Source organism: Bemisia tabaci, chromosome 6, assembly GCF_918797505.1.
Source record: "Bemisia tabaci chromosome 6, PGI_BMITA_v3".
NCBI classification, from domain to species: Eukaryota; Metazoa; Arthropoda; class Insecta; order Hemiptera; family Aleyrodidae; genus Bemisia; species Bemisia tabaci.
Window position 1 is genome coordinate 32,313,983 of NC_092798.1, and position 71,551 is coordinate 32,385,533.

The 71,551-nt window shown below is 38.8% G+C and overlaps 4 protein-coding genes across 6 annotated transcripts; 2 read left to right on the top strand and 2 right to left on the bottom strand.

Moving 5' to 3' along the window:
* Positions 1–8,619: 8,619 nt before the first annotated feature.
* LOC109044385 (armadillo repeat-containing protein 6 homolog) lies at positions 8,620–21,222 on the top strand. Its single transcript, XM_019062093.2, has 8 exons — positions 8,620–9,071; positions 9,778–10,060; positions 11,247–11,383; positions 13,139–13,343; positions 15,796–15,941; positions 17,242–17,361; positions 18,313–18,462; positions 20,102–21,222. The coding sequence occupies exons 1-8, from the start codon at positions 8,955–8,957 to the stop codon at positions 20,324–20,326; spliced, it is 1,383 nt and encodes a 460-aa protein (XP_018917638.2). The 5' UTR covers positions 8,620–8,954; the 3' UTR covers positions 20,327–21,222.
* Positions 21,223–22,695: 1,473 nt separating this feature from the next.
* On the top strand, positions 22,696–34,233 carry LOC109044213 (maternal protein exuperantia). Of its 2 annotated transcripts, none has more exons than XM_019061800.2 (6): positions 22,696–22,853; positions 26,257–26,543; positions 27,248–27,396; positions 29,475–29,658; positions 30,758–31,057; positions 32,835–34,233. In XM_019061800.2, the coding sequence occupies exons 2-6, from the start codon at positions 26,268–26,270 to the stop codon at positions 33,114–33,116; spliced, it is 1,191 nt and encodes a 396-aa protein (XP_018917345.1). In that variant the 5' UTR covers positions 22,696–22,853; positions 26,257–26,267; the 3' UTR covers positions 33,117–34,233. The 2 variants fall into 2 exon arrangements, with proteins under 2 accessions (XP_018917345.1, XP_018917353.1); XM_019061808.2 differs by lacking the exon at positions 22,696–22,853 and adding an exon at positions 25,518–25,658.
* Positions 34,234–35,350: 1,117 nt separating this feature from the next.
* LOC109044258 (fatty-acid amide hydrolase 2) lies at positions 35,351–46,778 on the bottom strand. Of its 2 annotated transcripts, none has more exons than XM_019061889.2 (8): positions 46,422–46,778; positions 45,052–45,267; positions 43,923–44,142; positions 43,107–43,472; positions 41,868–42,244; positions 40,022–40,180; positions 39,146–39,328; positions 35,351–37,739 (listed from the first exon to the last, which is right to left on the bottom strand). In XM_019061889.2, exons 1-8 carry the CDS (start codon positions 46,434–46,436, stop codon positions 37,644–37,646), a joined length of 1,632 nt encoding a protein of 543 aa, XP_018917434.2. In that variant the 5' UTR covers positions 46,437–46,778; the 3' UTR covers positions 35,351–37,643. The 2 variants fall into 2 exon arrangements, with proteins under 2 accessions (XP_018917434.2, XP_072157911.1); XM_072301810.1 differs by lacking the exon at positions 46,422–46,778 and adding an exon at positions 45,842–45,996.
* Positions 46,779–61,116: 14,338 nt separating this feature from the next.
* LOC109044365 (enhancer of split mbeta protein) lies at positions 61,117–64,721 on the bottom strand. Its single transcript, XM_019062074.2, has 2 exons — positions 64,474–64,721; positions 61,117–63,042 (listed from the first exon to the last, which is right to left on the bottom strand). The coding sequence occupies exons 1-2, from the start codon at positions 64,540–64,542 to the stop codon at positions 62,503–62,505; spliced, it is 609 nt and encodes a 202-aa protein (XP_018917619.1). The 5' UTR covers positions 64,543–64,721; the 3' UTR covers positions 61,117–62,502.
* Between the last annotated feature and the right edge of the window lie 6,830 nt (positions 64,722–71,551).

A 71,551-nucleotide genomic window follows, 5' to 3' on the forward strand; every position in this document is an offset into this window, starting at 1 on the left:
TCACTTTTTGATGCTCAAACATTGGAACTTGTGAGCGAATTTTTCACAGAATATGTATTAAGACTAAATTTACTTGAAATCATTAAAATGTCTATTTTTTAAAAAAAAACTGCACTAATGCGCCTTGTACTCCCAGCCCCTCAGGCGAGAAAGTTGGATTGAATTTCGATTCTTGAGTCTTACCGTGAGAATCTGTTGCGTTAGAAACAGCAACACAACCACTGAGATTGGAGCTTTAATCATGACTCGTGTAAAGAATTGCTGTTTCCAGCGACTAAAGCCAAAGCGGTATGTAGGTATCCGACCATCTTATACAGAGATGTATACGTGCATCAAGGCCATTTTATCATTCATTATGTTCCTCTCGCATATAATTAAAATGGCTTCAATCGAGTCAAGGGCGGTAAGGGGGGGGGGGGGCGGTGAGGGCTGCATCCTCTCCCTCAACAGGCGGACTCAGCCTCCTCGAACAAAATCCAGGGTTTTGACCTTAAGAATATTAGTTTTTCTCTCGATTCCCTGTTCTCTAGGATCCCCGTCTCTCAGACGCATCTGGAACACAGGAATGCCAACTGCGATGGGACCCTCGCTGAACCTTTGAATCCACTTCAAGCATCGCTAAGTGATTTGCTATTAATGGCTGACTGGATGAGAATCGACGGCCAAAGTGCGAAACCAAGCATCTCCGTTTGCGACGTTGTAGTTTTAATGCTATATTTCATGGTATCCTCGAAAACCTAGTCACCGCAATTCATCGAAAACCTCCTTGATTTTTCTCCTCCATTAACAGAATGCTCTGTACAAATTTCAAGCTATGAACTTCGCTTGTTTTTCCTCATTAGGAACGGACATTTTGAAACACCGCGATGGAGACACGTGGTTTCGCTTTTTAGCCATCGAAACCCGAACATTATTACTGCGCCTTAAACGGTGTTTAGAGTAAAAACCGTGCGTGACCTTAAAGACCTAAAAAACATGGATCGAAAATAACAAAGTCTGGAATTAAACCCCCGCCTTCCCCATCCAAGAAAAAAAACTCATTTTTAGTTGTTTACTACACAGTTTTTATTTTTTTGTGAAGTGTCAGCTCACAGTTTTTCCCTTCGCTTTTGGCAAACAACTTCATTTCAAGCGTGTTCAATGAAGCCTGTTTTTTCATCAAGGAAAAACCTCAACCATGCAGGTGTTCCATCGTAATCGATCTCTGAACGATGCTTTCACCTCATACGCAACCTACAACCCATTCGATTGGAAAATTAAAGTGGCTCCTGGCCTGAACTTGAAAAAAATAAAATGTCAAATGATATCTGCTCCCCAAGTAGCACAAGCTGCGGTAAATATCAATCACGTTGTATAATGAAGATGTTGCATGTGTGAGGGATTTGCAATTTGACTGTAGATTCTTACGTTAAAGTTCGCGAGAAACACGATGGTGCCACTGATTTTTTCTGAAATCAACTCCCAAGCTCAAAAAAAGTTCTCAAGTTGAGGCCAAAATGGAGGGGATATCCCACGCTATCCTGAGAGTCCACGTCTACATCAAGACAAACTCTCCATGCAAAGATAGGGAGCAAATACATTAGCAGTGATGCCGTGATTTCAGTTTTAGAGTCCCCAAATAAAGTGGCAGCCCTGTCAATGTATTTGCTCCCTATCTTTGCATGGAGAGTTTGTCTTGATGTATGGACTTTCAGGATAGCGTGGGATATCCCCTCCATTTTGGCCTCAACTTGAGAACTTTTTTGAGCTTGGGAGTTGATTTCAGAAAAAATCAGTGGCACCATCGTGTTTCTCGCGAACTTTTACATAAGAATCAACAGTCAAATCGCAAATTCCTTACTCATGCATTGTTGCAATTCGACGGCGTAAGCCCGCAATCACATACAGGGTTATTCAAAAGTTACGCACCACTGACCATAACTTTAGTTCTAATTATGATATCGATTTGCGGTTTGTGGCGTCCTTCCTCATATCGAGGGGGAAACTTTTTGAGGTACTTTTCAGTTCTTCACCCCCCCAGGGGGAGGGGGGGCGGGGGGCAACTCAAAAATTTCAAATGGCAACCCCCATCATGTGATACATCGTTAGAAAGAACATAAAAAAAGAAAATTTTTGGCGCAAACCGGAAGTCGATCTGACCCCCCTGTCAAAAGTTAGGGGGGTCCAAAGGTTATTTAGGGGGTCCGTACCTTCATTTTTTAGAGTAGCTTCAGCGGCTCTTGGACATACCGTATCTCTTTTCAAAGAGTCCTCGAATACTCCAAGTCTGATACCGAAGTCTTCATATTGCCCCCGGGCCACCAAAGCCCCCCCGTAGGGGGGGATGGGCCTGTTACAATAAAACATTGCATTAAAATGCGAAAAGTCACAGAAGAGCTTCAAACTTAGCATCAAATCCGAGTGGAACTTCTTGCCGATGTTAACGCAAACGCAGCCTGCGACTTTAAAGTGAGTTTTCAAAACTCTTAGCCCCCTGCCCCCCTCATTTTTGGTTGCAGAGCGGGTAAAAACTGGGAAATTCACTACAAATAATGCCCAAAACTAATGTCCAACTTGAGGAGGACCCTTGAAACGTTGCGATCAGTCGGAGCATTGAAATACAAGGACTGCCACCCCCTTGAAGTGCGGAAACATCCAAAACACCCCCGCTGCCCCCCTCATTTTTCGTTGCAGAGCGGGTAAAAACCGGGAAAATAGCCAGAAATGATGGACCGGTTCTTACCAGCTCTGCAACGAAAAAAGCTCATTACGCTCATTGTAACAGGCCCATCCCCCCCTACGGGGGGGCTGTGGTGGCCCGGGGGCAATATGAAGACTTCGGTATCAGACTTGGAGTATTCGAGGACTCTTTGAAAAGAGAAACGGTATGTCCAAGAGCCGCTGAAGCTACTCTAAAAAATGAAGGTATGGACCCCCTAAATAACCTTTGGACCCCCCTAACTTTTGACAGGGGGATCAGATCGACTTCCGGTTTGCGCCAAAAATTTTCTTTTTTCATGCTCTTTCTAACGATGTATCACATGATGGGGGTTGCCATTTGAAATTTTTGAGTTGCCCCCCGCCCCCCCTCCCCCTGGGGGGGTGAAGAACTGAAAAGTACCTCAAAAAGTTTCCCCCTCGATATGAGGAAGGACGCCACAAACCGCAAATCGATATCATAATTAGAACTAAAGTTATGGCCAGTGGTGCGTAACTTTTGAATAACCCTGTATCTCGTTGGCGGTGTCTAAAAAGCTCCGCCTGTGTTTTTTCGAACGTGAATATCGTCGCCCCTCTGCCGTTCCTCTCTCAATTTCTACATGAGTCCTGCTTAACATATAAATCCATTCTGTCTGGGGCTCACGGGAAAATTGAGATACGCTCTCACGGCTAAGGAGCAACGATGCGATTGGAGACTTAAACGCTGAGTAAGAAAAGTAGACAAATGCGTAATAACATCGTCGGCAGTCATTTGATATGGCAATTTGCCGAGCATGATTCATAAAGCAATTGTTCGTGCCTAAGAGATATCTTCGTAGTATAATGAATGAATTGAAGGTACTCTGTCACTTTTGATCCGGAGAATTTGACTGAGAATTCCGATTTCCCGTTAAGTACTCCGGGCTCGGGAGACGAGAGCACTTTCCGGGAAATCGAAAAAATCGATCGAACAGGAGCCGGAACCGCGATAGCATTATTTAAGCTACGTTTAGGCTCGGACTGGCCATGAGGCCAATTTGTCATTGGCAGGTACGCCCCCTTGGCGAGCCGAAAACGCGCCCCTTTGACTGCAGATAGTAGAATAAGAGGAGAAAAAAATTACGACCGAGAAAATAAACGGAAAATTTCTTAAATGAACAAAAGAAGAGAGAATAAAAAGTAAAGAAAGTGCTCGTGCGCAAGATGTCCAAGAAATACTTTCTGTAGCGGAAGCACTTTTCTGTGAAATTTTCACTTTTTGGTTGACATACAGGCGCATTATCATCCCGTGTTTCATCCGCTATGTGTAACTCCCTTAGAAGCGATGGTCGATTCGGTTTTTAGACGTATGGTACTTCACAGAGCTCTTGAGAGACCTTTCAATATATTGCTTCCTTTTCGAAATGACTATTGATTTAGAAATACCATAGCATGATTCAAGCAAAGTTAACCTTAACTTATCTCAAATTTCAAAAATATGAGACATATCTAAGCGCGGTACAACTATTCGCGCAAGATGGATGACCACATAGCATTTGACACAGCCCTGCGTTTTTTTGGTCATGTCGTGTTGCACGGCATGTCTTGATTGATTCTAATGTATTTTTTAGCGCTAAATTCCGGAAAAATATCCAAAAAATTCCATCACGTCAGGATTTCCTGCAAATTCAAATTTTTGGTTTTTTGGGGGGAAAATTTCCGAAAAATTAAATTTTTATTTTTTTTCAATGCGGCCATTGCTGTTGGTCTGTAGTATCTCTACTAAGTATGGAATAACCATTGCACGTCAAAAAGCGACCTTCAAAAGTGATACTTTTTTAAAAATACGACTCGGAAAAATTTATTTCCTCATACTTTTCTTCCGTTAGTACCCACTAATCACCAGAAAAAGTAAAGTTAGAGTAAGTATCTATAATATTGGGAAGAGGGGGGCGGCGCCAAAGTCATGAGAGCTCCACGCGGCTCGCGGCTTCTTCCCGCCGCGCCGCCGCAGTGTGTTGCAGGTTCCGACTTATTTGAGTTGCACACACATTTTTGATACCTCGACGCATAGGCGCATTTAGTGGTGACTTCACGGAGCGATATTGTTAGTTCGATATCTCGAAAGTCAAAATGTGCCCCAACAAACAAACATAACCTCCAAAATGAACAATTGATGAAAGAATGCTAAAACTAGCCCAAAACTGAAACATTAATCCATGAGACCGTAAAATTATGAAAGCTAGTTATTTTCCAAAACGTTTGAGACCACATACACACGGATTGATAATATAATAAGCTCGTGACATAGTACTTAGTCTTCGGACGAACGTTGAGTTCGTTTGTCATGCGTCTATTTTCAAAGGTTTCAACTTGTCAAGCGTTCTATCATGAGTTTGGTGGGATTTCATCCTAACCTATCAGTGCCAAAATTGCAGACAAAACGGTACGTTGTTTACCCGAGATTTGGTTCTTTTGTGTGCAGAAAATTCGTAATTTCGACCATATGGCTTCCAGAGGGTGCAAAAAGTCACCAGATGTGTTTTGCTACGTCTGTGGTGAGCTGATGGTGCAAAATCAGCGACGTGATATTACAGAATTTTTGAGGAAACCTGCGACGCGGCGTCGCCCGGCGGGAAGCAGCCGCGAGCCGCGTGGAGCTCTCATGACATCTTGGCGCCGCCCGGGCCCCCCTCTTCCCAATATTATAGAAACTGGTTTTTACTTTTTCTGGCGATTAGTGGATACTAACGGAAGGAAATTATGAGGGAATAAATTTTTCCGAGTCGTATTTATAAAAATATTGACCGGAAAACGATTTTTTCGGGAATAAAAATCACTTAACAGAACATAAAATATGACAAAATTAGGACAAGTATCACTCTTTGAGATCAATTTGTGACGTGCAATGGTTATTCCATTTAGTAGAGATACTAGAGACCCAAATCAATGATCAAATTGAAAAAAAAAATAAAAATTCAATTTTTTGGAAATTCCCCTCCCCCCTAAAAAAACAAAATTTTCAATTTGCGGAAAATCCTGACGTAATGGAACTTTTTGGATATTTTTCCCGAATTCAGCGCTGAAAAATACGTGAGGATCAATCAAGACATGCCGTGCAACACGACATGACCTAAAAACGCAGGGCTCTGTAATTTAAGGCGCGATTGCGTGAGTCGTGAACTCTCAATGCTCTTTTTTATGCTGCTAGTAAGATTCGGAAGATAAGTTAAAAAACGAGGCCCGAATACGATCATATGTCCCCTATCTTCGGCTGCGTTACTCTCGTAGTGCTTGAAGCACCACTACAAATAAGACAAACCGAAACCAACATAATATGGAAACAGAGGGAGGAAAAGGATGCGCGTTTACGACGGCGCAGAGATACAACTATTCGAACTTGATGGACGTCCGTGCTGCATCTGAAAAATTGAAGGCACGATGACGCGATGCCTGAACTCTTAATGCTCTGCTACATACTGTCCATGAGGTGCCGCTCAGAATCGGGAGAGTAGTTGTAAAAGAGGCTTGAATACGTCCCTCCCTTCGGCTGTGTTGATACTCGTTTCTTTCTTCTTTTTTCAGGTTTATGTCTAAGTCTTTTTCAGGATGGATTTGCAGACCCATGTCTTAAGCTCATGCAAACCGCGGCACTGGCTCGGTTTTTTTTTAGAATAATGGTGCTTGGATACGTCTAGTGGCATTAATATTTCATTTTTTCTTTAATTTCAGAAGTCTGTCGGTCACTTCAATACGTTCAATTTTCCAATTTTTACTCTGCACGATTAAACAATTTTCAACTTGAAAATACCTAGCGTAAACTAGTGCTGCTTTGCCAAAATTGTCTGAACCTCCCTCCATGTAGGGGATGCGCTACCGGGAAATATCAAATTACGCCCCCAGATGCGAGTCAGTCCGACCCTGGCCACGTTCGCTTTCTTGGATTTTAGAATTTTGGAAATGTGACTCAAAACGTGATATTAAAAATTTAGCTCAGATTCGGATCCCTCGTAAAAAGTCGATGCAATACGATAAATCATATGTTAGCATAGCATGGAAGAAAGAGGGTAAACGCATATAGGCGTACAGATTATATCATTTGGGTAAATAAGCACAGAATTACTTACCCCTTTTATCTATGTCGCCAGCTGATCGAAATCTAAGTGCCACTGGTGCCGGCGGTTTCGACCCATTGAATATTGATAAACATTCCTCTCACTCATTAGCTGATCCACTCAGTACATACCCATGTTGCCACTCTTTCCTTCATGCCCACACCGTATATCGACGGCATGAGTCCGCAACCACACTGAAAAAAAAATCTCGGTGTATACTAAGAAAAGGGTAAAATTACAAAGAATTCAGGGTTCTATTTGATCCCAATTTTTTCTTGGTAAAATTACCATTTATAAAATTGGTAATTTTACCGAGAAATCTCGATAAAATTATTGAACTTTCTCGGTGATTTTACTGGACCTTGGTATAAACGCCAATTTTTATTATCGACCATGGTAGAATTACCGAGATAAAATGGCAATAAATTTACCGGGAATCGATTACCAATAAAAGTGGTATTCTTACCTGAAAAAACAGTAAAAATATCGGTTTTTAGGTAAGTTTACCAGTCTGTCCTGGTAAAATCACCAATCATTAGTAAAAAGTGAGATGGTAAAAGTACCAACAGACCTTGGTAAAAACGCCGAGAATTTTTTTCAGTGCACGTATCTCATTGCGGTGTTTGAAAATCTCCGCTCCTAATTTATTTTTTGAAGGAGAAAAAAATCGACATCATATACAACAGCGAAATACAACCCTGGCTTTAGCGCTCTTAAACTCAGTTAGTTTTTTGCATTTTATTGTTGATTTGGGTTCCTTTTGTTATTTAGTTAAATTATTCCTGCTTCTTAATTTTTATTTCTTATGCAAAAATTATCTTTTTGCGAAGTACAATCCTGGCTTTAGCGCCCTTTAACTACGGCCTTAACGGTTGAACCTATGAACCTACAGTGGCGGCACAGGAAAACCGAGAAACAACGCGAGGACGCTACTTCAATATTAAACTTCCATCGCCTTGCTAAGGCGCAGGGATACGACTATTTGAACTCTGCGGAACGCGTGAGGTATCATGCTTCATTTGAAGGCGTTTTCGAATCTTCTGTATTTACATGACGATCGGACCTAGGGTCAACTGTTGGTCTAATTTCATTACGTGAATGCAGAAGAAAAACTAATGTGTGATCAATTTTCAAGGACAATTCTGTAATTTCTCCTACGATTTTAAGTAGATTAAAACGCTTAATATCCAAAATCTAAGCTCAGATTCGAATTCCTGGTGAAAAATTGATGCGATTTCGTGTATCATATGTTAGCATAACTTGAAGGAAAGAGGTTTAACAACGCGTATAGATTCTGTCATACTGCCCCTTTGAACTACGCCGCCGGTCGCCCGAGATGCAACCGAACGGGGAGACGCCGGCGCTTACTAAGCGTTCGGTTTCGTCCCGAGGAATTCCTCACGATAAATTCTTATTCTTCCTCCTCCGCTGACCCACTGAGCACTACCCATGTTGCCACGTTGGATTCATATACTCGAATCAGTGTGTCTAAGTTACGTCTCTTTCCTTCACGCTATGCTCGGGTATGATACATGAAATTGCATCGATTTTTAACGAGGAATCCGAATCTGCGCTTCGATTCTGGGTATCACGCGTTTTAAGTCAAATTTTTTAAATTAAAAAATCAGAAATGACGGACGTGGCCTAAAATGCTTTCGCGGCTCTTATTCCATGGATTTTTCTGAAAATCAGTGTGGCGGTACTTTTCGACGAGAAACTCGAATTTTTAGTTAATGTTTGAAAATTCAAAAAAGGTTTCGAAAGTGCTGCACTCTGCCAAAGTATGTGATAAACATTCCCCTGATTCCCTTCCAGATTCCCTCCTTCCCACATGATTTTTAACATAACCTCAAAAATAATTCGTTAGTAATCAATTTGTTTACATTCTCCAAGCTGACCATCTGAGATTTTTAATCTTCATTTTTTGTTAAACTCATCTTAATTCATGATTTAAACTGTTCAAACTTCACTAGAAGTTGTAAAAATTCTCGAAGAGCCTTGTGTTTATTATCATCTGTAAAATCATTTGTCAGCTTTCAAGTTACTAGTCTAACAGCACAGAGTTGACGTTGTGATCCCCTCCTGTATTCCACTGTTAAACAATTCTGTCACTCAGTAGTTTCCTCCTGTTTTTATTTGTTTTTGCATCGATCGTTCAGTTCTAAGTTTATTACAGAGAAAATGGTGAAAATCATACAACAAGAGACATTTGACACTGTTGTGAGGGAAAACATTGAGGAATTTGGTCTGTCAGCGGAGGAGGCTATTGAGGATGCAGAAAAACAGTTCATAGCTCAGGTAATGTCTTTACTCAGGAAAATAAAAGAAATAATCATAACAACCAATGAGTAAGTCCACCTCACCGAGATTATTCTTCAATGATACGTCTGGACACCCACTCAAGACAAATGATCAGTAAAATTGTTAAGTAACTCACTTGCATGTTAAATACTAATTTGTGAATGCGTTTCACCGGCAGTCGCACTGAGGATGCCGGAGTTGCAAGCCAGCAAGACGCGTTTGCAAATTAATATTTTACGTGCAAGTGAGTTTTTTTAACAATTTTATTGCGATTATTCTTGTCAGGTTTGTAGTTATGAATTTTGCTCTCTAGCTGTGCATTGTCACATTATTTACTTGAATTGCAAGCCGCTCAACAGCAAGCTAATCATTGAACCTGACAGGCAAAGAATACAAAAGGAAAATGAAGCAATCCTATAGATTGATTGGCTCTTGTGGTCAAAGGGAGAAAATGATGGACCCACTAGGTATGTAATCTCTCTCGGGTTGCTGTTAGCTAGCTCAGTTCTTACCTCCTTTGTCTATTGCAGCCTCTAACTTCTATCAATAAGGCCGCTCAATTTTTCCGTTTCTTTTCTTTTGCCATTGCTCTGTTTATCAACTAATAATCAGCCTGCAGATAGGGGAACTTTCTTGCGCAATAGCACCACAGATTTCGCAACAGTTTTCTTATCGTATTGATTAGATTTTTTCTCTCTTCCAGGGCATTGATCTTAGCAACATAATCAAAGATCTGTACTTAAGGAAAGATGAAGACCCTCTCTTAGTTGCTCTGGAGCGAATCAAGGATAATATCGGAACTAGCTCTACTGATGGATTAGAAGAGGCTGTTGAGAACCTAAAAAATGAATGCCGAAAGGATATTGCTCGCAAAATACTAGCAGGAAAAAAAGGAGCTTACAACCTCCTGCTGAATGTTTTGACTAAATTTAAAGAGGACAAGATTCAAGTAGCATCACTGGCAGCACTTGTTGCTTTAATGACAGGTTTGGCGTTATTCAGTTTTCCAGGATCAAAATTTATCAAAATATGGTGGGCTCTTCCATGGCAAAAAAAAAAAAATCATTGTTCTCAAGAATGACAAATATTTTGATTGTGTGCTATCCTCCAATGGATGAAATCGAAACTATTTTAATTAGATTGTAGTTGAATAATTAACATATATGAGTTCATTTAAGCTGATGTAGAAGAAACAAAAAACAATTAAAATCCAAGAAAAGTGATCAGAATTTGAACAGTTTGCTATGTGAAATTACTGGTGTAAATACTATGCCAATGTCAATGTAAATTAAAAAGAAAATAAGGAAAGCAATTATAAGAAAGGATTGAGGATTCTTACGTAATTTCTTGAAAACTTCTGGAATTTTCATTCTTTGTTTTAAAAACATATATAGTTTTCAAGTCTCAAACATTTGGAAGGTTTTATTTTCCTTGCAAATCATAAAGTAGAAGTAATTTAGCTAGCAATCATAAAGTATAGATAGAATTTTAAGAAAAGTTAAAATTTACAATTTTCTTGCACTTATTTACACATGAAAATTGCATTCACAAATTTTAATTTGCATTCATGAGTGTTTATAATTTCAAAAATATATTAATTTTACTTACTGTCATTCATAGCGTTTGCAGTGTCTTAATTTATTCATACCGTATGAAGTAAAAATACACCATATCGATGTACAATGTGCAAAACCCTCAAATATCTCAAAATTTCCGTTTCTATTTTATTTTTTCAAAGAGAAACAAACCAACCTTCCAGCTTGAAATTTGTGCAGAATATTCTGTGTACAGAGATGGAAAATCAAGAAAGTTTTGGAAAAATCATGTTGATTAGTTTTCCAAAGAAAAAATTAAGTACCTATGACATATAGTCTGCAGCGTCGCAAAAAGAGATACCGGGTCTTGAACTTTGGCCATCAATTTTTCTAGAGGCAAACCATTGCTTAGTAAAGCTTTACATACACAATTTTTTATCATCCGAGAGGCAGCTTTTTTTTCTGGTTGATTATAGTGCTTATAGTAACAGTACCCATTCTTGACAGCTTCAACCTAATTCAAATCCAAATAATTGTGTTCAAACGAATTTGATTCAAGTTTTATTTATTTATGGATACTAATTTTGTATATTCATTTGTGTCATCAGTATATTTAAGTGTTTGTTTTTCTTTGCAGGGTATCCTGACCTTTTGGATGCAGAAGGTCTAGACCTAATGATTAATAAGTTGGAAGATTCAAGTAGTGAGCAGCAACAGATCCTGACATTACAGTGGGCTGTAGAGTGCTGCAAGAAGCATGAAAATAATAGACAGGTTTCCTTCTTTCAATGAATCTAAATTTTTCATTTCTACTCAAGTCAGTGTAGTCCTTGCAGTAAATAACCTGTGGGACAAATCGACGGCGTAAGTCCGCAATCACATATCTCGTTTGCGGTGTCTGAAAATCTCCGCCTCTTTGTTAGTTTTTTATAAGAGAACAAATTAGCATCATTCCTTGAAATTTTTGCAGAACTTACTTTGCACAGAGAAGAAAAATCATAGCAGTTTTAAAGAATTGCCGTTGAGCATTTTTCCGTTTAAAAAATAAAGTATGACAGGAAGTCTGCGACGTCGCAAACCGAGTTATGTGATTGCCGACTTACACCGTCAAAGTACATCATAATCATTGATATTTTTGCATTATGACTTGATTTGTTTAAAAATGTTTGGTACTAAGTACACACTTATTATGCCATATTCCTCAGAGAGTATAATATCTCCACTCTCTAGCAGTAGACTATGTGTGGATAATGAGACCAGAAACAAAGTAGGTGCATATCGATGGCAAAAGTGCGAAACCATGTATCTCCGCTCGAGACGTAGCAGACTTCCTGTTGTACTTTATTTTTTCTTTGGTAAACTCTTTAACGTAATTTCTTGAAAACCTCTGTGATTTTTCTTCTTTATTAGCAGAGTACCTATTCTGCATTAATTTAAAGTAGTAAATTTGGCTTGTTTCTCTCCGGAAAAATAAAATAGGAGTGGATATTCTGAAACACAGCAATGGAGTTACCCAGTTTTGCTCTTTGGCCATCAATACATGAGTTTGCAATTTTTGCAGATTTTTGCCCTTATTTTCAATTTTTTAAGGAGATGACTGATCAATGTTCTACCAACAATTTTATCAAATGGGCCACTATACAAGGTCTGAGCTAGGTAGGAAAACATGTAATATGTTTCCTTTTCAAAATATTTTCTGGAAAATGAATCTCACTACCAGTCTTTTGGATATTAAATTCTGAACAAGTATTTTTTAAGCAGATCAAATAGAAGTCAGATTATACAAATAATGTCATTTGTATTTTTGCAATTTAATTAATGTTTATTAAAAACACTCGTATCTGGTTTAGGAATTGATTCCCACATTTTTTGTTTTGTGATTCATTTTCTTTGCTGATTTTTGAAGAGGAAACAAGTTGCATAGTGATTTAGTTGATAGCTCGTCTCGAGGCCCATTTTTTTTCTTTCCAAACATATTATGAAAAATTTTTAGTCACACTCCTCTAAAGAAATATAGTGGATGTGTAAAATATTGAATGACTCATGAAGTCTAAAATATTCTAATCAAGTTATCGATGCTGAAGCTCCCAAATCTTATATCTTGTTTGCGGTGTTTTAAAATCTTTGCTTCTATTTTTTTGTGAAGGCAAATGTATCAGTATCATTTCTTGAAGTTTTCACAGAATTTTTTCGCACAGAGAAAAGAAAAACCCCTGGCAGTTCTTAAGAATTTCCCCAAAGTTGTTTTTTATTTAAATAATGAAGCAGGACAAGAAGTCTGCAATGTCACCAACTGAGGTACGTTGGTCGGGAATTTCATCGTCGATTTGTGCTTCTGTGGTTTTGCTGATGACATTTAACCTAATTTTTCCTTGTGTTGAAGAAAAAAGAAATTAGCATTAAAGTATGACAGAAATCTTAAACTTAAACCGTAAGTGTCTTGTCATATTAAAGTCCCTTGTTCTCTTCTCTTTAAGCAGTGACATCAGAGTTTATTCTCAATTAACCTCAAGTTCTTTTACATTCCAGAGTATTTTTAAGAAGGACATCACAACAATCTTAAAAAGGAAAATAGAAGACAGCAGCTCAAGTCGCGATTTGCTTTACCACATTTGTTGCCTCTTCAGACATCTAGTTCTGGACGATGATGTGAGAGTAGAGTTTTCTCAAGCGCATGAGCATGCACGTACCATATCATCTGATAATTTGAGTCATCTCACAAAATTACTTTTCAGTGAGTAGAACATGATTATTGTATCTGTCCCATGAAAAAAAAGCAAGAGTACCTTCCCAAATCATTAGAAATTAGACTAGTCCATGTAAAAAATCGCTAAGGAAATTCAGAAATTTTTCTGTCTACGTATAGAAATATTTTTCATAGATTAGATTAGAGTAATTGTTATAAAATCTTGTTTCCAGGTGGTTTTTGGCTTGTCGGAGAACTATATGATAATCGATCGATCCATTGATAATTTCTGGATTTTAGGACATTTCTTAAGGATTTCAAACCAATACTTAGCTGGGTGGATTTCAGCTAATGGGAGAAAATGGTTCTGAAAAAAAGGTTAAAAAGTGATTTGGCCATATCAAGCTATAAACTACTTTTCTGTTATCTTAGAGCTCCATACTATTAATTACGTGCATCTTAATATCTTTACGATGATTTTTCTTTACCAAGCCTAACATGTCAGTTTGGTTTGGACATGTCAGGTTTGGTGACGTCACCAAACTGACATTTTGCTGTTATCAATTTTTTCTGCCAATTTACAGCAACAAAATCAAACTAATCATCGAGGTTAGGTCGAGAAGCCACCTGTAGATGTAAGAAAATAATATTTGCTCACATATTCCTTGCATATTCCACCAAAAGTTTTGATGGAAAACAGCGTCACCAAACTGACATTGAATAAGTGAGACACTCCAAAAACCATGGAAAAAACTGAAACTATGCTGAAATTGGAAGAAATATGTGGAATTATCAAGTGCACGTCTGTTCGTTCTCCTTTTCCGCACTCAGTCATGCCTTAATCCGCACACAAGCGCAATATCTTGAGTGGCCACAAACTAAAACGCATAGCATCACCAAACTGACATAATATTGAGTTACACGCTTCAAGTCTCACATTAAATTGAATAATATAGTTTTCTGGTGTTTCAATGCATATTATATCAAACAATATACCTTCAAGACTTAAAAAAAAATTAGACAAAGCTCGGAAAAGGTCCTGGTTTATTTACATAACGATTTGATACATTGGCTACCTCCGAGTTACACATCACAAAACTGACATTTCACTGTTCAGCACGTTGAAAAAAAGGTTTAGAGTTATTCAAATCTCCTGAGGAATTTTTTCGTGGTTGGTGTGACCTGCTTCTACGCAAAAACCAAACATCGAGAGAAAATATTATAATTGAAAGTTTTGAACAACCAGTTACACGTCTTTCCCATATTTTCTTCAATTAGCTGAAATCCACCCAGCTCTGTAGTATGTCAGATATTTTCACACAAAATTTGACCTAGAAAAATTTTAAAATAATTCTAAAAGTAGGGCTTGAGTGAATATTGCAATTTCACAATCACTAATCATACATCATAAAATTTTTACTTTCTTCATTATTCTAATTTTTGTGGTTGTAGAGGAACTTTTTTTTTTTTTTTTTTTTTTTTGTCCTAGGTGCTTTTCTAACGTTTTTTATCCATAAAAAATCTCCAAATACCAGAATAGTGTTAGAATCTCCTCCAAAATCCATATTTTTTAAATGATTGTAACAGCTATTAGCCGTAAATGATGAAATGCTGATGGCATTTCAATCTAGTCTCCTTACATCCTATTATGGGGTTTCTCCACAATGATTCTAGAATTTAATTGCAAACAAAAGTATACTGGAGGTGAACCCTCTGTAAAATGTTTGCTGTGTTTGTAGGCAGCTGAAAAAGGTAAACTTATCTGAAGAAGGCTCTATATTCTTGATTGAAATGGGAAAATGAAAACTTTCAGTAGACCTTCAAGGAGGTAACATTAGGTACTTTGATAGTCCAGAAAAAAATCAATTCATTCTCAGCCTGCTGCACAAATTATCAAACTCACTCTCTCTCTGAACTTGAAAAGTAATCATCGATTTTATTCAAAATTTTGAAAATGACTGTATTTTGCAATTGGACTCAACAATTTCTGGCTCATTTCAGAAACAGCATATGTGCTAATAGTTTTCCTACGGAGATAAGTGCTTTTTTGAGGTAGCTAGAAATTGTAGTTATTTATTGCAAAATGTAGTCCATTAATAACTCTTATGTAACTAACAAAAAATCTTAGCAACTTTGACCTCATAAGCTGAACATTGAATATACTTCAATTCCCGTCTTTGCTGGGCACTTGCAGTTCTAGACCCTGCCTCTATCAGCTGCATGCAACTGATGGAGATGCGATATTATGTTGCTTGTCTCTAACCCAGGTGGGACAATAGTTGTCATATTATAATTTCCTCTCTACCTCAAAGTACAAAAAAAAAAGAAAAAAAAGCCAAAGCGCCAGCTCTTGATAACACACATTTTCATCTGGAGACCCCAATGTAAAAGCAAAAAAAAGGAAGATTTAATGATAGAAACAAAAATCATATGTGTATGTTCTGCTGAGTGGCTGTAATTTTTTGTTCGAGTTTCAAACATTTGTATTTGTTTGATTCAGAACTTCGTGAAGATAACGCAGCTGTATGTGAGCTCTTACAAACTTTGACTTCGTTGATAGTTCGAAATGAATTCTGTCAGGAAGTTGCGGACTGTGGAGGCCTTACTTTTATCATGGATGCCATGACTGAATTTCCAAACGATGAGGTGAGCTAATACTACTTGAATTACTCCAGAAAAACCTAGAAATGTGAGGGAAAATGACAAAAGTGTCAGGAAAAAAAATTTGCTCTCCAGAATGGGTTTAACATTTCAAACAATAACTTTTGCTTAGTAACTACTTCAATTTATGTCTTTATAACCATCTAAAATATATTGTCAGGGAATTTCATTAAAATGTGTCAGGGATTTGTCAGAAAAATTCATTTTCTAAATTCTGTTACGACCCTGTCTTCAAAAAGTCTCTGATTTTGTGAACAATTTTAATTTTTAATGAATCATCAGTTTACTATCTTGACTCTCCTGAAACCATAGAGGAGCACATGGAAGACAACCCTCTCTCTGATAAGACAGTAAGTTTGTCCAAAAGAGTCCAATTGAAAAAAGCGGAAAATCCTGGAGAGTTAAATTCAAGACATCTTTTTCAAAACTCCGCAAATGGGCCTGTTGCAAACCTTTGCCAGAGCAAAAATAAGAGTTTTCTGTCAGTAAATATCTCAAAAATCACGATTGGCAAAGTTTGAAATGCACTCCTAACTTCACAATCTGCGTAAGAAATTTGCGTTTTTTGAGCTTCCCGCTTCAAAAATGATACTAAGGTACAGGTGAACATTCCGTTAGGGGAGCTGTTCTATCCATCCCCTGTGCACTAGGATACTACACAATATTCAACATGGCTGACACCAATCCGCCAAAACAGTTCGCTGGCCAAAACGCATGTGCCTGGACGAGATTCTAACCATTAGTTAACAACCCAGAGTTTTCCATACAAACCATAGTTTTCATTCACAACTTCTTCGCAATGTTAAAGGTCTGCTTAGGTTAATCTTGTGCTCCCGATTATGATTTGCGCGTGGAAGCATCGGCTATGTTGGGTATTGCTATTGCGAAAGGGTTGAATGGAATAACTCCTCTAACGGAATGTTCACCTGTGCTGTAGTACCATTTCTAAGCGGGAATTTTACATAACTTTAAATTAGATGGACGCTTTCATTTGCTCAAACAACAAAAGAGTTCTTGGAATTATCGTTTGAAAAGTTTCAATTGATTGATCGCAATGTGAACCACAAACATTAACAGCTCACTTTTAAGTTGATTTTGGAGATGCTTATACTTTGAATTTATTATGCATGAGGTTTTGTTGTGCACTCAAGTTCTGTGGAGGTATAATTATCACCTTGTCCAATGGTCATTTTTTTTTTGTACTTGCAGATTTCGTATCATCGCATGTATAACTGCTTTTTCAAGTTTTCAGCACAGTCATTAAAATGTTGTCTCATTGTTTCAGAAACTGAATTGGCAATGTCTTCGGCTGCTTAAAGGTTTAGCAGGAAATGATGAGGTCAAACTGAAAATCATGCAGAGTGGTGGAGGAGCCTTGATTATCTCATGCATGGACCGATTTAAAGTGAGCATAATTTTCTAGACAGAAATTTTTACATGCCTCTGGTTCGAATACCTTACATTTTTTTTAAAAAGAAAACAGAGTTGTTGACATAACGTCCTATCATTTATAGCCTTCTAGAGTTCCTTTGTAACTGAATCAAACACAGATGGCTATAAAATGATATCAACATCTTTGTATCTAATCTGAGAGGTGCTTTTTACCAACTCTTGTTTATTATTTTTTTTAAAGAAAATATTTGACGGGAGATCAGTTTAGCTTCCTGTCATGACAACCTCCCTCTTATCCAGCAGTATTTCTGCATGAAGAATTTGATTTAATGCAAGGGCACACCCTCTTTTAATGCTTCTGTTTTGCCATCCTTTGAGGGTTTCAATTTCAAGAGTTCTCTGTGAGTTTTTTCTTTTCCTTTCTAGGATTGGCCCACAGGGGCCAATCCTAAACTTAAAACCGGCTTCCCTCGGTCTCTACTTAACAACCAGCCCCAGATGACCATTAAACTTGGGTTGCATGGCTGAGAATCAAACCAAGATCTCCTAATTACAGGGCAAGTGCTGCAACTACACACAAACAAGGGTCAAAAACATTAGTACCAGAAACTGCCAATCGATTTTAGAGGGAACCAGTAACAGACCTAATTGCATTTACACCTGATCCATTTATTCAAAAAGAAAAGTGATTAGTTAAATGGCAATTTTTTGCTTCCGAAGGAACTTCATTGCTCCATTAGTCATCAGAAAGTTTAATGTACCATGAAGAATTTGATGAACATCAATGTTCGCATGCCTATCAAGAAGATGCTTAATTTTCAAATTACTCTCGTAAATGAATCTATTCTACCCAATAGTCAAAATATTTCAGATTTTAGCATCTAGAAAAAGTGCATCTCATCAATTGAAAGCAGGCTACTTTTTATCCCTTAGATGATGAAATTCAACATTCCTTTTTTTACAGAATTCCATAAACATTAGTAGAGCAGGACTGGCTGTCATTACAGCCTTGTGCCTGAGGTCACCCCAGAATAGTCAACTGATGTGTGAACTGGAGGCTCCGTCAGTCATAGTTCAGGCAATGAAAATTCATTCTGCAGATTCCAAAATCCAGGTAAGCTAATAATAATGTTCTAAAAGAGAGCTTCTGCAATTCAGGTTCAAATTTCAGTAGAAGTCACATTCTTCATCCTTAAGAATCTTCCTTTTCAAACGGAACAGGAAGTCTCCATAAATAAATCAATGCCAAATAAATCGATAATGTACTATTATTTTCTTAATGTGTTCACTGTCATGGGTTTTTCTTTTGCATATCGACAAACTGTGAAAACTGCTTTTGGGTTGTGGTGATTTAAAATTTCTTCCAGTATGTAATAGTCTTCAGAAAGTAATACCAGACATTTTGTCTAAAATTTACCGAAAAAATTATTGGAAGGGAAAAGAAATATCATAAAAATCTTTATGAAATCATTTTGTTGTTTTGCCATGATATGTCTTTTTGCTTGACATCACCATCGGACTTGGTTTTGCTGTTCTCAAGAGGATTAAAGTGGAAGACTAAGCACAGAATACCAAGAAATTTTGGTACCAGTTTTTCGATATTATTTGATGTAACACTCTTTACAACCTTTAGAGCTTTGAGCGTATGAGCTTTTAAAATTGAATTTCTAACTTGCCATTCTCGAGAAAAGTGGGGCGCAAAAGCAAGTTTTTGCCCTTCTTACTTGCATTTTCTTATGGAGATGTGGGACTGTTGCTACATGTTTGTTGATGCTGCGCTGCTTGCTGTTATCAATTTGATTATTTTTGTCTGTCACATTTTCTGGACTTGCAAGAAAACAGATACTCTCCTCGGTCATTAATTTAAGTTTGCAACATTTCATTGAGATATTGTCTGTAAAAATGCCGAAAAATTCACTTTTCAGCCCTGCTTTTCTTGAGATAGGCATGTAGGAAGTTCGATTTTAAAAGCTCACGTGTTCAGGAGGTTGCAAGGAACATCATATTAAAAATATTGAAATTCTACCAGAACCGAATTTCTTGATTTTTCGTGCATCGTCCTTTTTTGAAAAATATTACCCTCCATTTAAGCGTATCAAAGCCTAACCTTGCCGTGTGGAATATGGACTATATATCAGTAAAAAGAACTGAGTAGAGTTGGGAAATCTCTAAGAACTAGCGGACCCCTGATGACACACATTGATTAATAATTTCATAGTTTTTACAAGAAATGGCAGTTCTGGTATGTCTCCCGAACAATTATTTTAACCATGCATCCCATCTTCACTTTTAATTTTCTAATTTACGCATTGATGAAGGTCCTGATTGTTGAAACCAGACGGTCTAAATTAACATTTTCTTTTGAATTTCCTTAAAAAATAATCTTCATTCCACAGTGAGAAGACTCATTCGAGGGGCTTGGAGGACAAGGCACATAAGATCAGCTTTTGAAAAAATTGAGGTATTCATGAACTGAACTGAATCTAGTTTGAAAGTATATTCTGTGAAAAATTATTGACTAAAATCCAACTTTAAAGTGTCAGAAAGTTAGTTTAAATATCCTTTCTGCCTTGAAGCTACATATAATTTTAAAACTTTAAACATGTATTTCTAGAAACAGCAAAAACTGCACTTATGCGCCTTGTCCTCCAAGCCCCTCATTTTATCAGCTTCGCTAGCTAATATCCCCAAAACATCCCATCTATTTTTTACTGTTATGCCTCTCACTTTAATTTTTCCTCTGCCTTTTTCAGAAAAGCGGCTGCTGTGCTGTCAGGAACGTGGTTTCACGCTGCCGAGAGCTGTCCAAACACTTCCTAGAATTAGGTATCGAAGAAATTATAAATGACGTCATGAAGAGGTTCAAATCTGAGTTAGAGTTTGATGCAAAGTCTGCTCTTCGAGATCTTGGCTGCAACGTTGTCTTCAAAGAGGAGTGGAAAGGGGAGAACAAATCTGGTGTCATCGATTGTAATTAATAAGAATATTTTCTGTCTCTGTGATTTCTCCAAAGATAAGTAGGAACAATTTTTCCGATTGTAGGCAGTTGATTCTTCTGTTGACATTTTAGAACTATAGCTAAATTTGTTGAGTGATTTTTAAAGTGAAATGGAAGAATCATCAGCTTTATTTAGACCGCGTTAAGCAGAAAGTAACCAAGCCACATCAGCAAGTGCCAAATTTAATTGGGCAGTCTAATTTTTTACGTGAAAACAGTTATACAGGTTTTTGTGCAAATTACAGTGAATTTTCTGTTTAGTACAAAACAAATTCCTTAAAAATTTCAGTAGAATCTGCACGAAGGTTCGCTTGGAGAAAATTGAATTGCTTAATTATACTTGGCAAGAGCTGAAGTGGCTTGGTTCCTTTCTGCTTAATGTGGTCCATTTAGCCATTGAAAGCAGATAGAAAGCACAAGAAAGCAGATCCTTTACTCAGCTAAGGACTTTTGCGACAACTCTGATACTATTCCACCGAACCTTCTGTGTTAATATGTTTGTTTTGTTGCTTGCCTTATCATTTTAAATGCATGACTACATGTTACATAGGAGGGGCAAATAAGATCTTTTGTCAGGGAGTAAAAGCCTGCTCCATTTTTATGAATTTATGATCTACCTATGAGGAGAAACTTCGTGTGGTCAAAATGAATGGCTTTTTCACAGTGTCAGATGATATTTTTATCATTTAATATTGAATACTTTCCAGCGTTCCTAATTTTCCTTTAATAATGCTTATGCTTTTTTAAAACTTTATAATCCATAAGTTGAAATACATTCTTATTTTTCACTAATTTTTTAGAAAACGTCCAAAAAATACTGAAGTATCAAAGATACTGAAAAAAAAAAAAAAATAAAATAAATAATCTTTACTATTATTTGTTTTCTATTTTCTTTTCATTTAAACTGGCCCCTTACCCTGCTGTGCAATTTTTTTTGTAACTATAAGTTTAATATGCTCTGTCTGTTTGCAAACTTGGACCTCATTATCTGAGGGTCCCCCTAAAAATTTTCACACGAGATCGTTAATCTCATAAACCTTAACATATTTGGATCTCTGTTTCTAAATTTCTTTTTTTTTTTTTTTTTTTTTTTAGAAAAACATCCTCTATTAAGTACTGCAGTACTGCATAGAATTTTTAAAAAAAGTAATAGAATTCAATTCTTCAAAGTCATGAAATTTAAAGCAACTTGAAGAAGCCAGAAAATTCGCGAGAAAAGTTTGGTAATTTTGCGAGTAGCAAGACGGCTCAACCACTTAAGTCAGCGGTATGCAAGAGAGCAGGAATAACTTCTGAGTGCCTTTTCCAAATAAGAGATATAAGAGATATAAATAAGAATCTCTAGAAGTGGCGATTTTGTCCACAGTCTAGTGATAGCCAGTTGATAGGAAAAAATCGAAGTTTGAAGGTCAAGAAAAGTCAAGAAATTCGGAAGTTTAGAAGGTCGGGGAAAAGCACTAAAAGTCAGAGGATTGCAAAATGAAAAAATTGGGGAAACCTTCGGTTGTATTTTATGAGTCATTCAACGCATTTTCTGTTTTCATGGTCTCGTTGGAGGGAGGCAGAGCATGTCAACGGCTAAAGTAAAAAAATCTCTTCACAACAAATTTTAAGGAGTCGTTTTGGTCAGTGATTTTTAAGGTAAAAAATGAAGGAGGAGTTTGAGAGGTCGCATCGCATGGACGACTTCCCTAAGTAACACATCATTGGACTTCAGTCCTTGAAATATTTGTATTCTCATAAGAGACTTGAATCTGATGAAGGTGTTGTGTTATTCTATGTGATATGCAAACATTTCTCCAACTATTTTTGAACATATCATTCTTTTGGTTTCATATCGATTAGAAAGGCGATTCCTTACGTCTGAACCTCCCCCTCCCACCCCCTTCGGATGACTGGGGCTTCACGTTTTGCGGAACCTTTAATTTTACCGCAAGTCAAAATGGATGATATTTTTCCAAGTCTGAAAGATATAGTCAATATGCACGTATAACTTGTGTACAAATCAAGGATTTAATCGACAGATTTTAATACAAAAAATTATTTCGTGTAAAACCGATCAAAATAAATTTCGCCGCGCTCTACCGGCTACCGCTATTTTTCCCGTTTTTACCGAAATTTTATTACCAGTAGTGCCAACTATTTTCATCATACACTAGTAACCTTCCCTCCCTTCAGTCGATGGTTTCGGGCTTTACATCGGTCCGCAAGAATTTTTTTTAATCCTTTAATTGTAAGTTGACTTTTATCTGTTACAACAAACAAATTTGGCTTGGTTTGTTGTAGTAGAAGTGGTGAGACAAAAACTTACAACAAACTATGAAATCAGTTTTTGGTGCAGCTTAGTTTTCAATGTTGTCGACATGCATAGAAATCGATGAACTCGTGGATCTAAAATCGGATTGTTGAAGAGAGCCTATTGTTGAATTCATAGCAATTCATTTGAGAATTTCGGGGCGCCACGCTCGGCTTTTAAGTTATTTGTTAGCTTAGTGAAAACTCATTTGGTAAGTGTTTCCTAATTAATTTCTCGCTCTTTGTGTTACGAACTCTCATTTCCAGCATTCCGATCGCGTGTCTGACGCATCCTTACGTGCATTTATCGAGCATGATAAGTAGGCGGTAAGGGATTGCCCTCGGTAGATGCTACGAATATTTCTTTCATTTCGTTTTCCAAGTTACTTTTTTGGATTTATCTCATGTTCTGTTAGTTCCCTCACGTTTCTACCCTCACCGGTGTATTCACCCCCGTAATCCTTTGTCGGAACACGTTTCGTTCGTAGTCATTCCTTTTGGATGCCATGTGATTATGTACTGTATCACCCATTTTATGCTTACTCAGATGAAATGGTGTTGAAAGTTTTAATAACCCTTGCTTTATTTCTGGGCACAGCTTTCGTTGACTTTTTCCAGCAAAGCATCCTTTGTACTTGCTCTGTAATTTTGGAAACTACTTCCTATCATCCCATTCAGCTTCTTTTCAATGCCCTAATGAGCCATGCTGATTAGGGCGATGCGTTGACGCATCATGCCAAGTGCAGTCCCCCCAGTTGTACGTAACTGAACATATATTTTAAAGTAGCTGAGATCTCTAAGCCTAATTTTTTCTTCCACAGTTGCGTTTTCTCTGTGCTGCTCTAAGCCTCTCTTATCAGTAGTAATTTTCTCCGAGGATTGGGTACATTAGGGTGTGAGACTGCTGAGGAGTGATTAACCGTAAAATTTGAGTCCAGTATTTCCCAATGCACCCATCATGCAATATTAGATGAGTTTGGTTCATATATTTTATCTTTTAAATTTATTGCAACTTTGTCAATTGTCAGCCGTTTACCAAGCTAGTTAATATAAAATTTGAATCATCATTTTCTGTAGCTTGTCAGTCTTATCTGGCCATCTTTTTTTTCAGAATAGCTTCATTCTTCAACTTAATCGATACCTTTCCCATTGTATCTGGCCTTGTGTGGTTTCTCTACAGTCAGCATGAAAACATTTTCCACCTCTGTATGTTTACTTGTTCAATTAGCGGATCGACTTCTATTGCGAGGCACAACTTAAAGGATTAACGTACTCGACCCTGGTCCATCATTATCAATACGCATTGCTCAAAAGCTTGATCCACTTAGCATTTCATTTTTTCCTAAGAGAATCTCTCAAGCCCAGCAGATTGCGTATGTGATAATAGTTTTGTAAACGATAATCGATCACCAATCAAGTAACTACAGGAGTGTTCTTGCTGCATACCTATCTCCAAGAATTTGGCTAATTATTCTGTTAAGACCCATGTCCGTATCAAAGTTCTGAAACTATGGAATTACAGTTCTAGGGACTCCAACTGTATCATTTATTGAGACCTGGTCTAAAGCACCAGCCACTCATGTGTTAAGTTTCAGTCATATTTGCGGAATATTCTACCTTATGCATAGGTTGACCTGTGAATTCTTATGAGTACATCATGCAGGTCATGTAATGCATGCCTTTTTCCTCTATTGCCAGTTTTAATCGTGTACCTCCCACTGTAAGAGTTGCAGAGTAAGCCACCTTGTGCTCAAGGCTAAATGTTTAGGTGAAAGAAACCTGTATTGGTTCTGGTCACTTCATGATATGATTTTTGGAATTGTTCCAACTTAATACATCAGTGCACTATTCACCAGATTTGTTCTCAATCAATCTCTGCTGAACTCCTTGAATGTGACTAGAATTTTTCTTGAATTGTGATTATTCAAGCTTTCAGTCTCAGGGTGGGGCTGAGAAGTCTCTCCTGGTTACTTTTAGCTCTAGCACTCTAGTAGGTCTGTTTTCTCGGCCTCAGGAAACATCAGTAATTCAAACCTAATGAATATTTCTACCAGATCCTCTGACTTTTAGTTTTTCATAAGTGTGCCTGTTCGTCCTAATTTTTTTTTTTTTTGTTGGGAGGGGGGAGCTGCTAAATTCAGTTATCATGTCTTGTGGCCTTAAAGTTAAATGCCGAAACCATATACAGCATTAGGAAATTTATCTGAACTGCTCAGTATCTATTCTATTATGTTTGCAAAGATTTTATATTGAAAATAATTACCCTTCCTTGAATGCGACAAGGATCTGTGAAGAATTGAAACTGCATTTTCACTGATCAGTCGTAACAATGCAGTAACTGTATTGCCTGTTTTATGATTTCTATTTTTTGAAACACAACTAAATTGTTTCCTGGAAAAAAATATTGTGTTCAAAAAGAGAAAAAAGAGTCTGGTAGATGTTGATGTAAGTTCATCAGCCTTCTTCAGCACCCAAGTATGTCTTTGTCTCATTGAAACCAAGGAGGGTAGGACAATTCTGCACCGAATTTTTTGTGAGTCATGCAGGAAACTTGACTTTGGAATTAGGCTTCTCTGTCAGTAGGGTATTTTTCTTGTGCTGACAAATTCCTGATAACATTATCACAGCCATGTCACAAGAATTAGGTTTATCTCTCCCGAACTATTTATCTCATATCTTTTCGAGAGGATTTCAGGTCCTCATCCGATTGCTCTATTGATTTGAGAGCAATTCCCCTGATAAGCCATCATCAGCTGTCTTTGTAATTGCTGGGCCTGTGACCCTTTTCCCCTCTCTTGACCAGTAACACGTTGCCAGTAGCCTCCTTGGTGGTGGGCATGTGAGTGTTTGAAGCATTCCAGCCCACATAATTCCAATTATCCTTCAACTCTGTAAGATTCAAGTTCAGTGTATTTCTTTGGATATTCCATCTTGTGTACTTAAAATTACCAGTGTAATTAGATCAGTGGTCATCTGTGTGGGCAGTTTAAAATAATTTGGCAAGTTTCGTAACCGAAGTAAGTTCTGAGAATTTCCACTTGCCTTTCCCAGTAGGTCCTAAATCATATCAAGCTTTTAGGTGATAAAGAATTATTGAAACTAAGAGAAACCTTACTTTTTATATTCAGTCTTTTTCAGCTCTTTTGTCAAAATGATATTCTTGTAAATTTAGGCTCAAAAACATTTTTTCCCCCCCTAAGTGAATGAACTGTGAGCTTAAAGCATTGAATTGTAGATGAAGAAAGTTTTTCAGTATCCACTGAATTTAATGTATACAAGATCTTGAAGGCCTGCCTCGTTTCAGCCCATTATCTGTATCAAAGTAAATCATCAAGTAGCTTAAGTAAATTTCCACATTTTGCAGATTATTCAAGCTGTATCTGGAATGCTACCCTTGTAAACTGATTTGTTCCTGACATAACATCCAGGCTTGCTTTCAGTAGTGTAGAAACAATTTATTCACCCGAGATCAATCTTAAACTCAATGTTTTGTACTTCTTTCAGCAATCTTGTTCAACTGTAACGTATGTAAGGGCCCCAGTGATGTCAGCTTGTAAGAATGATTACTAAGCTATCTGTGGATGATGTTCTAACAAACGGAATCTTTTGTTTCAGGCTAGATAAAAATGGTATCGTCTACGACACCTGGCAAGCCGGAAAACGGTCATGCAGTGAAAGGAGTCCCTCCTGGCGACTACAGACTTGTAGGCTTTGACCTGGACACTACTGGTAGAAAATTGATTGATGAAATCTGCCAAATTGCCGCCTACACCCCTTCTAGCACCTACAGTCAGTACATAATGCCTTACAAGAACCTTGATTTCTTGGCCACCCGTAGACACCTAATCCGCACGGTTAACACTGGCAGATATCGTATCCTTAAAGATATGCAAAATAACAAGGTAAGGCTAATTTATCCTCTAGATAGTTAAATTATGCCCGTTAAAATTCATTTCAACAAATGAACACTTAAAATGAGAGCAGTGAGAACTCACTTTGTATTGAAATATCAGATGTTTTAAGAAGCAGAGATCGCTTCATTTTCTGCCATGTATGCACTGCTGCTCTAGGATTCTCCTAACTCATTTCCCCTTTTATTTCTCACATTTTTTTATTTATTTCTAGAGGGAAATGGGGGACTGTTCAATCTGTAAGTTTTTATTACCAGGAGCGGTAGCGACCCCGTCAAGCCTATGGAGATCTCCAACCCAGAATGGCAGCCGCTACTGTATCTTAAAATAAATTTCTCATATTTTTGCTTCAACAGTAATTTGTTTTTGTTTAGTAAGAAGTTAAGCTCTGTGCCTACTGGCCCAGCAAACTATCATAGGATTGACTAAAAGAGCTTTGAAACAATTCTTAATTGTTGTAAACTTAACATTTTCTTATAAATCTTCATTTCCTGAGATTTTTGCGATCCTTTCTGTCTGGTTTGATGGGATACAACAAACAGCCTCTTCTAATCCTTTGAACTGATCACTTTTTTGCAGTAATAATGATGACCACTTTATGAGGTACTTGAAAGCTTGCATCATCGCTCTTTTCATGTGCTATTTTTAAACATGTAGAGAATCTTTCATTCATTCCAGTATTTGTCATCTTACAGGTAGTGAAGACCAAAAGTGAGATCTCTGCCCTACGAGAGTTCCTCCAATGGCTCAAAGAACAACAAGGTGACAAGAAAGCGGGCATAATCCTAGTGCGTTACGAAGGTAGCCAAATTGTCCCAGCACTGCTCATTGTCGCTCTTAAAAGGTAAATTACCAGTCTCCAAATTTCTGAAGCCAACCTATTGTCCGTAGTTCTAGTTGAAGAATTCTCCACAAAATGATCGTACATAAGGGTCATTTCATAAATATTTTTATTATTTTTTAGTCCGGATCCTTTTTCCTTTCACATCAATGTTTCCTTTAGAACATATTCAATCATTTCTATCATGTGTGCTTCAGGATGTAATTTCACTAAGTAGTAAAAATAATCTAGAAACTGAACAGGAGTTGTCACTGAATCAAAAAATTATAAATTAATAACCTTTACAGAAAGGACCTTTGGTGCCAGCTGAATTTTGTTTTTATTCGATACAATGTTCTTACAACCTCTTGGGCACAACAAGATTTAAGAATCCAACTTTCTATGCACCACTTTTGAGAAAAATGGGATTGGAGAGTAAATTTTTTGGCAATTTTAAATGCACTAGTGTTGCAATATCATGATGATCAAGGATGTTTCTTTGCTGGCCAGGAAGCTAAAATAATCAAGAAGAATCTAATTTCTCTGGGCGGTAACAGCAAGCGGCATAGGGTTGACATACTCATAGCAACAGCTCCATATTTTCATTAGAAATAGCATGTGAGAAGTTTAAAAAAATCACTTTCCAATCCTGCTTTTTCCCAATGAAGGCATGTAGAAAGTCTGATTTTGAAAGCTCTTCAAGCCTAGGAGGTTGTGGTGAACATCTTAAGTAACAGATATAAGACGATGCTGGATTCCTTGGTTCTCTGTGAGGGTTCTGTGCTGCAGGAGTTAAAAGTATCAGTATGTGTTGTCCGAAGTAAGCTTTTCTTAGTTGGGAGTCAACCAATTTTGGTTTAGTCCAGATTCAGTTGATCGAGCCCTCGACAGTGTTAAAAATCGAAATCAGTGTAGGTCAATTCGACCAGCAAAAATGAATGGATAAGTTGTACAACAGGGTTGCCACTGACAGGGAAAACGGAGAAATGTCAGGGAATTTTCAAAAGTCAGGGAAAATTGTGGGGTCACCTTCATTTGCTGTCTAGAATGGGTTTGTCGTTTTGAGCAACACATTCTGTCTGAAAACCATTCCTAATAATGTCTTGTCAACCATCTGGCATATCCTCAATTGTCACAGAATTTCATCAAAACGTGTCAGGGAAACGTTAGGGGGTTTCATTGTTCCAATTCTGTAGCAGCCCCGGTACAAGTAACCCAAGCTCCACTGTTGAAATTTTCCCCTCAGTCTTATCAGGAAAAATTCAGTACATTGAGGTGAAAATCTTTCATGTTAAAGTGTACATCTGTTTAAAAATTAATACCCAATTTGACTGTAATGGATCTTAATTTTTGGCAATATGGATCATTCAGTCAATAGCCTGAATTGACAATCCTAGCAACTGCCAAATTCCCACTCATGAATTAAAGTTGAAAGCTGTCATTTTATTACAGTGCTCAGTAGGAAATTTAAATTAGGAAACATGATTCATGGCTATAGCTGTCTTCGTTCGCTGTGAATAAACTCGCATCCTCGCTTCTAGTAGCTCAGTGTGATTAATTAAATATCTTTGGCCGCACTACTACCAGCACAATGGATTGATCAAATGTTTTTGTTTTAAAGTTTGACTAAACTCATACCTCTCAACGTTTAAGCTCCTGTCTGCGCAGAGAGACTAACGGAACTTATGTTGTTCCTGAAATAAGTCAGCAACAGTGGTTCATTCCTGCGAAAAGTAGATCTTTTATCTCTGTCTTTTATTTTTTGAGTATAGATGTACTTTTTTTTACGAATGGAAGCAGCCGGTAAAATGGACTGCATTTTGCGTTGAGGAACTACATGCTATTCCCAGCGGATCCCTAAAACACCTTTCTGCATGAGAGAACTACCAGCACTAACGCTGTTGTAAATAGTATATCTTTATTGCGAAATGTAGTCCAATTTGAGTATGATCATCTGATACTCGCCCTATCTCCATGCTTTTGCCTGTCTAAAAATTGTATCGATTTCTAAAAGAATGTATACAGGTGCGAATTTTGATTTTGGTAAGAGCCTGTTCGTTCAAGTTGGTATTCATTCTTTTTTTCTTTGCCTTGTTTTGCAGATACGACCTCCTAGACGAATTTAATGCTCTGGTAAAGGGATTCGCTGACTGCCAGCCCTTGGCCAAATCGAAGTGTGATGCCACAATTAACCCAGTAACTTTTCGAAATGTCTGTAAAATTTTACTCTCCGAACAGGACCCAAAAATCTTCAACGCTGCTGACAGAGCCAACCTTGCTTACAGGGTAAGTTTTATGTATTTATTTTTTTTTTTTTTAGTCGGTTGGGAATTGAAAACTTCTTGAACTAAAATTGTAATCCTGACCAGGGAACTTTTGCAAAGAGAGACAACAAAATTGACAAATTCTGTCCCAAACCTCGATATTCAGGAAGTTTCATTTAGCACTCCTTTTGAACCAAAATTTTAGGAAGCATTCAGTTTCTCAAAAAAAGGGCAAAGCACCAAGCACGTCAAGTTACATTTTTCATTAATGTACTTACCGAACTGGTGCCAAAGTATTTTTACTGAACACAGCTTGATCTAACTCTCTTGGTTAGATTAATCCAAACTCAGTGAACATCAACTCTGTCCCTCATGAATTATAGAATTAACACCACTTTTTTACCATGCTCAATGTTGTTAAATTTTGTCGAAGTCAAGTGATAGTGACAGTTTTTGATTTGTTTACATTGGTGACATTAGTTGGTACAATATGTCCTTAACATGTTTGCAAAATCATTAATTAGAAGTTAGGACAAAGAACCGTAATATCCTTTTCTTTGACGTAAATTAGTGGCAGTTATGATTTTAAACTAACTTCGTTCTATGAATTTTTTCCAAAAGCCGCACCATTTTAAAGAAAATTGATGATAAAAATGTCTGTACCCTCAATCGTCATGGACCTCTTTCCAAAATTTTGAAATTGTGTACATTTCCTTTGTTTTTCATTGATGATCAAGGACCATCTATTTTAAGAAAAAAAAAGTAGCATAAGAAATCTTAACTGCACTAATTTTGTAAGAATAACGTTTAAGGGCGATCTTGAAGTCCTGTATCACTCTCAGAACTTCAGAACAATGGAGGTAGAGACTTGAAATTTAGAAGTGCCCTTAGGTTAAAAGAAACTTCTTCTTGAATGCCTCAAATTTTTTTTTTTGGGGGGGGGGGTCTTTTTATCAGATTTTTTTATTATTTAAGCAAGAAAAAGTAAATATGGTTTGAAAAAATATAGAAATAAAACAAGAACATTAACACACAAGAGAGGTAGCGCCTTAAAGGGCCGCAGGGGCCCTAACGTTTTTTCTTCTAAGTTTTTCTTCCTAATTTATTTCAAATGTTTACAGATAGTAGAACATCTGACCCAAGGAGAGAGTGATAACGCAGGAAGCGGAGATGGAGCAACGCCGCAAGTGAACCTTGTAGAAGCCATCCTGGAACACTCGCACAGCGTCGAAGACATCGAGAACGACATGGCATCACTGCAAGTCATCCTGAACCGACAAAACACCCTCAAGCCCATCTTTGGTGGTCTATTAAGTTCCCGAGCCATTGCACTTAAGGAACGCAAGAACGCTAGTCAATTACGCCGACTTCTCTCAGAAGCCATGTTCGATTATAGTACATTAGAAGAACTGTGGAACTCAGTGAGTACCTTTCAATGTTTCAGATTTTTCCCCCTCTTTTTTTTAATTGAATACTATTACCACAAAAATTTTCATTTTATTCTGTGAAATTGCATCGGTTTTATTTTCTTCCTTCTGATTTTGATCAATTTTTCCAATTTTTGTTGCAATGCCAATGACTCGCACTGCAATAGTTATTTCACCAGCATGAGAGCGAGACAAAAAATATTCTTGCAGCTGTATTCTCTATACAGGGTGATCCAAAAGTCCCTTCCACCCCCTCTAATTTTTTACCTAATTGAGGTAAAGATTTGAAACTTGGGGATATTCCTAGGTCAAAGGGAGCTACTTTTTGGCCCCCCTAAAATTTTCAGGGGGCCCCCCTTGGGGGGGCAACGGCCCCCAACTTTTAATTTTCAAATAGGAAGACCCCCTTTGTGATAGCTCGTTCGAAAGAGCATAAAAAAAGAAAACTTTTCACGCAAACCCAAAGTCAATAACTCAAACCGTTTCAAAATGGCGGCCGGTTAAAGTTCAAAATGGCCGAAAATTCACACCGGTTATTTGTCGATGGATTTGCGCGAAAATCGGTATGCAGGGGTATTTTGACACGAGAAAAACGAATTTGACGTTAGATTTTCAAAAAAACCGAAATTTCAAAAATGGCCGCCGGTTAAAGTTCGAAATGACAAAAAATTGATTTTTTTAGAAATCTAAGTTCAAATTTGTTTATCTTATGCCAAAATACTCTCAAATTCCAAGTTTAAGGCAAATCCATCAGCAAAAAACCGAGGTGACAATTTTCGGCCATTTTAAACTTTAACCGGCGGCCATTTTGGAAATTTCGGTTTTTTTGAAAATCTAACGTCAAATTCGTTTTTCTCGTGTCAAAATACCCCTACATGCCGATTTTCGCGCAAATCCATCGACAAATAACCGGTATGAATTTTCGGCCATTTTGAACTTTAACCGGCCGCCATTTTGAAACGGTTTGAGTTATTGACTTTGGGTTTGCGTGAAAAGTTTTCTTTTTTTATGCTCTTTCGAACGAGCTATCACAAAGGGGGTCTTCCTATTTGAAAATTAAAAGTTGGGGGCCGTTGCCCCCCCAAGGGGGGCCCCCCTGAAAATTTTAGGGGGGCCAAAAAGTAGCTCCCTTTGACCTAGGAATATCCCCCAAGTTTCAAATCTTTACCTCAATTAGGTAAAAAGTTAGAGGGGGTGGAAGGGACTTTTGGATCACCCTGTATAAAAATTCTTGGATTAGTAACACTGCTAAATGTTTTAGAATTCCGTCTCTATTTTCTGTGTCTTTTTTGCAAGTTACAAAACTTCAACCCTGGAGTATGTTTTATGGTGACAATGAGGAAGTGCTCAAAGATAATGGCAGCGAAAGTTGTATTCAATATTCCTAATTGTGATTTCCTTAACTATTCAGACTGAATTGTTAGAAAAAGTCCTAACCTCTGTCATTGCCTTTACTGTTTGATTTAAACACATCTAATCTCATCCGGAGTTTTTTGTTTGTATTTTAAACCTTTCATTGCTAAACACATTAACTGTCTCGCTCTGTTCTGAATACATCTACCTGTCATCAGTTGCAGTCCTATATCATGCAAGTGTTCGCAAGATGAAGATTCCTACTTTAATAATTTTGCAACTTCTGATGCTCCTCTTCTCAGTTCTCAAGAATTTTTCTTGCTGAAACATAACTTTTTCTTTTTTTACTCATTGCATTATATTTTTTTTTTCTCCCCTCAAATTTTTAATTTATGTCTTTGTTTTGATCTATGCACAGGGCAAAGAAGCAATGGTTGAACAACTTAAATCAAAAATAACAGTTGCTACACCTGAACAATTAGAAGAATTAGGCAAAATCCTGACGGAGCATTTCGAAAAGCCACCAGAAGAGCGCGAGTTCAAACCGCAGCCAAGAGGAGGCTTCCGAAAGACCAACAACTACAAGAAGAGCCCAAAGAAAGCCGCAGCCGGTGAGAAGGAAGGAGAAGCCGAATCCACGGAAGAGCCAAAGCCTGTAGCCGAAACAAATGGTGTCAAAGAAGAGACCGCCACCTCCTAAATCATCTCAAGTATTCATGTTTCAAGTCCTCTGATTTACGATATTTCCAGGTTGTCTCGTACCTTTCCTAAACTCCGTACTCTCTTTCTTTTCTAATTTTTTAAAACCTTTTTGATGCCTTTTTTTTGTAATTTTGACACAATTTTTTTACAACCCCTCGAATCAACCGTACAGGGAATTAAATTTACTTTTTAAGATTTTACTTACGTAGAGTCTACGTAAATGTTTTTTTTTGCCCTCGATTCATTTTGAATTTCTAAAATTATGCAGAAGATTTTTTTAATTTAAAAGTTTTCATTCTCTCAAATTAGCACGGATGACATTGGTTTTGATGAATTTCTTTATTTCGGCTCGCTCCAATATAGTAAATTATCAGGACTTAAATCATGAGTGTGTGCCTTATATAATTCTTGGCTAAACAATTAAATTATTTATTATTTTATATTTACAATTGTTCTCTCCTTTAATTTGTATGGCTCTATCCCATCATAGACTTAAAATCTCACGTGAAGTTCTCCTTTATGTTTCACTAAAAACACGTGAATGATTATAAAAAAAAAGTTTTTGAAGGTAATTTTTTTACTACCTCTAGTTTATTGTCCCCTGAAATTTTTATATTAGTTTAATTTTCCCTATACGTCTTGACTTTTTCCTTGTGAACTACTCCTTTCAGCTGTTTGAGTTACTTTCGCCTTCGTGCCAGTAGTTCTTTTTCATTTTACTTAACCCGCCAGTTTGGACTTTGTATTTGTATCAAGTTACTCCTATGAAATTTGTCTCGTTTATGATCGTTTTGTACTCGCATCTGACTTGTCTTCGTTTTTTTTCTCATACATTTTCTTACTTACTTGAGTAAATTGTGTAATTTTATAAAAGTACCCTAAATTAATTTTATACAACTTTCTTAATCGTTCAAAAATTCAGTTGCGTAATTTTTAATTACATTCCTATGGATCACTTATTTCAAATATACCTTTTCTTATCTATCTTTCATTCGTCAGTTTCCTGATGTTCGACAAATGTATCCAAAGTAATAATTCTCTGTTCCCTCTTGTATAATCTCTGAATAACTTTTAAAAGAAGCATGAATGTATTAAAGGTTTTTGTTTTCTTGTAATCTGTGGCTTCTTAATACTTCATCGAAAGTCTACTGATTTTTTTTCGCCAAGTTTCTCAGGATGTCTGAAGGTTTGGAAAACCAGTAATTCCTGGGGAAATCCAGCTGGTCAGGGGAAATTCAAACAATTTAAAGAAAACACTGAAATTTGGAAAAACCTCGATTTTTAAAATCTGACAAAAATATCAGCTTTTTTCCTCGCTTTCAAACTGAAACTTAGTCTCAACCTCAGCCCAATGCTCTGTTACACTCTCAGTAGTGAACAGGAGCCAAAGTTTCAATAAGGGATTGCGGATTCAGAAAGATACCAAATGACTTATCGTTAAAAGTCCCAATAAGAGTGAAGTGTTAGCTTCGCGATTCAAATTATTTTTGCTCAGTAATAATTACCTGTGCGAGGATAGAGAAATAATCGATGTTTAACACCATCAGAAAACTTACATGCCAGATTTCAAAGAAATTTCCCATAGTTGGTGACGTGTAATCACAGTATTATCAAGGATAAAGTAGTGTATTCAGAATTTATTTTGATTCCTCCTAACTCCAGCACGTCATAATTGGTGAAGTATACTTTTTGGCTTCAGCAGACCTTAGGATTTAACTAAGTAGGGAAATTAAATGTATGCTGAGAAGGGGTTTTGCTCATTTCTAGAGAAAATTCAAAGATTTCAGTGTCAGGGCATTTCATACTGTGAAAAAGAACATGGGCGTATTGATGGTGAAACTACCAGACCGTGCATCTCGTTTGCGGTGTTTGAAAATGTCTGCTCCCATTTTATTTTTTTGAAGGAGAACAATTAATAACACTTCTTGAAATTTTCACTGAGTTTTCTTCACACAGAAGGTAGCAAGAATTGAGAAAACACACAGAAGTTAGCAAAAATTGACGCTGACATAATTTTTACAAAATAAAGTATGACAGGAAGTCTACAATGTCACGAACCGAGATACGTGGTCAGGTAGTTGCACTGACAATATATATCGCAATGGTTGAATCCTAACTGTATCCATTGCCATCTCACTTTTGTGAAATATAGAATTTTTTCTTACGTCCTATTTCATTGAAGAGAATTCTTGGGGGAAACTAAAGGAAGTGAAAAAAGGGGGGAAAAATCAATTTTAAGAATATAAAACAGCAGTTTATTGCCTACAAACCAAATTGCACTATAATGGAGATGATTGCCTATAAACTGTTAATCCAATCAATAAGTACGAACATAATATTAAACTTACTCAACAGTAAAATATGCATGCTTTAGTAATCTCAGTTAGACACACTAAAAAGTATTAGCTTGTAAAATGGAAATGGGAATGCAAGTAACCAGAGGTTCTACTCGTCAGATGAGGCCAACAATGGCTTCACAGGTGGATTGTAACTGACGAATCAAGAAAGACAGAGTGGACTTAGACAACTCACAATCAGTAACATCACAGAACTAAAAAAGGTGAAATTTCCTAATTCATCGTGGTTAGAACAACTATTTCTGGCGCACTTAAAAAACAATGTATGTGCCATTAATTTACCTTTCCAGATAAGTGCTTATATAGATGAGCCAGAAATAGAGGTTCCTTGCAGACAATTTAATCCAATTTTACTCTTTAGTTTGAGCGCTAATTCATGCACTATGGCAACCAGTAAAAGGAAGAGCTGTTCGATTTTTGTTACACTTATGGGAACAGATATTGGTAGCAAAAATAATGATACAGCCTAGGCTAAAAATACTTAATGAAACTTATTCAAGCAAACAATTAAGATGAGAATACTAGGAAGAGACAGTCTTACATAAATAGAGAATTATTAGGAACAATGATTATTGTGAGTAAATAATTGAATTTCTGCCAGCTTAGTGCTGAGCGACCTTGATGGGTTAATCAGGTTGTGAAGTGAAGACGTTCCTTTCAGAACTGGTTCTACCACCTCCGGTTAAGAACCTCTTATTAACGCAATTTAACGTTATTTTTTTGAGTAAATTGGGTTTGTATTATACAAAGTTATTTAAAAGTCACGCACCACTGGCCATGAGAGGGGTGGCCATCTGAAATTTTTGAGTTGCCTCCCGCCCTCCTCCCCCCCCCCCCCGGGGGGAGAGGGGGGGGTTAAAGAACTGGAAAGTACCTCAAAAAGTTTCCCCCTCGATATGAGGAAGGACGCCACAAACCGCAAGTCGATATCGTAATCAGAACTGAAGTTATGGCCAGTGGTGCATGACTTTTGAATAACCCTGAATATTTTAGGGTCCATGTAACATTATCAGCTCCAAGAAGTCTTAACCTCCAGTTAAATTTTAACAGGTACTAATTTTAAATTGGAATGAGAGGCTGAGGCTTTAACAAGAGGTAATAGAACTAGGCCTCAGTCAGTAAAATAAGACTGATTAACATTTCAACAACTCGTTGATGCAATATTTACCGCTTTGTTATTTAGACCTAAAATGAGCGAATCACCAAAATTGAGCAAACTTTTAGACCGAATTTTTTTCTGTAAAACCTTTAAACAATATGCCACTTCAATTCACTTTCAAGATCAAGACATTTGTACAAAATACTCATCAATGACTGCAATAAAAACCGCGTATCTCTGATTTTGACATTGCAAACCTCTGCTTTTCTTTTAGTACTTAAAAAGAAATCGAAAGCAAAATTTTCTGAGGAGCTTTTTTGTAAATTTTCTTCTGTCATTTAAAAATATTTTCAAAAATTTTCGGGGAGCTATTTTAGCTGCTTAGTTACCTTTAAAAAAATTAAGACATGAAAATTAATTGAATGCTGCGATAGAGATACGCATTTTCAACTTCAGGCATTGATACGGTACATTAATTCCAATTTATGACAAGTAATTGAGTTTCACTTAAGCATATCTTTGAAAAGTATGAGCAAAAGTAGAAATTTGTAAAGCAGAACTTTCTTCCAAAGATTTTTTTGATTGATGCCACTTGCAATCAAACAGCGGAGCTTTAACAGACTGAAATACTTCCCTGAGTATCAGATACTTTGACCTTGAAATTTGTTAATATGCTTTTGAGGAAAACAACTCCTGACTGCTGTAAATTTTCGAAGACGAGGTGAAACTCAAAAACGATCAAAAATTGACTTGAGTTAGATACTCCTAAAATAATATCCTAGGCCATCTCAAAATTATTGAAGGGCTTTCATAACATGAAACAAAACTTAATTAATATTTGTCATGTTCAGTACTCAAATTCTTAAACGTAATTTCAAAACCAAAAAATGCAAATTTAACAACACCAAAATAACAATAGACTGATAACTAAAAGAAATATAAAAGATAATTTTGGGAAATGAATTTCACAGCACCGTTACCCTGTCTTAAAATAAAGATACCAATTAAATTGAATGCTATTTGTACCGATAAAATAAAAATTGCGACGAAATAGAACGAATTATTCTTTTTAGGAGCTGAAGGGTGGAACATAGCCTCCAAATTGCTGTTCCAAAGCTTTGGCAACTGAAATTGTCAGATGGTCATTGAACTTAGTGGCTGCAACCTGAAATATAGAAAGAGAGAGAATCATGAGTGAACAGCTAAAAATCAAGGAGGTTCTTCGAAATAAATTTAAAGGGGCAGTGTTTGAAGAATTCTTGGGCAAAACGGTAGATAGTTGGATACTTCTCTTCTTTCAGGAAAATAAATTTTCTGAATTTTTTCATCATCAAAATCTCAGATGCACATTTATGACCATCAATGAGAAACACACACAGGATGTCTACGGAAGGTTTACTGTGGATTCTCCTGATATTTTGAATGAAATTTCCCGGTTGTTTGCGCGAATAAATTGACTGTCGTTTAAATTTAAAAACCAACATATTTAATGAGTTGGGTCAGGTGTTTAATTTTTACATATGCTGAACTGCAAGAAGTTGAAAAATGCTTGATGCACTATAGGAGTATCCTGATCCATGACTGATATTTTTCTGTTTTTCCTAATGGTACACATCCTGCACACAACTATATGGTACAAATACAATTTGGGTAATTTTTTGGTTAGACGCCGAAAATTACTAACTGTAAGCTCATAACTTTGGAATTAAAAAATATTAAGAAAAAAACAGAAAATATCTGAAAAGAAGACACCGTGGCTTGCTGACAACCTCAGAGATTTTGAGAAATTGCCATACATGACACTAAAGCACTGCTAGATGTTCAGGTGCCCACAGGTTGAAAAAAAATTGTGAGGTTGATAAGTGACTACACTTTGAAGTTTCAAACAAGCGATATATTTTTGAGATACCTCACAAATTTTTGACACAATTCAAAGCTAAAAGAAACAATCTGAACTATCTGAGAGCTGTTCCGACCGAACACTTTGGCCTACAGTTATTTTAAATGCACAGTCAACTCTTCTCATCTTGTTTCAACTTTGGGGGGGGGAGGGGCTACTCAACTTAAAAAGTCATAACTTCGATAGTATCAATAACACTTACATTTGATTACCACTTACAAAATTAGATGGGTACAAAACCCTCTACGACTTTTTTTCTAAGACAAGACTGAAAACTTGACTCAATGATATTGCAATAACTTTGGACTACAATTTTCAGTCAGGACAGCCTGCATGATAGTTAAAGGTGACTTTCTTAAATTTTGAACCGCATCAAAATCTGATGAGATATCTTAAAAGTTATAGTGAGTGTAAAGCATAACAGTGTTGTCACCTATCGTCCACATAATTTTTCTTCAACGTATAAGCAATATATACCTAGGCACTTGGCAATGCTGTGGTGTCATAAATCAAAATGTCTGATGTCTGACACACTGGTTTAGGATTGCTTTTTAGATAGGTGTCTATTATGAGGATATTTTTAGGTTTTGTCAAAACATCTTTTTTACTTTTTAGCTGCACCTCTTACGGTGTGGGATCACTATTTGGTTCAGACAAAGAAGTGGAAGTACCTGAAAACCAACAGGAAGGCCTTTTGCAGTTAGACCCATGGGTACTTGCGTCACAGGCACCTCGAGAACATTGAAAATAGCCCAATAACCAAAATTATAGGGTCTGAAGAATGGTGTGTAGTGAAGGCCTGCAGTGTGCGGAGCAGATGGGAAAATCAATACACCATCATCACCTAGAATTTCCTGTTATAAGCAAATTTTCATGATTAAATGAGGAAACCTAAAATTTTTATTAATAGTTCAAATAGGTGGGATGGTCTGGTTTTTCTTTAAAACTTAGCCTGAGATGAATTTGAGTTGCATTTGCTCATCCGATTTCTTGGGCAACTTCTCAAAATCTGAACATAATTGACAGGATTTAGACATTCTACCACTCGAGTCTCAAAGCTCTTTTATTTAAAACCATATTCTAGATATATGTTGCTACTGCTTTTTAAGTACTTATCAACATTGGAGTAATCATCGATTACAAAGTCTCATTTTAGGTGTGCAACAACAAAACAAAAGTCTTGAATAAACCTTAAAATGCGGAGACAGTACGCAGAAGAGACAATTTGATCCTTTGTGGATCAAATCGAGGATCAACCGGTCTTCCTAGCATATTTTTCCACCAATTTACAGTTCAAAAATTTAGTTCTTTATGACAGTAGGGTAGGTAGTTCAGAATGACATGATTTTCATGGGGAAAAAACAAAATTGAGCCACATTTCAGTGTGGCATCAATTATCAATTCATCGATATACAGTCAACAAATGAGGATATTCACCCATGACTTTAAAAAAATACTAATCTAATATTTTAGCTTTGTTTGAGAGCTTTTCATACAAAATCAACAAAATTTGACATTCAAGCAAAGATGACTGATGGTCACCTTACCGAAAGTTCAGCTTTCAATTTTTCGGTGGCTTCCTCTGCCCATTGTGCTGGCACTTTTGGCATGTATGTGTCATCGATTAATTTCATTATAGGTGGAAAAGTGAACTCTGATTTTCCAATTAGAGTCTTCGCGAACTCGGTGCGGACATCTACGACTCTCTGAAATAAAAGGGAAAAAATTAGCCTAAAGTATGATTTGTCAAAAGGATTGATTTAAAGTGAAACCAAATGGAATGCCTATGGTTTTTCTTTTTTAAATTTAAAAATTATAGTGCTGTAAAAATAGGATCTAAGCCTGTTACTAGTCAAGGCATATCTCAAATAAGAAACCACTTTTATGAGAGTGGACGAGAGAGATGAAAACTCCATACTTTTTTTTCTACGATTCCCTTACTTTCTTTCACGCTCCCTTGATTTTTTTTTGCTTTTTCCTGTCTCAAAAATTTCGAAATTCCCTAACCTTTAACAAAACTTCTGATTAATTTTTTTTCTTTTTATTAACTGCGCTGACTTGTGCTAAACTTTGGAAAAAACTCTTTTGGGGATGTGAATAATGGGTAGGCACTATCACTCTCGAATAGCACTGGCTGAAGCTGCTGTACAGACGGGCTACCCTCAAAATTCCCTAACTTTTCAGGTTTTCCAGACTGCCATGAAAACCAGTGGCGTGGCGTGACTATATCCGGTAGGCGTTCGGTAGGAGTGTTAACTTTAGGGGGGGGGGGGGGGTCAGAAAGGTTCACTCCCCTTCCTTAAAGGGGGGTTCGGGGGGCCTCTTTTTAAAAAATGAAGCCGCAAGAACACGATTTTAACCCTTTCTGGTGAAAATTGTGCCGGTAAATTGTCATTGAAATTTTGTTCTTTTTACCGATCGATTTCCTGTAATTTATTTTGTTAAATGATAACATATTTTCGCAACACGCACCTGCAGAGAGAGGTGGGAGAGGGAGACTGGGAAACTGGGAGATGCGGCCCGCAGGCGCAAGGGGGAAGCGGAGGGCGAATCGAGGCATAGAGGAAATTCGGCGGTTCGCAAACCCCTGCGGACCACAGCTATAGGAAACAGCTGGACTGATGAGCGGCTCTCCTCTCTCGTTCTTTTCCCCTCCTTTTTCTCTCTGCTGTGTTCCCTCCGCGAGCGCGGTCCGCACTTGTCTCCGAACCCAATGCTCACGCTCCGCTCTGCGCCGCGCGCCGGTGCCTCTCCTCTCTCGTGTACCCTTTGCCCCTTCATCATTGCACCCAGGTTCTCTCTCCTCACCGTACGCAGATCATCCAGGTTCGGTAGCCGGTGCGGACCACGCGTCCAAGGATTTTCTCTCTCCGCCGCGCCACATGCCGCTGTCGGAAGCCAAACGCCCAATACTTATTTGCGATCTACTATTCTATATTCCTCGAGTTACTATATATTGCTTCCCACATTCTTAGCCATAATTTATTAATTGTTTTCAAAATATTTTAGGGTGTTCGGCGAACACTGCGAACCTATGGACGCCACGCCACTGATGAAAACGCAATACAAATGGAAACAAAATGAAAGGTAAACCAATATATTTAAGGGTGTTCGGCGAACACTGCGAACCTATGGACGCCACGCCACTGATGAAAACGCAATACAAATGGAAACAAAATGCAATGTTGAAAGGTAAACTACATCCTTTTGTCAGGAAAACAATAATTCAAGTGCATTTTCTTTCAAATACTCACAAATTGATTCTTTGATTGGACAAGACATAAATTGCCTTCATGAAAGAGTTGCCTCTGAAACAACCAATTCTCTCTTAACACAGTTGAATTTATGGACGCGGCAAATATAGTTTGAGAGTAAAAATGCCCTCTAATATACCTCATTATTTCCAAGAAGACTGGCGAATCTTTCTCCTTCCTTGGTCATCCAGTACCGCCACAATGTGAAACAATGTCGGAAGCCTGATAGCTGGATTTTGACTGCTGGCCTTCCGGTTGCTTCCGATACGTAGTCAATGGCTTTTTTAATGGCTGCTTTCACCTCAGAGCTTACAGGACTAATTCTAGGATCTAGTGGCTCTTCAACATAATAAAACTTAATATCCTTCACATCCACAGTCTTGTCTAACTGCAACCGTTTGGCCGCAGCAGCGACTTCCTCCGTTTCGGTATGGAATAGAATTTTTGTGAGAGGAGCAAGGTCTTCTGCATGTTTTACCATCGGGCCAGCGCAAACCATTGTTCTATCAGGCTCACCTGGAAAATCATAGAAACAAAGAATTTTATAGTGAACAGAACCAGATATACAGAAAAATAGCATCAGGGTCCCTCAACGATTACCTTTGGAAGGGTTCAGAGAAATAACAAACTCCTCAGCAGAATGGAGAATTTGCATGCAAATTTTTTATTGCTTCATCTGAAAGTGCTTAAAGAGCTGATTTTGCAGTATTTTTTATGATTGATTCCTGATATTGGAAACAGTAAAAAGATAGATTTAAAAGTAAGGAAATGTACTGCTTAGTGACGTCATTTGGCGGCTTTTCCCATTTAAACATATGTATTTCAGCAGATTAGGTTATCGTGTTATATTTCCTCTAAAAATTGTTCAATTTAGGAATCAAGGGTATCCTCGTACTCAGTTCACTCAGTAGTTTCCACGTAGATACGCAATTCATGAAATTTCAGACCCCTGCAAATTCTCCATTCGGAGAGAAAATGCAGTAAATAGCGATATCATACATACGAGTAATTTTTGTTTCGGATGAAACTAATCCCGCCATGGAAACCATTTCTTGCAGCACATCAAAAAAGGATAGTAAGAATTAAATTGGCAGAATTAGGTTCTCATTGAGGAATGTAATTATAATATTTATTGTTATTTAATTACTGAGACTTTTTGAAATTGTAAATACATCAAATAATTTGTTATCAAACTCTGACAATACAGGAGCTTTAGAAATAATATTTATTAGAAATAATATTTATGGCGACCAGCAACCAAACACATTTTGCTTATTTGGAGTTGACTGCTTGAAAATGACTCTTCTGTCATTCATAAAAAAACAAAAAAAATAACTTGGGGGCGTTTTAGGTATTCTATTTTACTATATATTCTTACCTTTACGGAAGGTCATTCCCTTGGTACTGATAAGTCCAGTGGTGGGTTTATGAGAAAATATACCACAGTAAAAGGCAGGCATTCTGCAGGAACCACCAATATCTGTTCCCAGACCAATTGGGGAGCCGCATGCTGAAACGATTGATGCTTCACCACCGCTAGATCCTCCAACGATCCGACTGGTGTTGTATGGATTCACTGTCATGCCATATATGTTGTTGCGCGTTTCTGTCCATAAGTTAAGCTCAGGTACATTTGTTGCACAGAGGAGAATGGCACCGGCATTTTTGCATTTTGCCACAATGTCTGCATCTTCTGTTGCTTTTACACCTCGTCTTGAATTCAGCCCGAAGGAAAAGCTTAGGCCTTTGAGGGAAGAGAGAAAAAATTTAAATAAAACCATTGGTAAAAATACATACTTAATTAATATTGGTAAAACTGTTTTCTGTTGAGACAGCTCAGTGAACATAGTTGCACATAGCTGCTCTATTTTGAAATAGTATGAGGAGTGAGTCTTTGGTAATTTGTTAACATGTTTTAAGCTGAACTTTTTGCAGAATGATAGAATTAAAAAAGCGCAAGAGAGAGGAAATTGAAATTATAGTTTGAGACACCCAGGTTATCTGTTCGTATCTTGGATGTAAAATTTTAAGATGGAGACAGACATAATTTTACTGTCCTGAGGTTCAAATTTTATAGATGATGTTCAAAATTCACATTTCAGACATTACCAGCTCACACAGCTTTTCATGGATTTCTGAGGATTACTGTTGAGGGTTGAACAAGCGTTTTTAAAATCACAACATTTTAACAAACCTTTCCCAGCAGTGCTCTCTTTGTTCGAGAAGGGTACACCTAAAAATGGCTTTTCTTTTTCAAGTTGGTCGACAGACAACGAAGTGGATCTGAGAAAAGCATCAACATCCTTGGCTTCTTGGATGGCCTCTTCAAACCGGTTGTCTACAACAGCATTCAGCACATTATTGACTTCTTTAATCCGCTCAATGAAGGCACTTACAACTTCTTCTGATGAGATCTAGAACATACAAATGAAGACGGAGATAGTAGCAATTATGCAGAGAGATTTACATATTATTGGGTTAGCCTCAGTGGTGTAGAGGTCATGGCAGTTTGCTGCCAACACTGAGGTCCCGGAGGTGACTGATATTTAAGGACACTCAAATATCAGTCATCGTGACCATGGATGACTATGCCACTCCAACATCCTGAACCTTTGAGGTAACCAGGTGTGGGAGGAACATAGTCACCCAGTAAGTAATCCGTCTGCACTGCTCAACTGGGTTCTGAAAAAATCGGTGATCACTCGTATTGTGCGCGACCGCCGGTGCTACTTGTCAGTGGAGATTGAAACAACACGGTCCAACTTGGTGGAGGCATGGCCGTGCTCCGAAAATCTGTGCTCTGCAGCATCTGTCATAGTCTTTGATAAGGCCTACCGTTGGCTATCAGACAGCTGCTGAGCCTTGCAGGAATACAGAGTAAACAGAATGTGTCAATAGTACAAAGTTAAGGAGCACGGTCCAACTTCGGAGTGCACATCGGCAGGGTTCCTGGAACTTGCCTTGGCCCCTTGAGGGTACCTCGCCAGTAAGCCCGGCCATCACATAATATGATTTCCATGATAGACTCATTATCAGCAGTAGATGTAATTCAGCAAAATTATTTAAGTGAATGACAAAAACACAAGGGCCAATTTCTGAGGGAAAGGTTGGAACCCGATGAGCCCAATGAGGAGGCCTATGATGTTTTTCACATCTCCAATAGTTGAAATGCAGATGACTTGAAATGAAGTCTCCATAGAAAATTTTGAAGGCTCTCTTCTTGTAATTAGTAATTTGCTTTACTTTGAGCTCCCTTCAAAAGAGAACCATGAAATTTCTAGAGAACTTATTAAAACTCTGAGAGCGATGCTGCAGTAACTCACCTCTTTCTTCCTGATTTTTGCTGCTAAAGTGACTGCGCTATCCAACAGAAAACTTTCTTTCACCGGAGGAATCTTCTTCACTTTAGAGTCATCATAGATGAAACTGATGATAAAATCAACAACCCAGTCATAGGCAATCCTCAGAAACAGTAAGAAGTGAAACAGCAAACTGCGGAAAAATTTTTTGGCACTCATACCATTCTTTTCTTTTCTTGACTGAAACAGAAAATGCACGAAACATCAGTAAAGCGAGTAAAATATGAATTCTTCACACGGCTGAGAAATACTGTTGGTAGAGCTCAATTATTGATTATTCATACAAGATAAAATTCAGGTCTTGCTTTTACAATAATAATCGATTAAAAGTCATCTGTATGCTACTACTAATCTATACTTACTCTTGGAGCTGATCAACGCTCAACTTTTATCTTAATATGTGATGAGATAATGAAACTTCTCGGATACCTGCAGTAGTCTTCATGGGATTTAAATAGAAGAAAAAGAACCTACTTACGAATTGTACAAGTTTTAGGAGTTGCTACATGGGACGTAAAAGGCTTCCATATTCACGGAAGAGGGAGTGTTAAATTGATTTTATTCATGCAAAATTATCAGAATTTCACTGATTTAAAGAGAAATATTCCTAAAACTTTTAAAAAGCAAAGAAAATAAAAAAAAAAATGTATGAAAGTAATGAAAATAGCATTTTTTAAAGGCTCTGATTGGGTATAAATCAGATACATTTCTGCAAAAGAAGTCTATATAATGGACCCAATGAAAAAGTACATACTTGCAGTGTGAGTCTTCCATTGATTCTACATATAAATACGAACGCTTACGCATCGTTGGACTTAAAATTAATCTCAGCAGGGGAGTGGTATACTTAATGTCATTAGATTGGTACGAAAACGATAGGCGAACTCAGCAAGAAAACAGCTTCTTTAACTTTAGGGTGACTTCTCCATCTCTTAACGTAGCATAACGGCTATCAGCAAGAGTTTTCAGTAAGAGTACCACCAATTAATTATCAATTAATTGGACCTTAAGGCTGAGATCGAACAGATAAAGGCACATAAATAATTTGATAGTGCCGGTCCATGAGACGAAGACTAAGAGCTTGCCGTGACAGAATGAGAAACATCCGAAATGCTAGCTTACAAGCTCAAAACGATGACTAAGCACAAAAGGAATAGTCCACAGCAGGTCTCATCCCATTCATAAAAAATTCATCATCGGATCATTCATCATTTCACGCCTATAGGTGCTAATTGACAAAACAAATCAGCTGATGGCTGATGTGATTTATCACTTGTGTGATAAGTGCTTGCGAGAGTCATAAAACTAAAGCCTGCTCGAATAGAGTAACTTACCTTTGATTCTGACATATTAATGAATGCTTGGCTGGAGCAACTTTGTTGATCAAGTATTTTAAACTATACTTAGTAATAAAAAACGCTGATTCTGATCGAATGAGTATAATGAATCAGCGAATGAACGAGTGACCTATGGCCACACACAGTTGCACGATGTCAAAAGATGACACGAAATGTTCGGGTACGTGTTGACAAATATCACACAATCATCGAGCGAAGTGCGTATATTTTCACAAAAAATTGATTGGAAGATCGGAAAAAATGGTACACGGAATAAAAGGTGAAAAGAGCAAAAAAGTCAAAAAACTGCTTCAGGGTTATCGGCACGATCAGCCAAAGTATGGCCGATGTAAACAACAGATGAACAGATGATGGCGGACTCCAAGGTTACCAGCTGGAGACAAGAGCGACATTCCCTGACCTCACTCACTCTCGCCTTCAAAAAGGCTAAAATCCCCAGGAATTTCAAATGCTTATGCGTCGTCAAAATACAATAGAGGCCTTTAAATTTCTATTATTCGATGCCGCGATTATTGTAACGGGAGTTGGGATAATCGCGCCAAACAGTGCATCTGGCGTTAAAGGCTTTAAACGTAGATTAGCTCCTGCAAGACTGTAGGAATACTTCACGTATTGCGCCAAACAGCGCTGTCGGCGCACGGCCCATATCAGCGCCTACAAGACTGCATGAATACTTCTCGCATTGCGCCAAACGGTCAGTTGGCCAGAAACGCATATCAGCGTCTACAAAAATGTGTAGGAATGCTGTTGGACTACGAGTCATCATTTTTTACTTCTGCTCAAGTTTTTACCATAATTAAAGGGGAAATATGTATCCTCACTGTAACGATTTATAAACTCAGATGAGATTTAATGTTGTTTTTCAAATTAAAAGATAATAGAACCAACGAAAACTTCGCGTCGAATTTTTCGATACTCTCATTTGAGATCATTTGGGTAAATTCGCGGAAACTTTTCAGAAAAACTGTGTGTAGCTTTTTAAGAACATATATTAAAAATAAAACATGAAAGTGGTGCATAACGTTGCAATCAGAGATAAATATACGCTTTCTTTCGGGTGTACCCGTCCTGTTTTGAATCCATTTGGAATCCATCCATCTCTTAAAAAACTTGAACATGGTTGTTCTACGATTTTTTACGTGTGGCTTTTTTCAGTGATTGGTGGCCTGAGGCCGCACTACTTTGCTTATTAAATGTCTACGAAAGCTCTCTGGGCCATTCCTGCTGCGAGGGCTATCCATCGAAGAGAAGCATGCCCGTAAATGAATAGGGAATGAACAGTCTTCCGCGATGTAGCTATCTATCACTAACTACCAAGGTTGCCAGATTAACACTTCCTCTTTGAATATTGAATATTCGCGCAAATATGTGAGTTTTCAGTACCAGAAAAATTCGCGCAATCCTATGCATATCCAAAAAGGTAAAAGGGGGGGCATTTGCGCAATTCTATTGCAGCCGTTTTAAACGGAGAGGATCTATTTTGAAATGGGAATTTCGAAAAATAACGTACCTACTTCGTAAAGAAGTACACCAGTAGGTACATGTGCATTTGCTCAAAATTCTCTTTGTAAATCGATCCTGTCTGTTTTTAATGACAGTATTATATTCGGTAACTAGACTATATTTTTCCAGCGAATTCCTGAAAATAAATAAAAATATAGAAGAGCTGATCAGCTGACGTATGCGCTGTTAGCGAGAAACGCTGAGGAGCGCTATAAACGCGCGCCGGATCAAATGAAGGGGCCGGAGCGAGATACGCATTTCTGCATTTAAACTCGCGAGATACGCATTTCTGCATTTAAACTCGCGAGATACGCGAAAAAAGTTCATAAAAACAGGGATGCACAATGACATGAAAAATTATTTTCCTTCAAAGCACACGAACATATGTTCTCATTGTCAAATTATTGAAGCTCTAGCTCAGTTTTACCATTGCAAAAAAAATCGTCAAAATGGGTAAAACGCAGGATTTTGGCCAAGGCCAAGGCCTTGCGCAACCTTGAAAAAAAATTTACATTTTCTTTCTTGAGTGAATATTTATTTTTGTAAGTGAAGTCAGCGATTTATAGGGTACCATCATCAAAATTCGGAGGTGACCCTTGTGTCACTTGGTGTCACTTCTGTCCTCACGAGACTAAAGAATTCATGGACCAAATTTGACAAATAAATTCAACGTATTAAAGGCTGGGTTTTTTCACAGGAAAAATATCGCATTCGAGTGCAGTTTCGATTTCAGTATCGAATGCGATATTTTTCCTCTAAAAAAAACCTGCCTTTATTTCGTCAAATTTCTTTGTCAATTGTACATGAATTCTTTGGTCTCATGACAACAGAAGTGCGATCTCATGCAGAATTCGAAGAGAATGACAAGTAGCTGAAATTATGGAATGAATTGATGCGATACATCACACAGTGCGATATATCGCATCATTCGCACGTCGCTCTGACACAAAAAATGGCAATCGTCGAATCACCCTAAGAAAAAAAAATCGCCGGCGTTGCCGGCGCTTAGCTCGAAACTTAAGTTGTTTTAAAGGGCGAAACGATTAACTTGAATTGTCGCTTAAATTTTCTTCGGTCCTCAGATAATTCGACCAAACGAAATTTTACTGTTCGAAGTAAGAGAAATGAGTTCCCACGAGTTTTCATAGTGGTGTCTGCAGTATTTCTATCTTGCGCCGTGACATATCCCCATCTCAGAATGAAGGTATATCTTGATACCACTGTGAGATGGCGTAGCTCAGGGGGGGTAGAGCGTCGCAAGTGCTAGTGCAGACGCAAGGCGTCGCAAGAGCAAGTGCCGACACGCGTCGCGACTGCTGTGCAGACGATGGCGTCGCTAGAGCAATGCAGACGCAGGGCGTCGCAAGTGCAGAGCTGACACTCGTCGCAACGGCAGTGCAGACACAGAGGTGATGGACGGGAAGAGGCTAAGACAAGAAGAGAACCAAAAGTGATATGAGATGCAATGTCTAATGCTGATTGCTACAAAGGGCACACACAGTTTATACAGTTTTGACTCTGGGTTGATGGGATGAGGAGCGGACTAGTGCCGCTCGATCGCCAGTCTCTCCAAGAATCCTGTGAGACTCTGGAGCCACAGGGATGAGAAGCGGCCCACGGCCAGCTCGATCGCCTGTCCTCCAGCAAGTACACTCTACTACAGGTATGGACAAACGGGGTGCCGAAGTGGCAGCGCTGAGAAAATCGGCGATCGAGTGACGTATGAAGTCGTACCGTCCATTTGCCGCACATGCCATTCGCAGTCGTACTCTCGATGATGTCAAATCTACGCGTTTTGACGACTTTCTAAAATTCCATTTGTCCATACCTGTAGTAGAGTGTACCTTGGTCCTCCAGAGAATAATCCCAGGGCCCAGCTCCGAGGAGCTCCCTAGGTCTCCGGCTCTGGCTACCCCCTCCACTTGACTCGGAACCGGTCAAGCCTCGCCCTGCGCATGCGCAGAAGGGATACTACCCCTCTGCCCTCTCGCTGGGGGGTGCTCCACCGCTGCCCAGTCCCGTGACGTATGGGTTTTTGTCAGCGCCCTCGACTTGGGTGCCAGGTCCCTGGGCCACTCTCACATTCCTCCCGCTTGACTGAAAATTTTTGCGCAGCAAAAATTTTGAGTCCTGGCCTTCTCTCTCTCGTTCTTACTCTGATTCATCACTCAAATTCCATCATCCCACACGACCCAAAAACTAGACTAAAATTAAAGTAAGCTAAAACTAAACTAATCTATGTAAATACTAATGCATGTAAACTTGTGGGGGGGGGGGGGGTGCACACAAAAGTATCCAAGTATCTACAAGAACTACGAAATGGGGGGGGGGGGTTTGCGTGATGTAACTATAAGAAGCATGAAGTGACCAAGCGAAGCTAAACGAAGCTATGTAAAAACTTGGGGAGGGGGGTTGAGAAATGATGAGGGGGGAGTTAGGGTGGGGGTGTACACAAAATAATATACAAGAGCACTAAATGAAATACGCAGAAAGGGGGGGGGGTGGGGTTGACTAAGGTATTTACACACAAAATTATCTACAAAAACTACAAACTGGTTGATGTGAGGGTGGGGGGGGGGGGGTTGAGAAATGACGGGTGGGTAAGGGTAGGGGGGTGTATACGAATGTATCAACAGGAACACTAAATGAAACACGCACAAGGGAGGTGGGTTGACTAAGATATTTACAACACAAAATTATCTACAAAAACTACGAAATGGCTGATGTGAGGGTGGTGGGCGGGGGGGGGGGGGGGGTTGTACACAAAAATTATTTACAAGAACGCTAAATGAAATACGCAAAAGGGGGGAGGTAATAGTATAACGGTTATATTCAATCCTCGCCAAAGGATGCCCTTCCCTTTTAAAAGGAAACGCCAACTTAGAGCAAATTTTCAGGGCACTGTATATTCAAGACGTTTGTTTCACTTTTTGTGAAGAAATAGCATCCTAAAAACACGCACACCGCTTTAAACCATGGAACTAACTTGACTTCTCCTCATTGATTGCAAGTATACATTGTGCAGTTCTGGGGAGGGGGGCATCTGTTGAGCGCATTCGATTACAATTATGATGCGGACGATTCTATAGCAGAGAAAAATTATCCATGAAGTCTAGGATAAAAATGTCTTCCTTTCGGGATAGGAGGGAAGGTTTTGCGCCAAACGCGAAACTAAAGTAAGGCAAAAGAAATTCGTGTCAAAAAAGCTGGAAAAAAAAAACAATAAAACTCTACAAAATTAAAGGCTAAAAGAAGTTTGGATCTTATTGCATAACATTTTACAGATGTTCCTCTCAGTGTACTGTCCAAAAACGGTAATGGGTGTCGAGTTTCCTCCACTTCTAAGGTCCAATAGGTGGTGGAGCTGCACAATCTCCGCTTCTTCTAGTTGACCTCAATCCGTGGTTGGATCATCTGACAAAAGTCTGCGGTGTTTTGGTGGACGAAGAGGTTTTTGACCAATGATCCATTTGTTAGCTAAGGGCGAATCAGCTGTTAATTCATGACCAAGGTGCACCTCAGAGTTGTTGTCCCCGTAACGGGATCGCCGCCGTTTGAAGGGTCGAAATTGGGGTTGTACCCACTTTCACTTTCTTATTATTGTTGCGTTAGCCGACCAGCGTAACCAGCTGCAGCGGAAGAGTGTGAGGGTAGCTCCGGGCCTAGAAGAGTTGCGTCGCGGCTAAAATGCATACTGTGATTCCTTGAAAAGATGCAACAATGACCAACTATTGTTCTGGAGGGCGCGTTTTGTTTGTCCGTCGTCATCGGCCACTTTTCTAATTTGCCCCGCGATAGGATGATCTTCCCTTTATCTTTCTTCCTCTCGGGGTGCTGTTCTTCGTGCGTCACTGGTATTCCAAGATGTTGGACTGGTGCTCATTCAGTGAGAAGATTTCAATTCTTCACAGAGCTCAATGGAAACCACGCTTGCTCTACAAGACGTGATTTGAACTTCGTAGATTTGGTCTGATGTTCTACTCATTTTCTACTTGCAGTAGAGCAATTGAACATTTTTCCGCTAAATTGTGATAATTTACGTGGCTAGTTATTGCTTGAAGAAAAATGACGCAACCGGCTTAACAACAGCCAATTTATACAAAAATATTGAAGATCTCAAAGAAAAACTTGTCCAGAGCTCGTCCAGAAATTTCATGACCAGTAAGCTGAAACCACAGTTTATTAGCTTAATTCCGGCTCTCCATTTCTTTGAAGTCTGACTTTGATACTAAAAAGATATTGAATCGAAATCGAGGGATGATTTAATGATTCAATTTAGTAAATAAGGACCAAAAAATTGAAACACCGAAGTCGAAATCTGACTTGATAGTGTTTTATTCTTTGGCGTGTTGATGGGTACGGGTCGGATACCACAAACCACGTACCAAAAATAAATTCGATAAAATTCCGTAAAAAGTCATCCAAAATTGAGCACACTTGCTTCATAAAACTCCAAAAAATCAAATACTTCAAAAAACACAAAGAAAAACTCAAAATTCAAACACAGCTATCGGAATCTTCTTTCCTGCCTGAGGAAACTCCGGCGCCTCCACCATGTGAGATGGCGTAGCTCAGGGGGGTAGAGCGTCGCAAGTGCTAGTGCAGACGCAAGGCGTCGCAAGAGCAAGTGCCGACACGCGTCGCGACTGCTGTGCAGACGATGGCGTCGCTAGAGCAATGCAGACGCAGGGCGTCGCAAGTGCAGAGCTGACACTCGTCGCAACGGCAGTGCAGACACAGAGGTGATGGACGGGAAGAGGCTAAGACAAGAAGAGAACCAAAAGTGATATGAGATGCAATGTCTAATGCTGATTGCTACAAAGGGCACACACAGTTTATACAGTTTTGACTCTGGGTTGATGGGATGAGGAGCGGACTAGTGCCGCTCGATCGCCAGTCTCTCCAAGAATCCTGTGAGACTCTGGAGCCACAGGGATGAGAAGCGGCCCACGGCCAGCTCGATCGCCTGTCCTCCAGAGAATAATCCCAGGGCCCAGCTCCGAGGAGCTCCCTAGGTCTCCGGCTCTGGCTACCCCCTCCACTTGACTCGGAACCGGTCAAGCCTCGCCCTGCGCATGCGCAGAAGGGATACTACCCCTCTGCCCTCTCGCTGGGGGGTGCTCCACCGCTGCCCAGTCCCGTGACGTATGGGTTTTTGTCAGCGCCCTCGACTTGGGTGCCAGGTCCCTGGGCCACTCTCACACCACTATTCGAGCGTGAAGGAGCCCATTTTGCCTATACTGTGAGTTGAAGGCGAATTTCTACCTGGCGCGGCAATCTGTGCCTGAACAAACTTGAAAATGCGCGGCACCGAAACCGCACGCATGTTCACTTTCCACCCATGCTGTCATAGCATGATGTACGCTTTGGTTTGAAAACAGAGTGTCGAAAAAAATACAACGTGTTTGCGGCCATGATTGAAACTTATCTGTTACTTGATATGATCCACTTTTTTTTTTATTTAACTTACGTTTTCAAACAAAACATCACTTTATAATTTAAAGTAATAAGAGTAGCACGTAACGCATACCAAGACATGAAGCATTTCGGGGGGGGGGGGGGATTGTGAAGCGGTCAGGGGGCGTACCCCCTGGTATTAAAGTAAAAATAAAGTAACAGGAAACTCGACTACGAACTTGGCTTAATATCAAATTAAAAAAATTCGTCCACGTGCACATCAAATTTTAAAGTGAACGCGATTTGACTATGCAGGGCGGACATCATCAGCCCATTTTTTTTTTTAAATTTTAAATGAAATTTGAATTTCCGAAAAATAAAAGGGTTTGCTCATTTTACTGCGAAAGAAATGAAGTAACTGACAATTAGCCTTCATTCGTTTGAATCTTATACGAGGTATAGGCAAAATGAGTTCCCTTGAGTATGAACAAAGGTGTCTAAACACTGGAAAAAAACACATCGGATCTAGCAGAGTCCAGACTTTTGAAAACATTGACAAGAAAATGCACTCTTGATTCAATCAGATTTAAGCTTAAATCAAAAGGAAATCCGTTCAAATTAAGAGGCTTGGTTCTTGATTTAAGCTTAAATCTGATTGAATCAAGAGTATTTTTTCTTGTCGATGTTTTTAAGAGTCTGGACTCTAGATCCAATGTTTTTTTCCCCCAGTGAAGTGAAGGATCTCTATCTTGCGCCGTGATGTGCCCATGTCAAAATAAAGGTATATCTTGATACCACTATTCGAGCTTGAGAGAGCCCGTTTTGCCTATACTCTGAGTTGAAGGCGAATCCACCTGGCGGCAATCTGTTCTATCAAATGGCACGGCTTTGGGACTCCAGCGCGTAGTTGTGATGGAATTGGAGGTTAATTTACTTCACAAAATGCACAACCAACATAATATCGATGACCAACGAGAGAAACTGTGAATTTCCAGTGCGATGTTTCAAAATTTCCGCTCCTATTTTATTATTTCGAAGAGAAACAAGCCAAATTTATAGTTCATAATTTTTACAGAATAGTTTGCTAACCGGGAGGAAAAATCAGGGAAGCTTTCTATAAATTATACTGACAGGTTCTCAAAAGTAAAACTTAATTATTATAGGAAGTCTGCAACGTTGCATTTGGAGATACGTGGTTTCGCACTTTGGCCGTCGATATGATCTCCAGAACTCTCTTTGACGCGAACAATAATACATTAACCAAACTTGTTTCTGCACTAATTTTTCTGCTTATTATCAGTGATTTATGACCATCCATGGGAATAGATAGTCTAGTATAGTGGAACTCAAAATTGAATCGGTCACTCTCAAATGACTTAACCAGAAGTGGAAAGATGAGAACAGCTGCAAAAGCTATTAATCGGCCAATTTTAAAACACTGCCGATGCATCAATAATGTTTTCAATTAATTTATCAATTTAATATTTTAGAGCTCTGAAGTTCTAAATGGGTCAATTAAAGCGGTCTTTACCGCTTTTCTTGTATTATTATCTCTCGTGCTTAAGTCTTATTTAGAGTTGCCGATTCAATTGAAATAATGATATATGTATATAGGAGCCGCTGCCTAGTGTTTTACGCACGGAAACGTTCTGAAAAGTCAAACCCCTAAATGGATTGCATTTTGCGATTAGGAACTTTAATCTCTGGATCAGTTTAAAAACAACGTATGTACCATTAGTTTCCCTGTACACATACGTGCTTTAGTGATGAGGTAAGTATTGTAGTTCCTCATTGCAAAGTGCAGTCCAAATGTAACTGCGGACGTTACAGTTTCAGATCCTTGCGCTTTTTCTGTCCCTCATACTATAGGGCCTCCTTCAAATTAAACGATTGAAATCGAATCGATGTATCGATTTATCGCTCCAAAGGGTACGTCGAACGTCTACCCAACCGTATATATTGACCGACGCACAGTGGATCGAGTTAATCAGAGAGGTCGGACACGAAATCTTTGACAAAAAATTGCGAATTTTGATGTTCATTTCGTAACATCTTAAAGTTCAAGTGATGCTCCTAGAAGAAAATTTAACGAGGAAACCAATAATAAGACCACTTTTAGAACCTCAAAATGTTGTATAAACAGAGTTATAAAGTTTTTTAATTTTGTCCGACCTCTCCTACAGTGGCGTGGCAGTGGCAATTGCGATGTATCGATTGTTATGCCATTTAAACCTGTGGTAAAGAATCGATTATTAAGGTGTTCGCTGCGAACACCCTGTTCATCGATCCTTTTCCATAGGTTTAAATGGCATAACAATCGATATATCGCAAATCACGCCACGCCCCTGCTCTCGTATGACTCGATCCACTGTGCGACGCCCGACGGAGAGCAAATTCGAGCATAAAAACATTAATTATTGTCGCGCGGCCACTTTTAATTGCCCGCGAACGACGTTTGGTCTCTTTATGAGCTCCTCGTAAAACTACTGTTTTTTAAGAGACAAAAGAATTTTGAATTCCGCGCAGGTCACACTTACCGAGAATCGCAACTGTGACTATTTTACATTTTTAGAGTGGAGTGCAAACTCAGAATCAGATCGATGCTAAACTGAACAGAATGGAGCATTGGAGCAGCGGTTCGATTGTTAAATCGACGTTGAATAACCTTGATCGATTAATAGCATTGCTTGGATAGGGAGGGCGATTGTTGAACCGTTGTAGAATGACTGATCGATAGATTGCATGGCTAAGATAGGAAGGGTCGATCGTTGGATCTTTATCGAAGATATCGCATGTCAATAACTGCAGCCGTTCTCGAGATATCAACTTGTCGCCGTTCGTCTTCCGGACGAAAGAACGTAACTTTATTCCAAGGCAGCCAAATTGACTCAAACAATTCATTTATTTGATAAAAATGTACCTGTACAATAGAGAGTTTGCAGGTGTTTGAAATTTGATGAACTTCGTGTTTAAGTGGCAACTACTGAGTGAACTGAACACGAGGATACCCTTGGTTCATGGATTGAACAATTATTGGAGAAGATATAACAAAATGATCTAATCTGCTGAAATACGTGTGTTTCAATGGGAAATGCCGCCAGATGACGGCACTAGGCGGTGCATTTTCTCACTTTTAAATCTACTTTTATACTATTTCCCATTTCAGAAAAAAAGTATTAAAATTACTGTGAAATCAGCTCTTTAAGCACTTTCAGATGAAGCAATGAAAAAATTTGCACGCAAATTCTCAATTTTTATCCAAAATTTAGCTGATTTTTGGATAAAATCTGACGGAAAATCAGAAAAATTATCAGTCAGAAATGCCCAAGATTCACCTGGTTAATATGCAATTTGCGAGGGGAAATTTGGAAACATTGAAATGGGGTTACGTTCTATAGTACGGGAAACGACGAAGTATCCTTATTGCAGCCTGTATAGGTAAGTTAGCAAAAGCTTAGAACAATCATTTACTAACAAAGCACGGTACGGTCACAAAATATTTTTCACTTTTACTTCAAGTCCTAATCTTTTTTATTTTAATAATTCACTACCTAAGTCACTGTGTCTACTTCCTGTGATAGGTAAAGTAAATATCTATCAGACTTAATAGTCATGTATGTTACTTGTAATAAATTTGGCAAATAAAGTTGATAGCCATCCGTTACCCAGAAAAATAATTTCTATCAAGTTCTACCAAGTTTTACAAAAATCGATTGAACAGGAGTAGCATGGTAGAACTGTACACAGTGGTAAACCGATGATACCAGTCAATTTACTTACTGTGGTGCGCCTTCAATTTCGTCTGATACTGTGCAACACTTCAGTGGCGGAATAGTTGCTCAGAGCGCCTTCAACGGTACCGCTTCGACTTGATGGCGAAAGATGATGATTACTGTTGAAATGACACCCTAGTGAGTACGTGCGCAGCTACACAATTTCTTATCACCAAGGGTAAGGTAAAATGCATTCATACCTCAATTTGCGACGTTGCAAATTTTTCACGACCTATTTGTGTGCTTTCGTTAAAAAATAAAAAAAAGTATGCGTAGGAACCTTCAAATGAGCAAAAGAGGATCCGAAATTTACAGTCCTCGAAGTGAACGGGCTTGAGAATTTGAAAAGCGCCCTAACAAACTGACTGACAATCCGTGTTATTATCAGCTCGATTTTGTACTTTTGGTTCTAAGATGGAAAGATTATGAACTTTTACTCTATTCCTCCGAATGATCAAGTGAGAAAGTAAAAAAGAAAGAAGTAAACAAATAAATACGTGCATAAACATGAATAACCACAAAAGCCAAGAATCTGTGTTTAATGCGAGTTATAGATACTTCCTGACCGACTGATCACTGATCCAGGCTCATTTTAGTTATAAATAACAAATTAACAACATTTTTGGGCCTTACAAAAATATATAATAAAATGAGTAAACGACAACTCTAATTACGAGTAGTGTGTTGTACCACCACGTGCACTTGTGTGCACCTATTCACAGTCCCTAAACAAGAACTGACTGACTCATACGCTGCCGTGCTAAGGAAAAACACCGTATGAACCTTCAGGCGTTGCCAAATTTCTTTAGATAAAATACGAATTTTCAAAAGAATATGTGAACATTTTCCCTCCAAATTTTCGGACAATTTCGTACGCAATTTAATCTAAATTATCTGAGAATTTCAAGGGGAAGTATGCATAATATTCCTCAAAAATACATATTCTAGCCGGTGAAATGTGGCTACTCTAGAATGTTCATAGGGCGTCTTTCCTTAGCACGGTAGTATGAGTGACATGCGGCCGCTGTGTATTCTGCCGGACCACATGACGGTACAATTGCATGCTCTAAAATTGAAGGCGAAACAAGCGGCCTCGTATTCCGTCCGTATTCCTAGCATCGGGAGTACGTTTTACGTACCAGATCGAACTAGTCGATATTCATGCCTGGTTAAAAAAGCGTGAATGGAAATGGGGCAGCAAAGGGAGGTGGTGCTAAGGAGGAACGCCGTATGAGCCTTATTCGAACATTCCTTTGATAAAAGAAGAACTTTCTGGGAAACTTGTAGATATTTTTCCGCATTTTCTGAGAGTATATATTTTCTGCACTTTTATCTGAAGTACCTGAATATTTGGAGGGAAAATATTTACAACTTTTTCCAAAAATAAATGTTTACCGGAGTTAATTGATGATGGAATTAGAAAAAACGTGCATCTTGATCAGTGACGTTACAGATTTTCCCGTCATTTTCAATGTCCATAAGACAACCCGCTGTCCTCATTTAAACAATTCTATGAAGTTTTACTTTTCTCCTCTGAGAAAATTACCCAGACAATTTTGAGTGAAATGTCTGATGGCATTCTTGTGAAGAATCAATTTTTGAACGGATTTTAAAAAAAAAACATTTCCATTTAAATACGTGGGGCCCCCATGCCTCCTATCCACATACATATGAGATATTTTGGGACCAGTAGTACCCAATTCATTTTTTTTTTCGATGCGACTAGTAAAAAAGCATCACTACTGGACAGATCAACCACACAATTCCGTATTTTGCCTCTTGTGATTCGCCTGCGCAGTCATTAATAAAAATTATTCATAAATTATGTACTTACCTGCATTGCTTGCGATTCGCCTTGAGTATTGATCAAATGAGCGCTTTTCTGTCAAACGGAACTACGTGCATTACGACGTGAGCCCTGTTACGCATATATACTTATGGGTCTCAGGGCTCATATCTTGATTCACATAGTTCCGTTTGCCAGAAATACGTCCAAATTATGAGATGTTTTTGACTCAGGACAAGGAAATCATTTCAGAGCCTGAATGTAACCAGAAACTTTATTTTGACTGTGAAGTTTTTAAAGCTTTCTGAGCAAACTTTCAGAATTCTTAAAATAACTGAATGGGTCAGTTGCGCTGGTCACAGAATCGTGTTCTGATGCTTTATACTTGTGGATTAGCTAAAAATAATAAGATCTGTCTGGACAGGAACTTTCTACGTTAAATATTGACCGAGATATCGTGCCTTTGAAAACTCGATTAATGGCGTTATCCACCGCGGTAGTACCATGTTATGCACTACCGCGGTGGATGACGTCAAAAGCCTAACTTTTCAAAGGACGATATCTCGGTTAATATTCAATGTAGAAAGTTGCTGTTTAGACAGATCTTTTTATTTTTAGCTAATCTACAAAAATCAAGCATCAAAACACGATTCTGTTACCAGCGCAACTGGCCAATTGAAATAAGCAAGGGTTAAATTTTTCCTGTAAAAATATAGCATTTGCATGAATGGAGGGTGACTTCTAGAAGGTAATGAAAGTGTCTTTTGACTGGAAAGGATAAAAAATTAAGTATAATTTCCTCTTGGGCTTTTAGCTCGTACTTGTAAAAATTGAACACGAACCAAAATTGAATCGCTCATTTTTAAAAAAGCCAGAACACCAATAACTCGGATTAAACTTCTCGTTTATCGTTTTTCTATCCATCACAAAATCTCAGTCTTATCAAAATTACTCGAAATTTCATGGTGTTTCACCTCTTTTAATAACGAATAACTCTGTTTGCACGCTAAGAGACGTAGTCTAGATATTATACTTACTTTAATGTTGAAAAAAATTGAGAAGATTGTGAAGTTATGCTAACCCTTTAGATACCTGAGGGGCGGAAACTTTTATTATCTAAATTTCGGTGGTAGAACAATTTTGTCCCACTCTTTGATGAAAGAATTATGGGTTTTAGAATGAAAAAGTGATCTTTGCTTTGCTTAGCTTAGCTGATGAAGAAAACAATTTTAGAAAAATTACTGTTTCCATTCATTTTTCATATACTTGCGGAATTTCTAGATGGAAGAGTAAAAGTGCAATGAGTTTGGTGAGGCATGTTTTTTTTTTCATTTCCTTTTCCTCTATTTAGAAAATTTTTGAATAAATAAATACTAAGAGGATCATTTTGCAGAGGCAAGTATAGAGATAAAAATTGAGCTAACTTGTTCTTTAAAATCTATGTATTTCTAATGACTCTACGAGAATTCGATTATTTACTTGATATGTAGGTATAAAACAAGAGTCGTTGCAAAGAAAACATGACAGAGTTGAGAATTGTGAAAATGAAATGAATCCATAGTATTCAACTCAACATGAAACTTAAAGTGAAATATTAACTTCTTATCAAAATATTTTTCTTTTTGTAAAATTAATTTTTCATATTTCTTTGTTTAAATTCAGTTTTAAAAACTTGAAGTGAAATATTAACTTTTTGAAGTTCTTCGAAGTTTTTTTTCTTTCTTTTGGTAATTAAGTTACTTCCTCTAAGAATTTTCACTTTCTTTTAGTAAAATTAATTTTTTAACTTTCTTTGTTTGAATTCAGTTTTCAAATTAATAAAAACCTTGAGGTGAAATATTAACTTTTCTAAGTTCTTCAAAGTTTTTCTTATTTTTCATTTAATTTTTCTTTCTTTTTGGTAATTAACATTGCAAGCAAAATTTTCTGTTTATATTTTAAAACGAGTTGAAAATATGAGGTAGAAAACTACTTGACGAAATGATAAGATGCGAAACAGAAAATTGTACTTGCAGATGTTTTAAAGCTTGAAACAACTCTAGAAAAATATGATTAAAAGCAAGCAAGTTGTACAGAAATTATTACAGTTATGAAAATGAGAAAAAAAATAGGAAGTTTTGATGGACTTGCTTTTAATCACAAAGATCTAAATTTGTGACAGGACTACGATAAAAACTGGGAAAATTTCAGATGTCATTGAGAAGATGAGAAGTACCATTGAGAGAATTTTTAATAAAATATCTTTTCAAATCTTGATTCATTCAATAACATAACAAAATCCATATTAACATTAAATTAAATTATTATCACAGAAACAGCAATCACAAAATACTTACTTACACAGATATTTCCTAGAAACTTATTTACACTAAATGAGATTTTAATAACTGCTCATTGAGAGGATGCTAAACAATGTCACGTGAATTTACAGCGGCAAAATGAAGATTTGAATGAAGTGCTAATAATGCCTTCATAATTTAGAGAAATAAATTGCACAATGAAATGGGGAAAGTCAGATTTGTGCGAAAACATTGATTAAAATTACTATGAAAGTCCTTCAGAGAGGAAATTAGAGATGAACATTACAAACTTCAAGTTAATTTTTGCGTTTTCTTAATTGAAATGAACATTAACACGTGATAATGAGATTGTATGTAGCAAGTTATTAGAGATCAAAATATCAAACTGGGAAAATCTGTTAAAACGGAACGTTATTTTAGTAGTATATAGATCGGCGTAAATGCAGAGGCACACCATTTTATCAACAAAGTTTTGATCAAAAATAGGAAAATGTGAACCCTCGAGAGTAAAACATTGATTAAAGTTTGTGCACTTGTAACAGATGTTGCACATTTAGATATTACACGAAAGAGGGTTATCACTGCAAATCTACAGTTACATAATGATCGCGGTGCCGTCAAATATAAAAAAATTAAACAAAAACGTACATTTTAAGCTGCTACCGTTAACTTTTGCAAGAACAAATTTGAAATATGAGAGCAGTATCAACTTGATAAATAATTGATATACCTTGAGAAAACTTGCGATAAAAAAAGGCACGAACGATGAAGTTGAGAAAGGCAATCGATTAAAGTCTTAATTTAAGGCAGTATTCAGTTATTGACCTCTAGAAATTGTGAAAAATTAAAAATTTTGAGTCAAAGTTCAAACTTTCGGCGAAATAAAAATTAACATTTCTTCAGTAGAAAACAATTTCAATGCGAGAATTTGCACTTGAAAAATTAAAAGACATTTCAAAACGAGATAAAGAAAAAATTCAGAATTGTTCTACGAAAATTGAATGTTCCACAATAAGAAACATTTAACAAGTTCACGGAATTTAAAGGCAGTTTCGAGCTAAAAAAAACAAACATTAAATATCTTGCACGCGAGTATTAAAACTGTGAGAAACAATTCGATAAAATTTAATCCGCGGGACAAAAATTCTAGCTGCAACATTGAAATTTTAAACAGCTCATCGAATCGAGGCACTGATGAGCAACAAACTAAACCTACAAAATGGAACAACAAAAATATATCTACTCATGAAAGACACTGGCGAAAGTTTAAAAGACCTAAAAAAAACTAACCTAGGAAATTACCACGGCCGCCAGACGGGCTCGGGTGACGCGGGGCACTTCTCGTAGACCTTGAGGAGGTGCTGCGTGCTGGGGGTCGGCGATGATGATGGGGTTGATACGGGTGGTGAGGGTGGCAGCGAGTACGAGGAGCTCGAGGAGCTGGGTGCCGGGGATGCTGAGGCACTTTCGGGTACTCGCACGGACAGCGGGGTGAGCATGTCGAGGTCGTTGAGGCGATGTCCCAAGTGGGTCATGAGTTTCGTGCCCAGGTGGATGTCCACGCCGGGGATGGTGGCCAGGCACTTGGAGACTTCCGTGGCGCAGTGGGTGAACCCGGAGCGGAATCTGTCCGAGTCGATGACGGGGTTGGAAGCGAGGCGCTGCTGACGGCGCAGCTTGTGGAGGTGCTGGACGGTCAGTTCCAGGATGTCGGCCTTCTCGAGCTTGGAGATGTTCTCACCCTCGGCCTGGAGGGCGGTTACCATCAGCTCCTTGAGTTGGTCCAGACAGTGGTTGATGCGAGCGCGACGCTTGCGTTCCAACATTGGTTTCATAATCTGTAACAAACGAAAAGAAACGAATTTGTTAGTTAACCGCTTGAAAACATCAAAAACTCGAAGGCAATGAAACCGAATGGAGATAAGGGGGATGAAAACGTTAAAATAATTGCAAGTTTCCTACGAAAATAAAGACTGAAAACACCGATAACTAGGAATAATGTAGGGCGATAGGTGAGCTAGGGGTGAGGGAATTCCCTCACACGCATATGTAGGGCGAGGGGTGGAGCTTGCGAAGGGTGCTTGCACTGGAGGAGCGGGAGAGGGGTGACGGGGGTTGGAACCCACGTGCGTGCGCGCGAATTTTCAAACGTGGCGCGAAGAGGGTAGGCAAAATTGGGGCGGGAAATCAATGATCGGGATCATGCAAGGTAACACAAGGATTTTAACGCAAGGATCTTATGTGTAATGAAGTGACTTAACGTCTGGTATTCAAACATTAAATGAAGAAAACTAAAGTGGAATTTAGCAGAGAATGGTGAATTAAACACCTGTTGCATTTAATGTTTGGTAACTCGGCGTTAAGTCCCCTTAAGTCGTTTTAGTCGGCGAGGACTTGGAGAAAAACTTTGAAGAGAGCGGGAAATGAAAGATTTTACTTGAAAACTGGGGATTTGTTGAAAACTGATAATGGTACAGTGGAAATGATTGAAATTGGCGAATTTCTGCATTAGATTTGAAATAAAGTTATGTTTGCTCATGCGACTTAATTTCATGAGAAATCGGTAAAATTAAGCATTTGATAAGTAACACTTCCATATTCTTATGTAGCAAATGATTAGCTGTTAAATTAAAGTAGCGAAGAGGACGGTTCTAACGCAAGAAATTTAGATGATTATTACTTCAAAAAGGGAATTGATAAGTACTTAAATCCAATCAGATCTCAGAAATAATAAAATTAGTTATGTCTAAAAATGAGCCACCAGAAAAATTTAAAAACTTGAGAACTAAATTGAAAATTGGGCACAAGATAATTGAGAGTGGACAAAATATTTAATGATACTCAAACTGAAAAAGCGTCAGAATTTTAATCTGAGGAGATCTGTCTGAATTTAGAGCAAGCAAGGAGTTGAATGAGAGCAAAATATATGAAATAAGGTAGACACCGCGATTGCAAACAGTGAAAAGTACAGTTAAAATGAATTAAGTGCGAAAAGCGGACCGCAAAATTTCAGACGACACATCACGCCGCGGACTAAGTCAAATTGCAAAAACGCGCAAAAATTAAGAGTAAAAAATTGAAAACGATTGATCACATAATATCCACAAAAATATTAAAAATTCACTGGATAATTTTTACCGAAAAAATAAAGGAGCAGAACTTGAACACCACTTGAAACACCAGAGATAAAAACGCACTGATTTAACGCGAACTTCGACGGTTTGCAATCACGGTGAAAACAGTCAAAACGGTCAAAAATCGATACATACCTTTTTGTATTGGAAAGTCCTTGACATGGGTTGAGAGTCAACAGAGGTGATAAGGGTTTCGTGCAACATGATGAAGCTGAGAGGAGCAGATCCTAGCGATCGGAGCACAGAGCACAACGTAACTTAGCACAGAGAGCGTAGCGTAGCACACGATGCGCACGGCACGGCGGACAGTGAAGGAATGTGTCCCGGCGGCCGGGAGGTGGGGGTTATATACCATCCCAGGTGCCCGAGACTCGTGGGAAACCTCTGCTCAATTGCGTTCCCACACACCACTCGACATAGCAGCAAGCTCGGAGCAGCTGTGCCCCACGTGCCTGCCGCCTCTACCTTCCATCCCATCCCATCCCGAACCATCCCCCCTCGTCCCCCGTCCCCGTCCGACTCATCAGTGATTTGGGTGCTTGTTTTCTGTATACCGTATATCGTATTTCTCTATCCACAATACTGGATCCACTTGCCACTTGCTTCTATGACTGCATCGCGTCCCCCCCTCCCTGTTCCCTTCCCCCGTTGCGGCGCTTGGGGGGGGGGGGGGGCGGCCACAGGTCCCCGGCATGCGGCGGCCCCCGGCTCGCTGCCCGATTGATTATGGCCGGATCAATTGCAACTCTTTCATTCTCGCTGCCTCCGCGCGGACGCGGCTTTGTCCGCGGCGGCCACTGCGCGTCGCGGCGTCCGCTACTGGTTCCGACGTCGGCCGCGGATAATTGACAGTTTCGTTTGTTTTAATTGATTTTTATGGAGGGGATGGGGAACGACGCTGTCTGCTTACGCGACGGACGACGCCGTCTTTGATGGTGAACCAACCTATGGTTTCAGGCGAATCCGCGATGGACGGAAAGACACAGAGAGCTACCACGCAAATTCTGCTGAAATTTTGCGTTGTGTCATGAGAAATGATGCGTAAACAAGGGATTTTTACGTTTTTTCAGACCTTGAGTCGAACTGGAGTTTTCCTGTGATGTCAGACTGTTACGATCAAAATTCTGGCTTTTTTTCCCGCCATGCTACGGTTTCAGGTGAATCTACCTCGAATGCTAAGGAACAGAGAGATATCGCGCTAATTTTGCTAACATTTTGCATTCTGAGTCGAGAAATGATGCAGAAATGCGGAATTTTTACATCTCTCTAGACCTGGAGTCAAACCGAAGGTGCACCGCGATGTCAGACTGACGATCAAAATTCCGCTTTTTTTCTGATTTCTTGGTTTTTCAGGAATTTTTGACACTCTGAGCGTGGGGAGTAGACAAACATGCACATAAATTAGACACATCTTTCTGAAATACTGGTTTCTCTCCCCCCTCCCTACTACGGCTTTCAGGTGAATCTACAACGGACGTACAGAGAAACAGAGAGCTTTAGCGCTAATTTTCTGCATAATACAAAATTTTAGCAAAATTCTCCTCAACTCATGAGTTGAGAAATGATGCATGAACGCGGGATTTTTACATTTTTCCAGACCTTGAGTCGAACCGGAGTTTTCCTGTGATGTCGGACCGAAGATGAAAATTCCACCTGTCCCCCCCCCCCCCCACCGTGCTATGGTTTCAGATGAATCTATAACATGCGTAAAGAAACAGCGAGATATCGCGCAAATTTTGCTAAAAGTTTGCATCCTGAGTTGAGGAATGATGCAGAAATGCGGAATTTTTACATTTTCCAGACCTTGAGTCGAACCGGAGTTTTCCTGTGATATTGGACCAACGATGAAAATGTGACCTTTTTTCTCGTTTTTTTAAGGGATTTTAGGCATCCTAATAGTGAACCTATTGCAAGGGTTAACAAACATGGACATATTGGTCAAATTTAGCTAAAATGCTGGTTTTCTGTTTCAATTGTATAGGAACAGAATGGATCTATTGTGCCTGGGGCACATTTCAGCTGTATTTTTTCCATAAATCCAAAATCTCCATTTTGCAAAATGGAGGACAGAATTTCTCTATGACTAAATTCTCCAGTTATAGGGACCAAAAAAAGCTTGGGAGCCGTGGTTTTTTTCTACGTTTCAAAAAATGTGAACGCGAGGACCGCGCGGAGAGCGCTTTTAAGCGGGGGAAAACACCACTTGTTATCAAAAGCGTGAATGAATCGATGATTACAGCAGATTTCGGGTCTGGAGTTGACTCGACATTTCGAAAATCCGTGCACGAAACGAGAGAAATGAAGCCGGTTGTCTGGAAATGTCGCGCATTCGCGGCGAACGCGTGCGTCGCGGCACGCAAGGCTGTGCATGTAACCGCTAATCAGCGTGCCATTAGCACATTCGAGCCTTATCGCGAGCCAGAGTCCATGTTTTGGACAGGTAGCCGGGCGTAATGCCATTATTTGAACATGATTGTGACGGCGGCCTTTCGCCAAACTCGGGGCGCGGAAAAAAACTGACCAGCGGCCGTGTGCATGGCTTTCGACTCATCCGGAGATTTCGATTTTTTGAAAATGTTAGAGCTGGCTGTCTTCTCCGGAGGGTGATCGACGATTTTATGCTGTTTTTATTGATTTGTGTCCTTTATTTTTTGTGATTTTTAGATTTTAATACTTATGTACAGCTTCTTGTGCTCGATACTTGATAGCCTGAAAAATTACGGGGCTATGCCCTAGTTGCTACAAAAGGAAGAAGAAGAAGAAGAGGAAAATTTCATCGATGCCTGAAGTCGGAAACTGCGTAGCTCTGATCGCGACGACGCAAGAAAAAAAAACACGGCTCCCAAGCTTTTTTCTTGGTCCCTATAACTGAAGATTTTAGTCATAGAGATCTTCTGTCCTGAAAAACGAATTTTCTGCTTGTTATATTACTTCCAGAAAAGTCATTTCATGATTATCATTTCATGATCGGATTTTTGAATCGCAGAGTAAATTCCAGACCCGGAAGCTGCACTAATTTGTCGCTCTCCTGGAGTAAGAGCGTATTTCTATTCTCACATGAACCCCGGTAAGCATAGCATTATACATAGAACAGGGCTCACGTGGAAATCTAGAAACGTCTTTACGTCTCAACAGCCAAGTGTTAAACACAGGAAAGTTTCAGGTGTCGGTCGATGACCATCTGACGAGAGTATTCTCAAATACTGTACAAAAGTTTCTACATTGTATTGAAAATTTCCCGAAAAATACTAATTGTATTCGAAATATGCCCTGAACATTGAGGATTACTCACTTTTTAAAATTTATCTCTACTTTTCCTTAGTATTTTACCCTCACAAGAAAAAGTATGATATTTTTAGCTATGTTCCTGGTTTGATTTTGGCACTGGCCAGAGGCACTTCCCTGTCAGCTAGGAATGTGATTGAATCAACTATTCACTGGCTGACTCTACCATCAATCTGGCCGGTGCGACCAATCTTCTTGCTGGCGCTGAATTCAGCCAGAAATGTAGTTAAAATATGAATTTTTGCGCTTAGTTCGGAACTGCAATTTCTGGCAATTTTCTGCAATTTTTGTAAAAACACCTACGTACAAAGGGATACTAATGCACATACGTCGTTCCTAATTGCAACACGTAAATATTAAAATAACGTGAACGTAATTGCCTAGCCTTTCCCCTTAAAAGCTGAAATCGCTTCGATGGTCTTGCGTCGCGTTTCCTATAAGTTAAATGGACTGCATTTTGCTATAAGGAACTAACATTTCTATAGCTCATACGTAAAAATCCCGATCTGCGTAAGGAAATAATGGCACGTTTGCTGTTTCTAACGAAGATACAAAAGAAGTTTGTCAAACTGGGGCATGCTTCCTTCAACGGTTGCTCAACCAGTCACACACCAGTCATCCCTAAAAAAATAAGGATTCGAGAGCACAATATTCACACTATAAAAGGCTGTCGATGCGACGTCGCTGAGAGATTTAGTCTGTCCGCGGATGTTACAAAATCTAAATAAATGCAGATAGCGCCCTCCATTCTTTCTCTCCATCGTCACGTGTTATCTACTTACAATATCACGAGACCTCATGAGCAAGAACCACGTAACGTTAACAAAAACACTATTCGCATCCGCGGTTTTTGCATGACGCGGTCGAATTTCCGGCAACGCGGAACGCGAGATCGGGCAGCGCCGCGCGCGGCGCGAAGGGGGGAGGGGGGTGGGGGTCATGGGGCGCAGGGAGGGGGAGGAAGGGGTGTCAGAACCCAGAGCGCGTTGAAAATCACGAGCGAGGCGCTATTAAGCTGTTATTACCGGCGCGGGGCGGCGCGAGATGACGTCCCGGCGCGGCGTCGCGACGCCCAGCGCGAGAACGTGCGCGGCGTCGCGGGAACCGGGGGTCGCGTTATGCAACCCGCACAGCGCGCCCGGCCCGGACTTCGCCCCCCTCTGCGCGGTCCAGCGGCGAGGCGTGAGTGATCGATTATCGATAATCCCCCATTTGAAGCCAGGCCAAAGAATCGATCGTTGAAGTGTTCGTCGCGAACACCCTTCTATCGACCCTTTTCCATGGGTTCAAATGGCAGATCAATCGATGCATCGCAAAGCACGCCACGCCACTGGCTCGGTCGTGGCTTTGTTGTGCTCTTGGTCAACTTTCTTATCGTTATCGGCGGGTTCCTAACGAGGAGTCGTGGTTTAGCTCAAAACGAAAAACGGACCCTTTGGAAAGTGACGTTGGAAAGGTCATTCGGGGGGAGGGGGGTCGTCTAGGGGGGCATTGAGGTGAGGGGTGAGGAAATATGAGAGCGGATGAGATTTGCGATGAGCCACGATGATTGTGATCGGGTTCACTGAGGATATGATCGGGAACCACGGGACTCGAAGGAATCATGATTTGGACCACGTTTTGAAATTAGGAACTTCAAATTTTGAAGGCAAAAATCACCTTCATGCTTGGGGAAGAGACGAGAGACACTCCACTGGTCTCTTGGCGCCAGGTGGAAGCTTTTACTTTCGGGGATATAACAATTCCTTATGAACAATTACAAGGGAGTAACAGTCAGCGCCCTAATTCCGGCTGTTGACCTACCTTCATGGTGGATGATGAGCTTCGGAAACAAGTTACTCAAACTTCGGCTTGATTGCAAAACGAAACTGCCAACACGTTGCTAAACATCAACCATGTAGGTAAGTCAACAGTTTAATTTTGAAGCCCCGAAAGTAACAGCTGAGTGAAGCCCTGGATAGACGATCAAATTCTCGAACCAATTCCGATCAAAGTAGCATCAAAGTGTCGGGAGTCATCAGTCTTAAACTCATTACCTAATTGGCTTCATTTTAAAATGAAAACTTGGCAGAAATGTTTCCTGTGGCAGGAAATGATGAATGGTGGCACTCCGTTCTGATCTTACTTTGAACAAAAAAGTGGGGCCCGTCAAAATTTGATGGTAGATGGTGACCACCAGTCATCAGCATGTCTACTTTGATCGGAATTGGTTCGGAATTTGATCGTCTATCCAGGGCTATACGAGTGGAGGGTCTCTTGTCTCTGGTTGTAGATGATACATTTTGAGGTTAGAATCGGCAGCGACGACGTTGTCCGATCCAGAAGTGCGACGTGGCGCGAGCCCGCATACGACCAACTCGACGTCCACTCGAGGAGGGGACAACAATCGAAGTCGGAGCCGTGTCCAGTTGGAATTGTACCAATAAAAATCGCCACACGTCGTCAACGCCGAGGCGCGTCGCCGCGTCGTTTATAAATCATCTCCGAGGCGTCCCGACGCCCGACGCGACGCTCCTCTCCGCGCCCTTCATTCGCACGCACGACGCGCGTCTCGACGCTGGACACCATCCTCGTCACATCGAAATGTCTCTTGATGACACGCTCAGGCTACTGTGTGAGGAAAAACGCCGTATGGACATTCCAGAGTTGCCAAACTTCCTCCACTAAAATTTTTATTTTTGAGGAAGTTTATGAATATTTTCCCCTGAAATTTTTAGGAACTTTGGGTGGAATTGTGAACAAAATTATCTGAGAAAGCGGAAGAAAAATAAGTTTACCGGGAAAGTCGTGTTTTATCAAAGGAAATTTGGCAACGCCTGAAGGTTCTTAAGGCGTTTTTCCTTAGCAAGGCAGCATGGGAGACGAGACATTCCAACCTCACGGTATCTTGCAAGCACAAGTTGCACCCAAGGATGAATTATTTCGCCGTTTTTCAGGCAAAAGAACGTACTCTCATTTTAATGTTTTAAAATTCCCACTCGCAAGTTCCACTTTTACAAAGCAACTTCGGGCTGATTTTTGAATTTGATAGACGAAGCGATAGAAAAAGGACACAAATGGGAAATGGAGCGATTCTATTGGTGGGAGCGGGTTGTTACAATAAAGGGTCAAAGGAGGTAAGTCAAGGGCTAACTAACAGCAGCCCACTAGAGACTCTATAGTTAGTCCATCATTTTTCTGCTTAATCTATGAGAATCACCCGTCCCAATTAATAAATAGGATAACTTCATTTTTCCTTTGTCCTCTTTGTCTGTTGCTTTGTTTATCAAATTCAATAAGTAGTCTACTGTTGTGCGTCTCTAACTCAATGTTTCGCTGATTTTTTTTTCTGATTCTATACTGAAATCAGCAAAATTTAGAATAGGAACTGCGAGTCATATTCTTGTAAAACATTCAATTGTTTGAGTCAATACTGCAAACTTCGAATTGAGTCTCGTTCCCTCGTCTCAGAAAATGTTAGGGAATACGGTGGACAGTGATGTTTAGAGTAAAGCTAATTCTTGCGTGAAAGGGACTGTTAGCCGAAAAATTATTTTTACGTGAAAAAAATTTAAATTGACCGCAATCCAAGTTCGCGTGCACAGTGCACAGTATGAGACAGCTACGGGGAGTTTTCGTATCATTTAGGCCGGATCCACAGTACCTTAATTCCCCTAAAAAAAGGAGAGATTATAACAGTGCCTGATAGCTCACCATTCACTACTGAACTGCCGAAAAACGGCCTTATAAAGCGGCATCAGTGACTCGAAGAGTGGAGAATAGCCACTGAATTTTTTCCAACGGTGTCACTGTTCTTTTGTCATCATTATACAATTTCCACCTTTCTCACTTTCATTTCAACAGCGTATTCATCCGTTGTTTCTCGCTTGTGCCTCGGAAGATCTACAAAAGAGAAATTAGTCATGTACTCCTCGGTTTTTTGATCGGC

Coding starts and splice junctions, on each gene's coding strand:
- LOC109044365 (XM_019062074.2), bottom strand. CDS start 64,542: ATGTTGCACGAAACCCTTATCACCTCTGTTGACTCTCAACCCATGTCA. Junction 63,043..64,473: donor GGACTTTCCAATACAAAAAG/GTATGTATCGAT, acceptor CGTTTGTTACAG/ATTATGAAACCAATGTTGGA.
- LOC109044258 (XM_019061889.2), bottom strand. Junction 43,473..43,922: donor AGAGAGCACTGCTGGGAAAG/GTTTGTTAAAAT, acceptor CTTCCCTCAAAG/GCCTAAGCTTTTCCTTCGGG. Junction 40,181..41,867: donor GTCTTCTTGGAAATAATGAG/GTATATTAGAGG, acceptor CTTTTATTTCAG/AGAGTCGTAGATGTCCGCAC.
- LOC109044213 (XM_019061800.2), top strand. CDS start 26,268: ATGGTATCGTCTACGACACCTGGCAAGCCGGAAAACGGTCATGCAGTG. Junction 27,397..29,474: donor CTCATTGTCGCTCTTAAAAG/GTAAATTACCAG, acceptor CTTGTTTTGCAG/ATACGACCTCCTAGACGAAT. Junction 31,058..32,834: donor TAGAAGAACTGTGGAACTCA/GTGAGTACCTTT, acceptor ATCTATGCACAG/GGCAAAGAAGCAATGGTTGA.
- LOC109044385 (XM_019062093.2), top strand. CDS start 8,955: ATGGTGAAAATCATACAACAAGAGACATTTGACACTGTTGTGAGGGAA. Junction 13,344..15,795: donor TCTCACAAAATTACTTTTCA/GTGAGTAGAACA, acceptor TGTTTGATTCAG/AACTTCGTGAAGATAACGCA. Junction 15,942..17,241: donor CTGAATTTCCAAACGATGAG/GTGAGCTAATAC, acceptor TCATTGTTTCAG/AAACTGAATTGGCAATGTCT.